This window comes from Lycorma delicatula, chromosome 5 (assembly GCF_047948215.1).
Source record: "Lycorma delicatula isolate Av1 chromosome 5, ASM4794821v1, whole genome shotgun sequence".
In the NCBI taxonomy this organism is placed as follows: domain Eukaryota; kingdom Metazoa; phylum Arthropoda; class Insecta; order Hemiptera; family Fulgoridae; genus Lycorma; species Lycorma delicatula.
The window spans coordinates 166,499,057-166,571,145 of record NC_134459.1 but is presented as its reverse complement, the minus strand read 5'-3'; the positions used below and the strand labels follow the sequence as shown (position 1 = coordinate 166,571,145).

The 72,089-nt window shown below is 28.2% G+C and overlaps 1 protein-coding gene across 1 annotated transcript; it reads left to right on the top strand.

Annotated features, from left to right (window-relative positions):
* The first annotated feature begins 34,903 nt into the window (after window positions 1–34,903).
* Window positions 34,904–64,133, top strand: LOC142325786 (very long chain fatty acid elongase 7-like). Its single transcript, XM_075367816.1, has 7 exons — window positions 34,904–34,922; window positions 35,327–35,517; window positions 38,742–38,828; window positions 47,980–48,036; window positions 56,317–56,422; window positions 61,066–61,202; window positions 63,948–64,133. The coding sequence occupies exons 1-7, from the start codon at window positions 34,904–34,906 to the stop codon at window positions 64,131–64,133; spliced, it is 783 nt and encodes a 260-aa protein (XP_075223931.1).
* The last annotated feature ends 7,956 nt before the right edge of the window (window positions 64,134–72,089 follow it).

Genomic DNA, 72,089 nt, shown 5'->3' with positions numbered 1-72,089 from the left:
ATCTTCTATTTAAATTTATTTCAAACAGTCTATTGTAATCTATTTTAATTAAAACGATCAATCGTTTATTTTTAGTTTCATAATTGTTTTTAATAAATTCCATATATTTAATATTTACTTTTATCTTTTTAAATACGATTTGAAGTTGATGAGAATCAAACTACCTATTTTGTTTGTTTTCTATTAGGAAATAGTATCCAATAGTTTTGTATTCTGCCTTATTTAAAATTTGATACAGACTGTTTTCTTTTGCGATCTAAGTGAATCGTTAAATACATATTTCTTTAAAGATATGTGTTCTGATTTCAATTTTATAGAGACATAGACATTATACTTAAAAATTTATCCTCACTATTGTATTGTTCGGATAAGATTATTTAAAAACTGTTTTTTTGACATTTCGGTCAGGCATGGCATTTTCACACGTTAAAAAGCATTCACCCGGAGGTTAAAAAAGTTTAAAAAAATGTTTTTTTAAATCTCAAAAGATTGCAATTAATTTCTAAGTCATGAAACTAAACAAAGCAACAAATGATTATATTTAGCAAATCATTTTTAAATATAAAAAAAAGTAAAATATGATAAATAACATGGATTAAATAATATAAAGTATTAGACTTACATCCCTAATAAAAGGTACTCGTTCTATTATTAAATATTTTAAAAATACATCTTATAAATGTCGTTGGTCTCGTTATTTCACAACAAATGTTCCAAAACAATGAAAGTTGTCACACATTACATTACAGTACACCGATACTGATTTCAATGAAAATTTTATAACAGTAATCGATATTATACTTAACAAATTCTCCTGTAATCAAATCTGATAATGTAAATTATCATATTAGGCCAATTAGAAGACAATAGTACTGTAAGGTCTGTGACCCAAACAGTTTCCGGAACGTGGGTAACCTATATAATACTGTATGTTAACGCAGCACCGCTCAGTAGTCATGCAACAAGTCTGGCTTGCAGTCGACGATCTCACCATATCAAAAGTGATCAGCTTCCACAACTGTATCCTTCGCTATTTATCATCAGATCAACAAAATCGGAAGCATCCAAACTCCGGTCAGCGGTGGAACACAAATTCTTAAAAGAAACCATCCTGCAGTAACTGTATTGTCTTCATAATTCAATAAAGTAAGAAATCTTATTTTTGAATAAAAATTTTTTTTAAATTACTTTTTAGTATTTAATTATAAATAATAAATTACGATAAAGTTAGGATTTCTAGAATACAATAAAAGTAATTCTGTTAATAGTTTATTTATTATAAATTTTTAAAATTATTAACATTTATTTATCGTCTTAACGGATAAACTAGATTTATATGCTGAAGATCGCAGTAACTACTACGGTATTAGGGCTTTGATTTTTTCAATATATTACTGTTAAATACGAAAATCAATATTACTTAAAATCCAGTTATACAAGAAAAAAATTTAAAGATAAAATAATAAAAATAACAAAAATTGGTTACTATTATTTAAGTATATAAAACACCTTAGTAACCGGTGGTTGTGATCGCTGTGGGTTTGCACGGAAGGTTTCCAGAATTTGATTCTTATCTTCCTACCTTAGCTCGCTTATGTAAAATGTATTACGAACAATCCCATCGCAATCGATTACGATCACCTTAAATAATTCGAGTTATTAAATTTACATGAAAACATACATATAATTTTAGAATAAAATACATTAATTTGGTTCCTATGTTTAAGATATTGGGAACGTTATTCGAATTCGTAACAATGCGAAAAAATAAGAATGTATTTTACTTATATCAAAATTATTGGACTATTTTCTTCTTCTGTTTCAAAATTTCAGAAAAAATTTATCTATTATTTCTTCATCACTACCTGCTTTTTCAAATGTATATAACTTTGAAATGTTTATTTTAGACTGAAATTTTCACGTAATCATAAAATAAAACATTTTTGTACCTGCTTTTTGGTAATTAAATTTATTCAGAATGTTTTTTATCTTAGCAGTTGTTACATTAGGTAACAAATAATAAAATTAGTTTACAGGTAGGCCTGTAATTAGCAGAAAACAGCTTAAACTTTATTTGTAACAATTTAACTTTTACTTGTAATTTTATTTATTTACTTATTTCAAAAAGGTGTTTATGAAAATCGAGTGTAGATTTCTTTGTGCAAGACTTAAAAACAAAATTATACATTTTTTTTATTTTATTATATTCATAAGTATAAAAATCAAAGATAACAATTCAATTAGATAACATACAATTAGAGTTACTATAAGAACCTTTAAGAAGATACCACAGTATTCCAATGAGGGTTAAAGTTTAATCAATTCGCATAAATGAATATATATTTTAAATAGAAGTTGCTAATTTTACTGTAATATCGTTAGAGACCTACCTGATAGAACTGATCAGTCTAGGTAAATAATTAATCGATTGTGATTACGACTTAGGTTTTTCTTAAAACATAAATATGGTACACCTCGTTGTTCTATTCAGACCGAAAATCTGTATATAATGCTATTATTTAATATTTAAATATTCATAATAAAAATGCTTAAATATTTAATGTGATTTTTAAACGCACATTAAAAATTTAAAACATTTTAAGAAATAATTTATATAATTTTGAATGTAGTTCCAAAACCTTCCAGCAAAATATTTTTTCACGATTTACTTAATAAAATGTAGCAAAAAAAATTACCAAGATATTTTAATTACAAAGGTTAAATATCAAACAAAATTTATGTAAACACCTTTTAAAAACCTTATTGAACTCTTTATTCCTTCTTTCAATATATTTATTTATTTTACTGATAATTGTTATTATTATTATTTCTTACTTATTTTTTTATTAAATTGAGTTTATTAGAGTCGTTAAAGAAATAAAAATAAAACAAACTACAGTTCGAAAGAACGCTTATAAGATTTTTTTTATGTTTTTGGGGGTTTCTTTATCCAAAATGACTGTTTTTTTGTTTTTTTTATTTACTGGCTTAAAATGAATTTTAGTGCAAAATATTAAGCGTTTAATCTTTTGAACTAGCCAAAACGTTTATATATTATAAGAGACAGAATTATGACTTTCATTCAAAGTTTTCTTTTAATTTATAATAAAAAAGGGATTTTACTAAGATAATCATTTTAAAAAAATTAAATTTTTCGAGATTTTCTTAATCTGTCCTCTTCTGTGTAATGAATTATGACTTAATCGTAATTCGAATTGCAGCACTGTAAGAACTATTTATTATTTAAAGGTATAAGAAATATTCGTCTAGTGATTTCATAGAAAATAAGTACAGTAGTTTTCAGAACATTCCACATTAGACTAAATAATTTACAACGAATATAAATAGGACGTCACCAAGATCGTCTCGAAAGTGAGGCGCTATTATTAGCTGACTGTTAGCAAAACAAATGTCGTCAATGTGTTTAAAAAATTAAAATTTAATTACTTTTTTCCGGTATGAATTAAAATAGTAGTTCAAATTTTTTCTAAAATTTCTTCCAAAAATAAATTATACATTTTCAAATCTATTCTTATTTTTGGTTTTACGAAACGGGTTAAACTGATTTATATAAAATTATATTTTGTAATTTTTCCAAACTACTGTTTACTTAAAAAAAAAAAAAAAAAACAGTTGAATAAATACGTTATATATATTTCAAAAAAAATAAATACCATACACCATTTAAAATAAATATAAACAAGAATAAAATATAATTCAGAAAATGTAATGAACATCTCGAATGTGTGAGAACATGTTTTTTTCAGGATAATCTACAATAAATATCTTTGAAGATAAAAATTTCTACACATGTGTAAAATATTAATAAAAACATTTAATTATATTAGGTTCGTTGATAATTACAATAGCTTCTTAAAACTAATTTTCTTAGAAGATTTTAAATTATAAATTCCTGGTAAATACAAAGAAATAGTTATGAAAAGTAAATTTGAAAATAAAAAGTCCATTAATAAACTGTTAAATATAACTGTAAAATCACAATTTATTTATTTATTTTATTATAAAAATGAAATAAAAACGCTTATTTTTGAATGTCTGTTAAAATAAAATGTTAATAATTTTAACTGTTAAACAATTTTCACCAGCAGACACTAAAAATAAGATCTAAAATCAATCGTCAAATAAAACCCATTTTTTTTTTTTTTGAAATGCATTAATGAGGGCATCAGCAGTTATCATCATTATAATATATAATATGTGTATATTACCGACAATAATATTTCTTCCCGGTGGAAATTAGTAGCGTATGAAAAAATGCCAAACCTGACTAGGATTCGAAACATAGTATTAAAACCCGAATTTACAGTATTAAATAATAATAAATACAACATATAAACTCGTTGAAGTCTGTCTAATACGATTTATTTTGTTAATTGCTGTTATTATTCATCCTTGTTTCGAACAAACTTCTACTGATAACAATCTATTAATCGATAAGATCATAATATTTCAAATTTAATTAATTTGTTTTTCTTTCGTGAATCGTTAAAGAGTATTCTTTAATTACAAATTTCGTAAAGAAATATGTTAATCTGCAAATTTGTATTTTAATTGATTACAAACTTCTAAATTTCCAGCGCTAATTATGTTATCATTAATATTTTTACTTTTAACCGTTTTGAAATGATAACCTGAATCTCAAAATTTACATCTATTTTTTTTGATATTAAACTATTAGGAAATTAAAAAAAATTCTTACGAAGTATTATACTCGTATGCAAAATAGCTTAAGTTTTAACAGTATTAAATTTTATTTAGGTTGTTTGTGTTAGAAAAATTTTAAAGTGGGAATTTTGGAAACATTTCATAACTCATAGCCGGAAATGTTTGAACAGAAAAGTGTTGAGCAGTAGCTCGTTTTGAAAAGTTCGTCAAGCTGAACAATATTAGTATTCAATTTCATCTTTCAGTCGCCAACGGTTCTCCAATGGAACACAAAATTTATTTCTCATCTCTAATTTTAAAATAGCTAAAATTAAACTATTTTAATTATTACAGAAGATCATTTTTTATTATCTTATAATAAATTAAAATTATTTTGTTTCCTAATAAATTCAGTATTAAAAGAACAGCTGAAAATTTTCATTTTCGTGGTGTCATTATTTTAAAAATATTAATTTTTTTGATTCTTATAACCATTTGAAAATTCTGCGATAAAAGCAGCAACCATCGAAAGATTTACTCTTCTACGATTTCATTAGGATGAAAATTCAGTAAATTCATCATGTACTATACATCCTATACTATACATTTAATGTAAAGATTTTTTTATATTAAAAATCTACGACTTTAACTCCACTAAAAACTCCTTTAAAATCTACTTCTCATTTTTAAACAAAGTGTATCACAAAGTTCTCCTTGGACCTACATTATCTATTCTGCTTGTGAAAATAATGAAAAAATTCATATATCCCAAAATGCTTTGTTTGCGAGTTACGGTTACTTAAGGTTTACTGGGTCGGATTTAAGCTACTCCGCAGATATGAGTTTGTACTAAAATTTTTAGGAAGTTAAGGAGCAGAATTGGCAGTTTGTTATGGTTTTTAACTTGAAATATCAAACAAAATAGGTGCCAGACCACGTTACTTCAATGGCAAGCCGAACACATTCAAACTGAAATTCACAGAAAACCTTAGCTAACAGCAGAATTCACAGTACCCGATATATTTAATGATGCTTACAGTATGAAATAAACCCTAATACAGTATTGCGTGTTATTGATCGGCTGTTGTTATTTTATTGCCGACTGTGAAATAATAATTATTAAAATAATTTATTTTATGTCTGTCATTAATAAAAAATGTATTATCTCAGTAATTTTTATTTTACGATTGTGTAATTTTTTAGTTTTTTTTTGACGTTAATTTTTAATAGTGATTTTTTTTTTATCAATCATTCACATTATCAAATACGAATATGGTCTTTATTTAAATTAAATAAGTACTTGTCTGACAAATGTAGTAATCTACTCTTTCTAAATAAAATTCGAATCTTTCTAACCTTTTTTCTTTTAATCAACTTAGCTCACAGCGTTTTGTTCAAAATTAAACTTTCTACACTTTTTATTTAAACGTTTTACGTGTTTATTATCCATTTAACAATGTTATTTTACTTCAAATATACAAAAACAGGGTTTTAATCCCTATTTATTGGTTTTTACGTGTGATTTTTCAACAACTATTGCAGAAACGGTTCTGGCGTGTGTTTTATTCAATTTTTCATTTCAAAACCATAGAATATCTCTAATGTTGCTCCTTAATTAACTTTCTAAAAAATTCAGTACAACATTTCACTCGGGTATCTAAAATCCGAGCGAAACCCTCGACAAGCCGTAACTCGCAAACGGAGCATTTTGAAATATATGTTTACATGACATCCCATTTTTTTTACGAGTAGAATGAGTTATGAAAGTCGTGGAAAGACTTCGTGAAACATTCTGTATTAGAGGGGATGTAGACAAATAAAAGGTAGTTAAATTATCCAAATTCAGTTAAAGTGGAATTTAATTTGCAAAACCATTTTTTTAAATATGTATCACTAAAAGTGTATAAATTATAATTTTTGAAAATTATGGTAAAACTTTTTTCAGGATAAATAGTTGATTATGAAACAAAGTTGTCATTTTATTTGTAATTATAAAATTTGTTAATAGTAAAATACATTTGCATACATTCATTTTTTATAAATATTTTATTCATTAGGCGAGCAAGCTGGTTGTCTACCTATTTCGTAACTAATAACGTGTTGATAAAAAAATACAATACTTATTTCAGTTAAAAAAATATTACCATTATAACGAAATCAATCAATACATAATTAACAAATTAGAATGGAAATTAAAACATAAATTCTGTACATAAACCAATCAATTTATCCTTTGTGTTTTATTTTTTTTTTTTAATTTTGCTACATACAGACTTTCATTCATTGTTTTTTAACTGATGACCTTGGTTAGAATAATTGCGCTTTCAGTTATGTCTAATTTTTTTAAGAAATGGAAAGATATATTTTTTTTTACTCTCCCTACATTTATAATTTCACCTCTTTTCTGTCTAGCCTTCGAAATCACCGTAAGGTATTACTTCACAGGATGAGTGAGGATGGTATATACGGATGAAAATGAATTGTAGTCTGTACAGACTCAGGTCGTGCGTCCCTGAGATGTCTGAAAACTGTAACCAAAAAAATTACTCCGGTATCCACGATCTAGTATTCAAGTCCGTATAAAATTTACTGCCTTTACTAGGGTTTGAACCTTAGAATTTTTCTCTTAGAAATCAGCTGATTTGTGATGACGAGTATTCACCTCAGGAAATTATTACTATATATGAAATAAAACACGGGTTTTTTTTTATTTACGATTTTTCGTGTCTTTAATTCAAAATATGATAAATCTTCATTATAATCACTCTGTATAATATATATATATATATTCATCACTATATTATATTCCGGAAGAATCTATTCTATTTTATGTAACCCATAATCACAAAATTGTATGCGGTAACTCGCGTCATTAAAATCTCGCTAATCCGTCCTTAAAATATAAAATATATAATAACACAAAACTTAAAATTTAGACCCGTCATTAAAAATAAACCCTAAACAGGCCCGATTCTAGAATCATCCAGCAGCAAGGGACACTGTCCAGGTTCTGCGATTTGTAGGGAGAAATTTGTGAAACTCCCGCCAACTTTGCATTCCATTCCCTAACTCGCGTCACAACAGAACGGTTTCTGAACAATATTAAAAACTATCCTGATATCGGTACTACATGACTTCCTCGTAGGCATATTAAATTACAAACACATTTTTTTTTTTTTAAATGAAAATACATACAATTTTATTTTATTAATAACTTCTAATATTTTTTATTTTTTTTATTGTTATAATTGAATTATTATTTACCGTTAATTTTTTTTTTTTTACAATCAGATATTAATATTATTAATAAATCAATATATTTAAATTTAAACAAAGAAAGGAGATGAAGTCTGATTCGAACCGGTGTGAAAAATCTTCCACTTCTAAGATCCAAATATTTATTTGGAGTGAGGGCTTATTACTGCAGTTAAGAAAAAGTGCTTTTCGGACACTTTTGGTCCAGTCGATTGGAATCAAAACAGGAGGTGCACAACTAGATGTTACAACAGTCCTAAATCCAAAATTTCAACTCCTGCGGTTAATCGTTTATCAGCTATGCGAGATACATACGTACGTCACGCCTAAACTAGTCAAAATGAATTCAGTCATGGTCAATATGGATATTTCCGTTGAAATCAAAAAACCGGAATTTTTCGCGATCGCAATAATTCCTTTATTTCTTACAAGGAAGTAAAAATATGTATTCAAAATAGAAAATCAATCGGGGAAATACTATATCTGAAAAACAGATGAATTTGATTACCGTTATATTTTTTCATGGATTTTTAACGTACAGAATAAAATAAAAATTACTGGTATATATGCAAACTTTAAAACAATCTAATCGATTTTTTCGTTACGCTCTAAAAGCACGTTACATTTAAAACAATTTTAGTTTTAATTTTGGTTATTTCATTTAATCGATCCTTATTACAATTTTCTTTTCGAATCAACTGCTAACCACTAGGTAAAAATATTTTTCAAACCTTTATCTTAATAGTACACCCTACTTCAGACAAATGAAGCAACTACAAATAAACGTAATAAAAATTGAAAAATAACTAGAAATTTTTTTGTTAATTTTATATAAATAAGGTGATATCTAGAGTTTATTAAGAGTTAACCTCTGTTCACTTAATATCTCACGTCTTATTTAGAAGTAAGTATACTTTGTGATCTTTTTAAATAAGTTTTATTTTTTTAAAGTACGTCAAACATTATAATGTTCGTGTTTTTAAATTACAAGCGAGTAAATTTTAAATTGCAAGTGATATTATGATGGAATATTGTAAAACAAGATTGGAAAATTTTAATTTTTTAAATATTTAAACTATTTTTCAATTACTTTTTAATATTTTTTTTCTTTAAGTAGTCAAAAAAATAATATCTTAAGGTATAAAACCATTTTCTGCAAAATCACTAGACAAAGTAAAATTTAAAATACTCGTGTGTATATATATATATAAAACAGAAAAGTAAACGAAATTTCTAATTTTTATTCTACGATAATGCTGGCTAAACCAGATTGTTAATTTAATTATTGTTCGTTTACTAATAGACATTTTCAGTTTTAAACCAGTTTTTCCTGACAAAGTAACAATAATTGATTTTTAATTAAAATAAAAAGTAAGGAAGTCGAATCATTTTATTTGACATAAAACTGTAATTGATGTAACTTGTAATTTAATAATTCTGGACAGAGCATTTAATTATATGAAACAATTTGTCTGCTCTTTGAGTAAAATATTCAGATACGACACCAATATCATTCGCATCTCCGTACCCCCTTGAACAATTGTTACAAAAACTAAACCGGCAACCCCCCCGTGCATAGAAATCACTGTGAAAGTAAATTTCATCCAAAATTGTCCAACCAATCTGAAGATATCAAATAAAAACAGCCAACATATACACGTATGTATTTACATACATCTTTCCGGAATTTTTCAATGCAAAACTTCTGTTTTTTTTTTTTAGTTAGACGATGATCATGAAAAGATAAGATCAGCAGAAAACCACGAATTACTAAATTTAACCCCAATAGCGTACTTTCCTTATAACAGGAGTGGCAATCTTAGTTCCCGCAACTAGTTTTCTAAGCGCCCTGACACGATAATGTAGATCTGGTATCCTAACAACTATCTCAAACCACTTTAAATTAAAAAAAAAATATATTCGTTTATATTTAATAAATTGTAATATAATTTTATTAGCTCTGCACAGAAAAATTAGTTATTTGAAGTAGGCAAAGGTGTATTTAACATCATAACAACTATATGCATGGTAAGGGGGGGAGGTATTTTAGCGAGTGAAAGCCCCGCACTGCTGTCAGTGCGGGCCTGACGGCGGCTAGCAGAGTTTTCCCTCCCATCACGGAAAAAAAAAAAAAAAAACAGCTACAACAAGTAAAAAACATAACATGATATGTTTATTATTTGTATTACTATATTATTATGTAGTTACTGTTCGAGAACTTATAACTTTAAAAAATAATACAGTTTTTTTAAAATTACATATTTTAGTAACTACTATTTTATTTTATTAATTTTTGTAAAAATTACACGTAATTTTTTTGTTTATAAAAATTACCTTTATAAAACAAAAATAATATTATTGTTTAAATAAAAAAAACGTTTCTTTTGGGGGAAAAACTGTATTTCTTCTACGCTATCGCGATGTAACAATTAAACAATACAATATTGAAAAGCATTTTAAATTACAGATGAGGACTTCGGTAAAAAATATGCACGGGAAGTAATAATATTAGAAAATAATAATATTAGAAAGTTTGCAAAGATTATCGACTCAATAATTTTTGTTTAAAATGGTACAGGAAAGATCAAATGATACTATAACATCCTTCTTTGTAACTCACACAAAAAAAAAAGAAACTTTTGACACATTTTTCCACAAATTTCAAAAATATCTCCAGAAAAACTAATAGATTTTTGAGTGTATGTTAATAATCTAACAAAGTTAGCTAATAAATTTAATGACAATTTCATCAATTTAACGACTTTGAATGGATTTTATGTTTCTTTAAGAAATAAATCAATAAAAAGTTGATATTTTTACTTTACGTGAGTAAGGACAAAACCTTTTAGAAATTTTTGATGTCCAAAAATATCCATAATTAAAAAACAGCGCATTAAAAGTTTGAAATCCAGTATTAACCCGATCACGAAACCATCTTTCTATTTTTAATAATTTTATAGACAGGTGGATAAATTAATTTAATTTTATTTAATTATATTTTATTTCATAAATTGGCAAAATTAACAAAATTAAAAATAAAAAAAACTATTTTTTTTAAATAGAAAAATGGTTCTACGGGTTTCAAACTAGAGGCACGATACTGAATTTGAACCATCTTTCCAAAGACACATATATGCTTTTTTTAAGTCAAATCGAGAAAAAAAAGAAAAAAGTCATGTGAAGTGATCGTTTATTATAAGATCACAAGCCATGGTTCTTCTCCTTGCCCCCGCAACTCCTATCAGATTTTTCATTGCGCACATGCTTTCAAAAAGATTGTTACAACAATTATTTGTTTTTCAAATGTTATATTTAGGTACAAGTTGAATTTTTTATGGCTTTATATATATATATATATATATATATATATATACATATATACATAATTATTTTCTCTTGATAATTTAGTGAGCATTTAATTTATTTTATCAATTAAGTGCTTACTTATATTTGATGGACTACTAATGCAACTAATATACATAAATGTAATAAGTTATAAAAACCTGATCAATCATAATAATAGTAAGAGTAAATGAGGTTTATATACCTCATTTCTGTACAGAAAGTAATAATGTTACTGAAAAATTAAATATCTATATATATATATATATATATATATACATAATTAAAAGTTCCGTTATATGAATTATTAGCTCAGCATTTTTATGTTTTCTACGTCTCAACACAAATTATAGAATTGTTCTGCAAAGTCATCATTCATCGGTACATTTATAGTCCTCCTTTTTAATCCACCACTACTCCTATTATTTACTTTTAATCTTCTTTCAATAATTAGTTTACTGATAACATGTTTTTAATATTTAATTATTGGAAAAGGAGGAAGATTGATTTTTGTAAGTGAAAAATAAAATTCCATTGAAGGATTTTTTAAGAGCGTATCTTTAAGTACTTAACATTACATTAAAATCAGTGATGGAGCAAGAGAAAATATTAAGAGACACTAGTTGATACCAAATGAGTTAATACGAAAATTGTATCCTGATAGTCTACTGACACAATTTTATAGCTCCTAATTGCTTTTTTATTACAGTCTTTAACAGAAGAACAAACGAAAATCTATTGCTAATATTAAAAATGACTCAGCATTGTTGTTACTTAGCGAAAAAGTTACTATGTCAAATCTCATTTTAAAATGTGCACCGTTGTTATCCCCTTATAATCTAAATAATCATTTTGATTAATATTAGATGTCAAAGAGTTAAAGAAAAATATTAAATGGACCACTTAGTATTTAAATTTCGCACAAAATATACATATAAGAAAATAGCGCAAAAATTATCACTTTACCCGTTACTAATTATAATTATATCCGATGAAGAAAAAAAAAAGACAAATATGTTATTTTATTTTCTTAACATTAGTACGAGATGTAAATTAATTCCTTGTTTTATAGTGATTGATTTCAATTTTATATTGTTGTTACAATGTTTATAATATTTTCAGATGATATTAAGCCTTAAAGAGACATCGACAAATTGTTTACCTAAGAAAATACTTATAAAATTAATATGTTTACTCTCAGAGAAAATTATTGTTAATAATACCACTAACAGATGCTTTAGATATGCCACAGCCTTAACAAAAACTATGAAAATTTTTAATAACAAATTAATATACCCTTTTCAATAGGAAATAATACGTTATGTGTACATATACATAGTAATTGCCTCTTAATAGTTCACTGTTGAAAACCCCACTCTATAGAGAAAAATATATAAACCAACTCATATAACCAGTTATAGAAGAAATATATAAATTTCTGCTCTCAATAACCATTAGAATTTTATTTTGATATGTGTTAATGAAAATGTTTTGCATAAAAAATTGTGTATATATATATATATATATAGAAGAAACAATGAACGGCATAGATGAAGTCCTACGCAAGAACTATCGCATGAAAATAAACAAGAACAAAACAAAAGTAATGAAATGTAGTAGAAATAACAAAGATGGACCGCTGAATGTGAAAATAGCAGGAGAAAAGATTATGGAGGTAGAAGAATTTTGTTATTTGGGAAGTAAAATTACTAAAGATGGACGAAGCAGGAGCGATATAAAATGCCGAATAGCACAAGCTAAACGAGCCTTCAGTAAGAAATATAATTTGTTTACATCAAAAATTAATTTAAATGTCAGGAAAAGATTTTTGAAAGTATATGTTTGGAGTGTCGCTTTATATGGAAGTGAAACTTGGACGATCGGAGTATCTGAGAAGAAAAGATTAGAAGCTTTTGAAATGTGGTGCTATAGGAGAATGTTAAAAATCGGATGGGTGGATAAAGTGACAAATGAAGAGGTATTGCGGCAAATAGATGAAGAAAGAAGCGTTTGGAAAAATATAGTTAAAAGAAGAGACAGACTTATAGGCTACATACTAAGGCATCCTGGAATAGTCGCTTTAATATTGGAAGGACAGGTAGAAGGGAAAAATTGTGTAGGCAGGCCACGTTTGGAGTATGTAAAACAAATTGTTGGGGATGTAGGATGTAGAGGGTATACTGAAATGAAACGACTAGCACTAGATAGGGAATCTTGGAGAGCTGCATCAAACCAGTCAAATGACTGAAGACAAAAAAAAAAAAAATATATATATATATATACCTTAAATAAGTTTTCAAGAACTGAACATAATAAAACTAACTTTAGCAAATGGTTCTGTCTTAAAATTATCAATTTTTGGACGTAAGATCACAAGTTGGGCTGTACTGCAGAATAATTTTGAAACTAGCAGTGAAAAAATATTAAATGACCGCAATTTTTGTTAGGGTCATAAAAGCATTAAGATTTTTACCTCAAAAGTTTTGCTTTTAAACGCCCTTTTTAATGATTATCACAACTTAACTTTTTCTATTAAAAAAATTTTGAGTTCCCTTTCTATAAAGACCCGCGGATCCGTAGGGTATAATGCTCTTATTCTGAAAATAAATCGTTTTGAAGTAGATGCATTTCATACTTTTATATCATGTTGTAGAATAGCAAATTTTTTTTAAATTACACTGTACGTAAGTCAAAAGTTCTGTTCATTATGATTTAATTCAGCAAATGTAAAATGAGTTGGAGAAATAGGCGTCTACTAGTGCATACTTCATTCATAATTATCTAGTCTAACTTCTACAATAATTTTACTTTCCTGGCATCATAGTTTTAGAGGTACGCTTCAAAACGGAAAGTATAATAATCAGTCAAAAAATGGGGAATCGGATTTTAACAAATTTAACTAATTTTATGTAAATATAATAGAAAATGTTAATAAAAAAATAGTAGCCAAATAAAAAGGGTATTATAATAGTCTGCTCTAATGAATATGGATGATTAATAGTCATTTTTAAAATAAGTGATGTAAAAGAAAAGCTGACCGAGTTTCTATACTTTCCTGGCACTAGTTATTTATTACTATAAAATGATAAAATAAGGATACATGAAAAAAGTTTTAAAAATTCAAAGAAACCAATATTTTTAAACTTTGATCTACTCCTCCCCCCAAAGTTTCCCCTAAAGCATTTTTTGGGCACTTGCTTTGGACGAAAAAAAATCAATTAAAAAATATTGAATAAACAAAGATAGCTTTTACGAGTTTTGAAAAAATTTGGGAGAAAATGTTTTTTACATGATAAGATAAGGATGCACGTATGTAGTAGCTTAATATAAAGTGGGGTTATATTTGCAAATTTTTGAAAAAATTTATTCCAAAAAATTACTTACACCCCCTGCAGATATTAATCCCAAAATTTTACCAACAGAATTTCTCATAACACAGGTCTCTATGCTTCATTTCATCAAAATCGGTATCCAGTCAAGAGTTATTAAGTTTCAACAAACCTACACACGTACACTCGTACGTACGGATGAATATTACCCTCCACTTTTTTTGTGTTTTGGGTTCCTGGGTCATGAAACATCGAGAAATCCAAAAGACTCATACTTAATTTTTTTGACTGATTACCGTACTTTCCTTGTAGTATAACCCTAGAGCTATGACGCCAGGAAAAAACTTCATTTTTACTTCAAAATTATTTATTATATTACTAAAACCAAAACATGAGACGATTAAAAAAATTTGCGGAATCACAGAAGAATAAGAACTTCCGACTATTTTTGTGTTATATATAATTTACAATTCCATGAAGGCACTTCTACGAAAAAATATAAACTTTTTAACAGGACACCCTTCACCAACACCTTCACTATACTTAAAAACGTTTTGTCCATTTTTGTTACGGTAGACTCAAACAAGAAATAGAATACTTTTTAAGGTAATAAACATTTCTAATACAATTATAAAACGTATAGAAATCCGGAATATTATAATAATAAAAGAAAAAAAAAATGATAATTTCAAAATATTTGTAGAGATTTAAGGTTTGTATACGTCTAAAATAGAGTTAAGTATATCAAAAACAAAAAAAGCGAAAAATTATTTTAAAATAGGTAGTACGTGAGTACGTGTTAAACAAACCAAACTTATTTTATCAATGGTTAGAGATTATTGTGAGAAGGACGCGCTAGGCAATTACGATATTTTAGGAAGTTGATCGAACTCTTGAAATGAATTTCTTGTTTTTTTCTTTAAACTTTCTTCATTTCTTTCAACAAAAAAAAAAATTAAAATTTGCAAGGCGTTATAGTTTTCAACTTAAATATTGGTAAATCTGATGAAAAATGATTTAATATATGCAGAGTAGAAAAAAAAAATCAAGAATAATAATTTGTTATAGAATTTTACGATGGGAAAATATTTTAATTTTTATAATAAAACCTACCAATCTAGGAAAAAATCTTTTTCAAGGTTGCTTTTAAACAAACTTAGTATAGGTCAGTTACGATACTGGATAGCACATATAATTTCATGCCGATTCAAGTTTAACAAAACACAACAATAGATGACAGAAACGAGCTGACTGTATTCATATAATATAATACATTCTTTCTAGCATAGTATAATCAATTCTATTTCTATGTATTGCATATCAGAGATATTATTATCAGTCTATTGTTACCCATGAGAATTGTTGGACATTTTTTGGGTTAATAGGTCCAACTTAAAAAAAAAAGAAACGCATGTAGGTGATTTCATATAATCTAAATATTTCTACGTTAAAATGGTTAAAAACAAAATAATAGTAAAAGACGCTTTGTGTCAACTATCAGAAAATATTTAAATTTAGTACCTCATTAATAATTTCTTATGTCGATTATTTACATATAATAAAATAATTATGTACAAAATAATTATGTTTATATAAACGTACCTACAGTATCGTATTCAAAGTATAATATTACATAGAATAACAAATGGTATTAAATACTTTCTTAATATTTAATTAATTTTGACGGTTTTGATAGCAAACATTAAAATTTTGGGTTGTTTTTACTATCAAAAATTAAATAAATATTTTTTTACTTTTCCAGTTATTGTAATATAAAACGTAACAGAAAAAAATTATTGTATTTTTTCAACATTTTTCATTTCTTATCGACTTGAAGTTCCCTGAATCCAAAAATAAAAATACTACTAAATGCCACCACGTTTTGATAATAAAAATATTGAAACATTAGCTTCCAATATTAATAAAATATGAAAATCTTTAATTAATTTTTCAACCGTTTAATATAAAAAAATTAAATTTAGCAAATAGTCCTACCAGGAAACTATCTAGCTTGAGATACGAGACAATTACATCCCAAGCCATCACGAGGGGAAATTGAAAGGTTTTAAAAAGAAAGGGTAGGATTGTGACAGATCATTTAATCGGGTATTTAAGAATAAATATTTTGAAGTAAACAGACCTTCAAGCTACGACAATCTAACTAATACGGCAGCCATTTACTATTTTTCAAAGCCATTAACTATTTTACTTATTTTTAAAACTGGATTACATTGTACAAGTACTGGTCTCGTATGGAAAAATAGATCGTTTAAAACGAGAAGCAATTAAATATAATTTTTTTTATATGTTTAACTCTTAAGCAGTTATTTTAGAGTTATTGTAGACCACTTTTTAAATAATGAGAAAAAATTTAAGCGGCCGCCATTTTGGTTAAAGTTGTCATACCCTGCAGCAATTCTATACAACAAAAAGTTTACTTTTCAATACCATTTAAATTATACGTATAAGTCATATTATTTCACTTTTTTCCTCGATTAAAGAGGGTATTCATTTCACCCAAGAATGGTTAACTGAACGTCGCATGGAGATTGTGAATCGAGGAAAGACGCTAGAATTCTTCAATGAGAAAAGTAAAAAAGGATTCACCGTCGAAGAAATGTGTGTAGCTGTAAATCAAGATTATATGGAAATTAAAAGAACGTTTTTGTAGAAAATAACATTTAATTTTAGGTCTATTTACTTTTTTTGATCACCACTCTTAATTTGGAAGTTATTTCACTGACTGTGCATTTCATTTTACCACTATATAATATTTAATTTATAATCATATATAATGCATGATACGTTATTTAACGTAAACTCTTGTAAAGTGGGCGTTAATATTATTAATTTTTTTATGAAAATCAAAACATTGCGCGGTCCTTCTTTTACCCGTTATTAGTAGATTAAACCGGGAAAGTTAAAAAACCACGATCAGAAAACGAAATTAAAGTAATTTAATGAAATTTTCTACTTTTTTTAGTTTAATTAATTTTTAAACCATCCCTCGAATTGATTTTTATATTCCAGGTTATAGCGATTTGTTATAACAGCTGTAGTTATAATGGGATACTTTACAGACTGGTAAAAAAAAATATATTTTTTTTAAGCTTTCTGCCTTAAGGAAACACTTAAAAACAATTGATTTAAATAAATTATAAGTAATTGAGAAAAAAAGTTTAATCCAGTGCTCCCAAGATCAAAAAATGTATTTTTGTCAGATGGACGTCTGTAAATATATCTATATTAACTTGTCTATATAATAAATATGTCTATATAACTTGGTCTGTATTTGTTCTTATAACTGTGGACCGCGTTGACCGATTTTGTTAAAACATGATTCCAGAGATATTCCATGATATACATGGACATTCCATGATATCCATGATATACATGATATTCCAGAGAGAAAAATAATGAATTTAATTTTTTTTTAATTGGAAAATGGGATAGTGGTGTTTTGAACGCAATAATTTCAAAAACATTTATTGGGGAATTTAGCAAAACGTGTTTCATACAAATGTTGTAAGTTTTTTTAATGAAAAACATAAATTAACAAAAATTTGTCTTTAATATTAACCAAATCCCCTCTCCAAAAAATGACTTCATATGTTTTATTTTTTAGAATATATTGCTTCAGAAAAGAGTTAATGGAAGTCTTTTGCATCTACATTTTCTGTATCAATAGGCCTTCAAACCGCTATAAAATATTTTTCCCGTCCCACCATTATAGTCTGTTAACAAAACATATTTTTTTAATATAAAAAAAAAATTATTTTTTATTTAAACCCATATTTCAAGTTACCCATTGCATTTAAAATGAAAAATCCTTTTTTTTATAATCTAGCTCTTTAGTATTTCATGAAAAAATTAAGCAAACATTTCACCTTCTTCCTATAAAATTACATACAACTTTGTTTATTTATAATTAATGCTGTATAATTTTTCATATTTTCAACAATTTTAAGACTATTTTTTTTTTTAAAAACATGATATTACCACTTAGGAATTGTTTACTTAAAAATTAATTTTACTCGATTGCTTTCCGTTACGTATGGAAGTCCACAAAATTAAAAAAAAATTATCGCAAATTCAAAACTTTAATGCTTAAAATGGATTTATTAAACAATAAAGTCAATAAAGCATCTTAAAACCCCTCCCTTTTTGAATAAGTTCCTACGTTGATTAAGAAATCGAAATAGTTATTTTTTTTTTTTTTTAATTTATTTATAATAAATTTTAATGAGTGTGCTATTCAAAAAAAAAAAAAATGCCTCCTGATACACGAATCGCCAAACCTTAATAAAATCGAAAAATATTTTTTCGAAACTCTGATGTTAATGTATTAATATTAAATATTTTGGTTATCGATTTATTTTGTTGAGGTGCATGCCTTCAAATTTAAAAAAAATATATATATTTAAAACACGCAAAATTATATTTAATAAAAGAAAGAAACTAGAAACATTATAAAGTTATACGTGTTGTTTTTAGTATGTGATAAAGAAATTAGTAAAGGTGGCTAATTGAAAATGTTGGGTTGGTATTTTGTAACATACTAAGTTGTAAAATGAATTCATAATTTTGGTTATTGTTTATTGTATTTCAATGAAAAAAATTGTTTATATCATAATGATACAAAAAGACCTTAAAATATTTTTATTTGCAGCATTGTTTGTTTAATTTACAATCGATTTCAATTTACCGCAACCCCGCAAACGATGAAACCGTGATGTTCTCTGAAGTCAGCAGGTGAACAGTGAACCCACCGGATTGGTCTAGTGGTGAACGCGTCTTCCCGAATCAACTGATTTGGAAGTCGAGAGTTCCAGCGTTCAAGTCCTAGTAAAGCCAGCTGTTTTTACTCGGACTTGAATACTAGATCGTGGATACCGGTGTTCTTTGGCGGTTGGGTTTCAATTAACCACACATCTTAGGAATAGTCGAACTGAGAATGTACAAGACTACAGTAATACATTTACAGTAATGTACATTTACAGTAATACATATCATCCTCATTCATCCTCTGAAGTATTATCTAAATGGTAGTTACCGGAGGCTAAACAGGCTAAAAAGAAAGAAAAAGGAGGTGAACAGTGAAGACCGAGTATAGAATCGGCCCCAGAACCGATTCCTGAGGAACACCCGACCCAGTATGAAAGAATTCAGACAAATCTTGATTGTATTTTACCTGAGAAAAAGTCCATCGAGGTACTAGTGTAGGATCAAGTAATACGGTTGAAGAAGACTCTCTTTCAATGTATAGAGCAAGCTAGGAAGCAGAATAGAGCAGGAATACCTTATCAAAGCCCTGCTGGAAATCAAAAAAAAAAAATAGCCGAGCAGTACATTTTTGCTTTTGAGCACTTGCTAATAAAGCTGACAATCGTGTGTGTTTGTTCGATTGTTGAGTGACCACATCTGAAGCCGAACTGATGGTCAGAATAACAAACCATTGCTCAAAGATTAGCCATAGCCTCAGAAGAAATATTCTATCACCTTTGATGGATAGGCCACACGTTCATGGGCCTTTCTGAAGATACATCATTAGGATTAGGTGACAATTAGGATTTACGACACCTTAAATTGCATCGGGAAGCTTGTAGTTCAAATGATGCCATTAGGTAAATGATTTATGTACTGAATGATCTTGGATGGAAGTATAGAAAACATTTTATTTGTGAAAAAATAATTTAAATGAAAATATGAATTATATAACTTAACTGCCGTAGCCGGGAAGGTTATGCAATTCATTTCCAGCTTTAACCTTAACAATCCACCGGGTTGGTCTAGTAGTGAACGCGTCTTCGCAAATCAGCTGATTTGGAAGTCGAGAGTTTCAGCGAAGTCCTAAAAAAAGTAGTTATTTTTATATGGATTTGAATACTAGATCGTGGATATTGCTGTTCTTTTATGGTTGGGTTCCAATTAATCACACATCTAAGAAATGGTCGACCTAATACTGTACGACTGCAGTTCACTTACACTCATACCTATCATCCTCATTCATCCTCTGAAGCAATACCTGACGGTAATTTCCGAAAGCTAAACAGGGAAAAAGGCTTTAATCATAATGAAATAAAAATCATTTCGATCATATCAGCTTATTACATCGTAATAAATAATCCTTATCATATGAGTATAAACAAAAGTAATTAATTATTTCAAGTTTTAACGAACACGATTGGTAATCTCGTTAATAATAACGATTAGGGGAATTGTAAAGTTTAATGTAATAGATAGGTGAATTATTTGTAACCTGAAATCATTTAATTTATTCTTCAACAGTTTATTAACCATTAACGGCTTATCTCAGACATAATCCGTTCAATTAGAACAGATAAAAGTCAGATGGTAATAGATATTTAGTAATTTTGATATTTTGCAGTTTTATAAAGTTATTTAACTAAAACAATGGTCTTTCATAAATTTATATTTTTAATCATAATGTAATTAAAATAAAAATTTGTTTGGCTAAAACTGACACGTACAATATGTTATTAAAATAAACAATTAACTATTTTTATTAATATTATTACTATTACTCGTATTATACGTAAATTCAGACATCAGCTGCTAAGAACATTAATCATCGTCAATACTACATCATACAAATTGCTTTGAATGCAATCTCCCTAGAATCGCATTGAATACATAATAATTTTGCTTTCATCCTGTAATGAAGTAAATACAATGCTTTTAAAATTCAATAACAAATAAATAATAGTAATAGTAATAATTCCAACAAGAAAAATTCCTGTTGGAATTATTATCAATCTTCAGTGGTTACAAAGAATACATTAAAATTTATATTGACGGTTCTAAAACCGAACGCGATGTGGATGCTCCATATAAGTAAATGGAGAAGCTCATTCTTGGAAACTGCCAGATACGGCAAGTATTTATATAGCAGACTTATTGCCATACTGCAAGCACTTCGCTATTCAAAACGTTTCTGCGAAGAGAGAGTGCTCATATGTTTAGGGTTGCCAGGTGTCCCGATTAATAGAGATTGTCACCGGTTTTAAGCCTAGTGTTCCGAACGAACCTTTCGTGATGCCCAGAAGTCCCAGTTTCATAATTTTGCAGATTTGAACAAATTCAAATAAGATTGAGTAACAGTAGCCGAAAGAGGTAGAGCAGTACTGGCAACACTGATTTTGACCTCCGCTTTCAGTCTTCACCCACTTGACGTGGTTGTCGGGATATTTTTTGTGCACATGATATCTTTTTATTGGAAGAAAACTATAACAGTAATTGAAAACCAAAGAGTCATCTGGGAGCTTTCTTCGACCAACGTATACGACTGCTACGATTTACTACCGTGACAATGTAAGCAGTTTTATTTAATAGTACGTTAGTGAGTTCTGGTAATACCGTATTGGAATGTTTAATATTCTAACGGTTGTTAATGTTTAAAATATATAAAATATTTTTTTTTTCTAATTTTGTCGGAAAAAATGCCAAAGAGAAAGTGAAAATTTATTGAAAACTATAATGAGACATATCCGTTCATTAAAAAAGTATAACTGAATACGAAGCCTTTTGCAAAAACTGCAATACGTGTTTAAGTATTAACCACGTAGAAATTTCCCATACAAACGATTAAGATCTCGGGGAAGGGAAAAAATTAAGCGGTCTAATATTGTTGATTATTTCTGGGACGGGGTTCCCGGTTTAACTTGGAAGAAATCTTCTGGCTACCCTACATACGTTCCGATTTGTTAAGCCCGCTAAGTTCTATTCGGAAAAAAAAACAATAAGGACGTCCTTATTGAAACATCCTGTCCATTGTACGTTTTAAATCGACGAAAACAGCGATGTGTATTTTTATGGACTCCAGAGCATGCTGGTATCGCCGGAAACGAAAACGCAGACAAAACTGCCAGAACGGCAACAGTTTGTGATAATCTGGATATAATTCCTGTACTAGTGGCAAATGTTAAAAATTGTCTGACTAATACAATAAAAAATAGGTGAAGTAATGTATGGAGAAAGTTAAATACGAAACTAAATACAATTAAAACTTCTCCATATAAACTGAAGAGCGACGTAAAACCGACTCGCCGAGAACAAGTAGTGGTAACCGTATTCAGAATTGGCCACACGCGAATAACGAATTCATATTTATTATTATCCGGCAAAGAAATACCAATATGCGGTATTTGTTATAAACCGCTTGTAGTCAAACATCTAATGGAATATTTTTCCATTACCATATATGAGAACTTCAGAAAAAGAGGTTGGTTCTAATAAAAAATATTGCTTCTGATTTGGAAAATGGAAAAGAAGAAAAATAATTGCTTATTTGCACGCCAGTGAACTATAAACAAGTCTAAAGTCAGTTCATGTTGTTGCGTTTAAGGATTCTTTAAATGAAGTAGTTTTTGCTACGAATATGGATAAGTTTTAATAATATTGTCAAAACAATCGTTTTCATTTTGTTTTTTTTTTTTTGTGTCTACTTATAGTTTTAATTTAATATGAGGGTTCTTTACACTGTAAGTGTTATCAGTCTACTAATAATATATATGAGTCCTGAAATATTTTATGTTGTTATTTTGGTGTTTTTTTAATAAATGGTACTCTTTACACCCTTATATATGACGAACCTGTTTTTTTTTGCATTGTTCGACGTTTTATGACTCATCAGCCAAGAAAAGAAATAATTGGGAGTAGATAATTTTTGTATACGTATATACATGTGTTGGTGTGTTTAAAGCTTAACAAATTTTGATTGAATGAACCGATTTTGCTAAAACTTTGTACAAAGAGTTGTTTATTAAGACAAATCTGTTAGCAAAAGTTACTGGTCAATATTTCCAGGAGCAGACATTGACAACAGACACAGACAACTTACCCTGGAGCAGACATTGATAGCGACCATAATTTGGTGATAATGAAATGTAGATTGGGGTTTAAAAACCTGAAGAAAAGGTGTCAGATGAATCGGTGGAATTTAGAGAAGCTTGTGGAAGAGGAGGTAAAGAAGATTTTTGAGGAGGACATCGCAAGAGATCTGAGTAAAAAAGATAAGGTAGAAAATGTAGAAGAAGAATGGGAGAATGTTAAAAAGGAAATTCTTAAATCAGCAGAAGCAAACTTAGGCGGAATAAAGAGAACCGGTAGAAAACCTTGGGTTTCAGACGATATATTGCAGCTGATGGATGAATGTAGAAAATATAAGAATGCTAGTGATGAAGAAAGTAAAAGGAACTATCGGAAATTAAGAAATGCTATAAACAGGAAGTGCAAACTGGTGAAAGAAGAGTGGATTAAAGAAAAGTGTTCAGAAGTGGAAAGAGAAATGAACATTGGTAAAATAGATGGAGCATACAGGAAAGTTAAGGAAAATTTTGGGGTACATAAATTAAAATCTAATAATGTGTTAAACAAAGATGGTACATCAATATATAATACGAAAGGTAAAGTCGATAGATGGGTGGAATATATTGAAGAGTTATACGGAGGAAATGAATTAGAAAATGGTGTTATAGAGGAAGAAGAAGAAGTTGAAGAGGATGAAATGGGAGAAACAATAGTGAGATCTGAATTTAAGAGAGCATTAAAAGATTTAAATGGCAGAAAGGCTCCTGGAATAGACGGAATACCTGTAGAATTACTAAGCAGTGCAGGTGAGGAAGCGATTGATAGATTATACAAACTGGTGTGTAATATTTATGAAAATGGGGAATTTCCATCAGACTTCAAAAAAAGTGTTATAGTTATGATACTAAAGAAAGCAGGGGCAGATAAATGTGAAGAATACAGAACAATTAGTTTAACTAGTCATGCATCAAAAATCTTAACTAGAATTTTATACAGAAGAATTGAGAGGAGAGTGGAAGAAGTGTTAGGAGAAGACCAATTTGGTTTCAGGAAAAGTATAGGGGCAAGGGAAGCAATTTTAGGCCTCAGATTAATAGTAGAAGGAAGATTAAAGAAAAACAAACCAACATACTTGGCGTTTATAGACCTAGAAAAGGCTTTCGATAACGTAGATTGGAATAAAATTTTCAGCATTTAAAAAAAATTAGGGTTCAAATACAGAGATGGAACAACAATTGCTAAGATGTACAGGAACCAAACAGTAACAATAACAATTGAAGAACATAAGAAAGAAGCCCTAATAAGAAAGGGAGTCCGACAAGGATGTTCCCTATCTCCGTTACTTTTTAATCTTTACATGGAAATAGCAGTTAATGGTGTTAAAGAACAATTTAGATTCGGAGTAACAGTACAAGGTGAAAAGATAAAGATGCTACGATTTGCTGATGATATAGTAATTCTAGCCGAGAGTAAAAAGGATTTAGAAGAAACAATAAACGGCATAGATGAAGTCCTACGCAAGAACTATCGCATGAAAATAAACAAGAACAAAACAAAAGTAATGAAATGTAGTAGAAATAACAAAGATGGACCGCTGAATGTGAAAATAGGAGGAGAAAAGATTATGGAGGTAGAAGAATTTTGTTATTTGGGAAGTAAAATTACTAAAGATGGACGAAGCAGGAGCGATATAAAATGCCGAATAGCACAAGCTAAACGAGCCTTCAGTAAGAAATATAATTTGTTTACATCAAAAATTAATTTAAATGTCAGGAAAAGATTTTTGAAAGTGTATGTTTGGAGTGTTGCTTTATATGGAAGTGAAACTTGGACAATCGGAGTATCTGAGAAGAAAAGAGTAGAAGCTTTTGAAATGCGGTGCTATAGGAGAATGTTAAAAATCAGATGGGTGGATAAAATGACAAATGAAGAGGTATTGCGGCAAATAGATGAAGAAAGTAGCATTTGGAAAAATATAGTTAAAAGAAGAGACAGACTTATAGGCCACATACTAAGGCATCCTGGAATAGTCGCTTTAATATTGGAAGGACAGGTAGAAGGGAAAAATTGTGTAGGCAGGCCACTTTTGGAGTATGTAAAACAAATTGTTGGGGATGTAGGTTGTAGAGGGTATACTGAAATGATACGACTAGCACTGGATAGGGAATCTTGGAGAGCTGCATCAAACCAGTCAAATGACTGAAGACAAAAAAAAAAATTTCCAGAAGACGGGGTAGATAGTTAGTTTCTTTGGGGTCAGTTTCCTGAAAATTTGCAAACATAAACCCCACTTTAATTACGTTCAGTACAAGAGTGCATGTTTATCATACCATTTAAAAAAAATTATCCAAAATTCATCCCTTTCCAAAAAAAAAAAAAAAAAAAAAAAAAAATTTTTATTTATTGCATATCTTATAACCGAATTTTTGTTATAATATGCTAGACAATAATAGCAATGCAAGTGACCCAAAAAAATTTTTGGGGGCAATATTGATGTCGGGGAAGGCGATAAAAATGTATTAAGTATTAAGTATTAATTTTTGCAATTTTTTAAAACTTTTTTCGTGTATCATTATTTTTCCACTAAATAAATAATAAATTTCTACTAAATAAATAATCAATGCCAGGAATTTATAAAAATTTGTTATTAGGTTTTTTTATTATATCCGACAATTTGAAGTAAAAATTTTTTAAATTCCAAAACGATTAGTCAGATTTTTACATTTTCGTCCGTTTTGGTAAAAAGTCACTACCTTTTTAAAAACTATTGGAATCTGAAATTAGAATTTTGAAATTCCAAGAAAAATGCACGGACGGGCATATTCTAATACGAGCTACTGTACAGTATTAATTGGAATTAAATTCTATAAAAACATAATTTTTCACTTTTTAAAATTAATTTAACCAACATATTTAAACCGATAACAAAATTTAAAAAAAGAAGTTTTTCCATTGCAAGTTTTATTTACACATCTGCTGAATGATAAATATGTAATTGAGATACATCTGTTTGTAGGAAAATATCTTTTAAGTTTCATGAGAAATTATATTTTGAATTATTTAATTATTTATGCTCACGGAGATATATCATTGCATTATCATCAATTTGAAGAATAAATCTCAGAAAAATCTTCCTTTTAAACGTAAGACTAAAAAATAAAGTTTTTTCATATATTTTAATAATTCTGAGTTTTATAAAACAATCCATTCACCAATATATTTATTTAGTAAACAAATCAAGCTGCGACTGCATATATACTACATATACGGCTATTGTCTTGTTAATAAACAAATTTATGTTTATATTACCATTTATTTACATAAGGTAAGCGTAATTAAAAAAATTAAACCTTGAATTTCAACTCATTATATCTGTATGAACCTTAAAATTATTAAAATACAATAATATAATTAATTTTTGTTGTAATTATGAATATGCAAACAATAAAAATAAAAGATATGAAGGTTTCGTAAAGTAGAACAAAGTTGTGATATGTTTGAATATTATTATATTTCACCTGCCTGTGAATAATAAAATTAAGGTTATCCAAGACAACTGAAAAATATTTTTTGAAGCAGGCATTGTAATTATGATATAAAAAAATATATACAGCACGCAATGAAATGTATACTTCTCGTAATCATGCCAAAAATTATTAAAATGATGAAGCTAATAGCAGATTGGCAGAATACAAATTTTTGTTAAGCAAGTATTATTGACAGCTATAACATACTGAGAGCGTTAGAACAAAATATCGAAAAGTATTTCTAAAACAGTTTACGCAAATAGTTTCTTATTTATTCTAAATAAAATTTAAGACAATATAAATTTAAAATTGTTTTATTTAATTCTTTCGGCTATTCCGGCTGTTGATGACAACTCAATTGCCACGTGAAGTAATCTACACTCTTAATTAAATCTAAACAGCAGGTCTCTGGGTTCATGAAATATAAGGGTTAATCTTGCTAAGTCAAACCATGTAACATTCGCAATGAGGAAAGAGAAGACCCAGGGATCCACCTAGATGGCATTTTGCATATGGCATACTGAAAATGTAAGGCACCTGGAACGTCGTTTGACGTTCCAGGTTCAAACGAACGAGAAGAGAAAGCAACTTAACATGAATATCAATTAAATATACTTGTTGCTAAGCAGGAGGTCTGTGTTTTCTTTATCTATAAGCTATTTTTATATTCAGCTATTTTTAAATCGATGTGGGCAAATAGCGCTTAACAATGGGACACGGTAAGGAAGTCAAATGTTGAATTCATAAAGCGGTTTCATAACAAACTAGCAAGGTGTATAGCTGAGGCGCCGTGATTTATTAAAACCAGTGAAATCCACGAATATTTGTATCTACCGTACGTCAAAGAAAAGATATAACGTTTCAGTTTGAAATATGAACTTCAGCTAAGTGAACGTGATAACCGATTGGCGGTAAACGTCTTAGATAACGGTGAGGTTGTTAGAAGACATAAGAGGCTACTTGTTCTGGACCTTAGTAATTCCATAGAACAAATACAACCTCTGAGTGTTGCGCATTCATCGCTCCTTTCCCTTCCACTCAGTTTCTGTATTCACTTTCATTTTTAACTCTACCTTTTTTGGTTTTATTTCAATGGGGATTTCTGTTTACGTGTATATATGTGATATAATTTAATTAAAATTCCTACAAAAATGTAACCCATTGTAAATAAGAATTTACAAAAATAAATTCTGTTGTAACTTATGTTGGTTTGATTAATCAATCAGTTACCAAATTTTTCATGACCTATTACCTCTTCCCAGTTACCTCCAAATTCCCTGTGATAATTACGAACAATATATTCTAGCTTAGAAAATTTTTGAAATTACTTGCTTCTGGCTTATAAAACACTTTATCACACAGTTGATACCTGGTTAAACATTTTACAATTTTAAGTAACCTAATTTAAAGTACAAAATAATTGTTACTACTTTAATTTTATGAAATTAATCATTGTAATTTAAATCTATTTATTCATTTTTTTTTTAGATATGGAGACTTATATTCAACAAAATTTTACATCACTTCCATATAAAACGCAACAAGCAGCTGAAGGTAATATAAATGTTTTACTATATAATATTTTTTTCAATTCTCTTACTACTTGATTCAGATAACTATTATAATTCTACATTTTAATATAATATTAACTTATACTATTTGCAATACACAAACTTTCTCTTTAGATTAGTTTTATGTAATTAAAAATCAACTACGTTTGAATACTTTTTTTGTAAAGCAAAAACAAAACTGTGTGTCGTGTATTAAAAGAAGAGTTTTTTACTTTTCCACAATTAGAACATTTACAATAGACTCCTTAAGAGGAAATATAAGTAAAACATTTGATTATCCTCACATGATACGTTTTTAATGAATTCCCACAATAAGTCAATCCATAGCAAATGTTACCAGTAAGCAATGAATGTTCTTTAAGTTCATTAGTAAAAAAATATATCTGCCATCTCTTCATAGTCCTTAGAAACAAACAATAACAAAAAAAGCAAATAAATATTCAATAAAAACCAACAAATAATCAAGCTTTAGTGAATCGATTTGGGTAAGAGCAGTGTTGGTAGAACGTAATATGAGTCGGTTGGAAAATATTCAGTGTCGGATGGCCCTAAGGATAGCAACAACATCGGAGACGGTGTTGGTTTGCCTGATTACAGGCAATGCGGCAATTAATAAAGGCTAGTACGATGAGTTATCAGGGGAAGCTTAAGGAGGAGATAAGAGCAGCTGTTGCCAGAGACTAGCAGACCAGGTGGGATGCGTTCACTTCGGGGAGGTGTACGCATCGCTTGATTCCATATGTAGACCCGCGGGCTGGGAGGGATTTTGGTGAGTTCTGGCTCACCTAATTCCTGACCGAACACGGGGCCTTCCGCTCCTATTTACACGGAAGGAGAAGAGCAGAAGATCCTCTGTGCCCATTCTGCCAAGAACGTGACGCTCCTGAACAACTCATTTTTCAGTGCTTGAGGTAGGAGGAGGAACGTTGCCGCTGCGTTGTACTCACGGAGCAGATTATGGTAAATGATATAATAGACACAATGTTGAAAGCCATTAGCACTTTGAAACAGTCGCAGGATTCGAGGGGTCCTGTAAGCCAAAGTCCGGGAAGAGAGGAACTGATGGGTGCTTCTAGGTGGATCTTCTAGAGAGTACCATAATACAAAGTCCTCAGATTGAGGCGGAAGAACATGTCCGGAGGGTCGGAGGGTAAATGACAGTTCTCTGCGAGCCGTCGTTCATCCGCGCTTACGTGGATGGGCATCGGTGATTAAGCACGGAGACTCTGGATCCCTCTGGCCCAAAGGCATCTCTCGGGGACGTGGAATGCTTAATTGTGAATCCGACAATTTAGAACTGACAAGAACAGTACAACTTGTAACAAATGTAAACAAAAATAGCATCGCTAATATCGGTGATGATAACTGAAAACTATCATTCGATAGCCCCTAAGCCAACCACATGGAAAGGTTTCAACGTTTGGACGTCTTCGCTGTTATCAAGCAGATTGATCGTTAGATGATTGACGAGTTTTCTAGAAGTTGTTGGTATGTAACAATGTTCTGTCTCGCAACCTCACGAATAGTCGGAAGCTCTAGATATTCGTGAAACTCATCATTTCGTGTAAAATATAGTGCCTCCACAATTGCCTTCTTCGTTACCTTGTTTTGAAAGCGTTGTATGACATCTACGTTACTATTACTTGTCCCCCACAACTCCGTAAGTCCAGATTGGTCATAGGAAAGCTTTGTAAATCAGAACTTTATTGGACGATGTGAATTGTGAATTTCTGCAGCATCTGATGCAGTTCCCTATACTTTGCGTTCATTTGTTTTCTTTTCACTCTCACATGATACTTCCTGGTTAAACGCCTATCTAGGTGCAATATTAGATACCTGAATCTCTGTTTATGGGATTAAGACATAATTCATGTTCAAGAAAAACTAAATCCAGCTGCTTGTTGTCATATTTCATTATTGGCTTTATTGTAACTAGTCTTCATTACAATTAAGGAAAGAACACACAGTATCAAGTATTTATTTGATAAAAACATAGTAAAACATAAAATTTGATATTTAAACGTTAGCTTTAATTTTTTTTTTTTTAGAATAATTTTTTTCGTTTAACTAAAGTTTTACCGAGAAAATATTTAATACTGTATATTTTTTCCTTAACTGTAATGAAAATTGTAAAGCTGATAATAAAGTAAGACAACAGGCAAACGGATTTTTTTCTTGTAATACACCAGACAAGTGGTTATTAAGTGAAAGTGCTTATTTTAGGTAACGCTATTAGATTTATAGTAGTTAATTTAGCCAAATTGATAATTAAATACTATTAGAAACTTAAAATCGCTAATTATTTATCTATGATATATAGCTGGTTTAGAAGCGTATTGATATTCAATAAAAAAAGTGAACGAAGAATTTCTTTTATAAATAAAATTAAAATTATACTATTATAAATAGTTATGTTGTGAATAGGTAATAATTTATTAATAGATATTATTTTGTTAGATAATAATTTTAGAGTGCTAAACAAAATATATATATATATATATATATATATATATATAAAAATTTACATTTTACAGAATGGATGTACCAATTTAAATACCCCTTGCCATTCTTTTAATGAACAGGAAAATTATGAAATTTAAACACAAAAACTGAAAAGCTTAATGGAGCATAAATGTGCTTAATTGTTTTGTGGACCAGAAAAACGTGTGACTGAATTCGAATTTTTTTTTTTAATTGTACTTGAATATAAAAGTACCATTAATTCACCGAAAAACCAGTACATAGTGTGCAAAAATATCGTCTCGTTTTGTAGTTGATTTGTATGAGGTTTTTATGTTGCATATGTGAGCATTATCGAGTGGGTGTTTGTACTGAAATATATTTTTAAATAAAATCAAACACACGCGCGCGTGACGCCCACACACACACAACAATCAAACAAAAAAGGACAATAATAATAATAATAAAATAATGTGTATGAGTGAGTGTTTGTGTGTGTGTGTGTGTGTGTGTGTGTGTGTGTGTGTGTGTTTTATTACTTTCTCTATTAATTGTAGATAGATGCTACTTTATTAATTGTATCACAATTTTATTGTAACAATTTATTACCAGATTGTTATGAAATAATAATAAATATAATAAACGTATATTTTTACAATTATAAAAACTGAACCGATTAAAAATAATATTGATACAAGATAAATAAGAAACGAATAAAAAGCTTCAGTTTTAGTCATAACGCATTGTTTTTTATGAAATAACAGATTTATTAAATTGCAAATATTTTATTATTTTTTTACTTCAAATACAAAAAATGCAATAAAAAATAAGATTTATTTTGATTTTATAGTTTCATAACAAGTTACCTATATATTTGTAATTAATTATCGATTGAGATCGGATTTAAAGGGGAAAAACTTGTAACAGAATATATCACAAGTTAATACTTACGTAAACCGATACTTTAGTCGATTTAACTGGAAAGTACAATAAAGTGGAAAAAAATCCACTTAATATAAAAAGATAATTTGCGGTTCTGGAATACAATCTAAATAAATTAACATTTCACAAGCTTTTTTTTATAAATCAGTCAAATTAATTCATCATGTAATTTATTTAACCACATATTTATAAACTCAGAAGACTCAGGTTGTTCAAAGTTACAAAAAATAAAGTTATTTACATTATTAACAGCCTGGAAATTTAACAGATGAAGACATTAACATTAAGAGGCGAAATTATTCCTGTATGATATGAATCTTATTACTAATATAAAGGAACGTTATAAAACAAATCAATATTCTTAACAGCGTTTCAATTATCAATCGATAATATTATTTCAGATATTCATAGCTATATTATTTAAGTTAATATATATATATATATATATAGCTGTATTGATATAGTATTTATTGATAGGCCTAATACAGTGCAATATAATGGAGATGATACCTGATAACATCTTACATAATGTACATATCATATGTATCATTGTTATTACCAGTTATGATTTATGCAGAGACTATTCTGTCGATTTCACTCAATGTATGTTAAATTCCATTAATAGCTTTAATGACGTAGTAAGCGAAATTATTAACTTTTCACGTAAACAGACGCGTACATTTAATATTAAAATAATGGTATTCCTTGGGTAAACAGGAAACAAAAGTTACAAACAAACGGTATTTAAACATATTTTATCTCGTTATAACGATATTATATCTCGTTATACTGGAAGTTCGACAAGTCTTTGCATAAATGTATCCAAATATATATATATATATATATATATATTTGTGAAAACACAATTACTAGTTAAATTTAGATTTTACAAAAATGTACCATTTTGGAAAAAAATAATTTTTGCTAAATTCCTTTATTTATATAAAATCAGCTTCTACCATGAAGTTTTACAAGTAAATCGTATGACTGACCATCACTTGAAAGAGGATAACCAACTATAATCCTCAAGTAATACAACAATAGTATAACATAACAAACAATAAATAGTATAACATAAATAATATAACATTTTATAGTGCCTTTCAATGTCCGTTTGAATGTCGAGCCAACATTAACAAATTCTTTTATTTCTTTCGCTTTTACAAAATGAATAATTAATGGAGTAATCCTAATACTAATTATAATTGTCCTCTAAGATTACCTATTCGTAGTCTAGAACCAACATTAACATTTTTTTATAATACAATTTAATATTCGTTACTTAACTTGATTATACTTAATTTATATGATTTATAATTGGACGTGAGTTTTGTAAAAGATGAAAGATTAGGTGTCCACAAGGGTCTTGCCCGGTTTGTGGCACCATTCCTTTTATATTAATCTGTTTAGTTATAGTAAGGGGGACAAAAAGGAAACAGTTTTATCTTATATAGGAGAATTAACATTAAAACAGCAAAATGAAATACAACTTTAAAAAGAACAGTAAACGAAACAGTAACTTTGAAAAGGCCAGCAGAACGGCCAACTACGAAGAAGATTTTCGTACTAAAAAAGAACAACTTGAAGGTCTACTAAACTTCAGAACTGAGTATAATTACTCATATAATGTACCTTTTAAAATGGAAGAATTCGCGAAAGCGTTGGAAAAATCAGGTAACACAGCTGCTGGTCCGGATGAAATCCACTATAATATGATCAGGCAGCGGAATACCACTGCAAAGCGTAGATTATTAGAACTTCATAATAAAATATGGCGGTATGGAACGTACCCGCAGCAGTGGAAAAAAGCTCATGTTGTTCTAGTACCAAAGAAAAATAAAAATTTAACAGACCTCAATAGCTATCGTCCTATTTCTTTGACGTGTGCTATGGGAAAAATACTGGAAAAAATGATTAATAATCGACTCGTCTGGGTTTTGGAAAAAGAAAACCTGATATCACCGTATCAAGCAGGTTTTCGGCAATACCATTCTACCACTGATCAAATGATCAGCTTAGAGGACGTTATATATAACAGCTTCATTAAAAGGAAACATTGTGTCGGAGTCTTCTTTGATCTTCAGAAGGCTTTCGATATGACCTGGCGTCATGGTATAATTCTCCAGATACATGAATGGGGCATTCGTGGCAACCTGCCAGTCTTACTGAGCATTTATATGAATGACCGTACTTTCCAAGTACGAGTCAGTAGCGAATATTCATCTGTAAAAATTTGGAAAATGGCATACCACAAAGTTTGACGTTGAGCGGTACCTTGTTTACCATTGCCATTAATAAATTGATATTAGCCATTCCAGCAGAAATCAGCAAAAGCGTCTATGTTGATGATCTGGCAATTGTGCAATTGGCGCTGGATGACAAATTTAGGAAAGGGACGCTGAACAGGGTTGATGAACAAGAAACACGTTAATGATAATAAAAACAACGAATAAGAGCTGGATAAAGTCTAATGAAGAAATTCAATCTAACTGGTATTCTAAACATGTGAACTTCATCTCCGGGTGTTTTCTTTTTGAAATTCTAGTAGTAATTATCTTAAATACACACACAACTCTGAAATTAATATTAAAAATTATTTCAATAATTTGACTGCACTAAAGTTACTGAATGAGAAACAAAAAAAAAACTGTTCTGAATGAGCAGTTAAGAGATGATCATAATTCCTAGCAGTTTTAATAGAAATTCTTTGTTGAAAACTCATTTTTCCGTCATACTTTTAATTTAAATTATGAAACTATATGCATACTGTTGTTGTGAGGTTAAAGTATTGTTTTTGTGCTAGGTAAAACATTATTATCTTTACAGAAAAAAATAACTTTTTATACCCACCGTTTTAAAACCAACCACATGAAACTTAAAAGGAAATAACTGATAAAATTTTGTTTTAAAATATTGTCAAATACTGTTTTCTATATATATTCTCTTAAGAATATTATGGACAACTTAAAATGCACTTGGGAAAATGGATAAAATTTTTATGGGTAATTTTTATTTTTCTAGGAATTTTGAAAATGGAAATATTATTTAAAGATCTTTTTAAAATATTTTCATAATTTTTTGGTATTATTTGTAAATTAATAGAATATATATATAATGTGTATACATATATTCGCCCACAAATTTTTATTAGTGTTAGCCGTTATTTTTTTTGCAGTTCATAAATAAACTTTGGTGCTCCAATATCATAAAACATTCACTTTACTTTTAATAACATGTAATTAAACAAAAAAAAAAAAAAATTAAATAAAGTTGATATATCTTAAAATGCTTTCAAAAAAAACGATAAAATTTTAATTTAATATATGTTGTAATATCCTTGAAACTATGTACTGTATATTTTATTATAACATGATATAACTAACTGACTTGTTTCTATATATTTCAGATGACTTAGTAAACAATATGTTTATGATGAACAGCCCATGGCCAGTTTCAATTCTGATAGCTTGTTATCTATATTTTGTTACAAGATTAGGACCTAAATATATGGCAAATAAAAAACCTTATAAATTAAAAGAACTTATGATACTTTACAACTTAGGACAAGTCGTGGCAAATGCGTGGTTTTTATATTGGGTAAGTTAAACTTAATATTATTATTACGTAATATTAAATGAATAATATATATATATTTCATTTGTAATTATAACAACTGAATCTCACCTATTAAAAAAGAATGATTCGTGAGAAAGTGATCTAACTGAATCGGTTACAAGCGATTATAAATTTAGAGTTAAGAAATAAATTTTGATTTTTTTTTTTACGAAATAGGATACATTTACAAAGACTTATTGATTAATAACTGTTGAATTTAGGTTAAAAACGATTTAAAATTTAGATGTAGATCACAAATTAAAAGAAGTGTTTGTTGTAATTTAAAATAGAGAATTAAAGTTTGAGCTTTAATGGTCGATTAAAAGAGTTTGTGAAAAATACTGTGGACGATGAAGATCTCTGCTTCAACTACTTTAGAGCCGCTTTCTCTAGTTGGTTGACAGTAAGAGCTTGTAAGAGGTTGATTTTAAGTTCGATGGTTTTGTTTTACATTTTATGGTAGTATTGTTTAATATCGTCTATTACGGTAGATAATTTTAGGTCTTTGTACAGTGTTCGGTTAGTTATCGAACTTAAAGCGTTAAGGAAGTGGCTCAATAAACAAAATGACTGTTAAAATGGTCAGTAAACTAATGAAAATGTGTTAGGTATATTTTCTACATTAAATTTTTGTCTACATCCAAACACCGAATGGATTCGGCGGGTTAAAAAAAACTATTGATCTGTACTGTTGGATAAATTGCAGATCGTAATGTCATTCTGTGTTAATTTGCGAAAAATGTTTTTAATTTTCTAGTTATTGAGTTAGGTATTTATTACATTAAAGCGAGCTTGTATTTTTTATGTCGAGTCATTATGAAAGTATTTATTCCCTCTGAGATTATTTTGCATAATTTGCCTAAGTATAAGTTACAGTATCAGGAAAACTCAGAATATCACTTTTATATAATGTTCTATTATTAAGTTTTACCAAACACTAATTATATATATTTCATATCAAATACCAATGTTATGTTAATTACAAATCGTGACTCGTATTAATGTATTTTATACTACATGTAGGTTTATATTTTCGTCTTTATAGTTGCATTATTGCATTGTCGTTTATGCTACTTTGAAATTACTCTGCTTTTAGTTTATTTAAGGATAAATATATGTTTAAAACATTCAAACGTTTTGTTAATTACCTTATAAACAGATTTTATACTTTTTGAAATACGAAAACTATTTCGTACTCGCAGTTATCAGCTAATCATCATCCACTGAAAAAAAACCCAACAATTTAAGTGTTATTTTATATCATATAATAAATATTTCGTGTAAATTATTTATATAAGGGTATAATATACTTTCATACAACATTTTCAGTCTACAGAAGGTCAGTCAAGGATGTTATAAACCAAGTTCAGTCTAAGCTATAGATTATTGTAATTATGTAATAACTGTCATCACATAAATAAGAATTAATCATCATCAGAAATTTATTACAAATTAATCAGAATATAAATCCCATGGTTGGTTTATCATTCTTAATTATTTCATAGATTTTCTTTTCAAATTAAGTTTACTATAAAAAAATAGATACTCATAACTCAGAAAAACATTTGAGAAAATTGCAGTATATGTTTATTAAACGGTTTAAAAATAACAAAAAAACTTTTCAAATTAAAAATGAATATTGAATCCCAGATTTAAAATGGATATCCCAATATCTCCAGAAAAACACCACACCAGACTGAATAGAATGTAGTGCGTTTGAGTAACATCACTGAACGCAATTCAGGATTAGTGAATTTGGAAGCTCATCATGTTTTTAGATGTCTCTTTAATTTACGAAGGGAAAAAGCAGTTTTTGTTGAAACGCAATTAAAATGACAAATGTGAAATAATCAATCAGTAGTATGATGTTGGGTAAAATTATCCCGATATTGTTTCGGGGTAAGGAGAAAATGAACAGAATGGGCATCCGTTGCTCAAAGGAGACGTATTTATCATCCTAATGGATCTGATTGTCTCTTATTGTGGTATCTGCTTTTTATGAAATGATTATATTGGTCATCATTCAGTTCCCTTTGTTCTCCTTGGTTCCTTATTCCCAAGCTTATGGTTTCAATCGTAGCTCAAACCCCATTATAAGGATCGATACTGAACATCCTGGCCAGTACGTCTTCTACATCCTGTCTGTACACATCAAGAAGTAAATTTTCTTTTCAGATGACGGCTTAATAAGCCATAAATCTGAACTATCTGCTCAATAAATTTTGACCTCCAAATAGTTCAAAAAAATATATAAAACTAAACTTCATTTATTAGCTCTTACAACTGAGATACAGCGATTGGTAATAAAAATTATATTAATTTCATAACAAATTGTTGAAAATTATAGATCATCAATATATTTTTCAGTAATTAAATGCTTTTAAATGGGTGAACAAAAGGATGACATCAGAAGCAAGTTAGATTTAATATTTTATGCGCGTAAATATTTAAAGGGAATTTCATAATTACGAGGTTGTAAAAAACACTTAAAATGCGAATAAGTTTTTACGAATACAAAGTATATTGATGTAAAAGGCAATAAAAAAATAAAAGCAAAATCAAATAAATAATAAAAGGTGGTATAACATAGAGCACTGAAATGTAACTAACTGGTTTTATAGTGTATAAAATGAGGAAGAGGGAATTTAATGGCAGAATATCTAGAAAAGAGGAAAAAACTAGCGAATGATGTAATTAAATGTACAAGGATTAGTTAATTTAGTCGAAAAGAAGCCTTTAGAGAAAATCTATTACGTATAGAGTTAAAAGCAAAGACAAAGAAGAAGAATGATTTGTAATTCTCTGTAGACTGTTTTAATATTACTATTATTTATTTACATTACAAATACATATTCTTGATACAAATGACATTATTATTTAGATTTTATGCAGTTATATACAGGTGATCCTTACAATATTTAGGAATTTAAATTCTAATCCGTTTGAAACTAATTAAAGAAAATTAAACTTTTGTTGAATTGAAAGTATCACTTGTTACTGTGTTTTAATTAACGGAATTCTCTTAGGAGTTGTTATCCTCATTTAGTAAGTAGTATTAATACTGACTTAATATGCTAAGTTATTTGAACTGAATACATGACAAACGATCAAACAAGAATATTTATTTCAAGAATCCATACTTATAATTTTTTTAAATTTTTATTTCAATAATATGTACTTATGATTCTTTTTTAATTTTTCTTTAGATAATGCAAAAAGATAATATAATTCCGTTTTTACTGAAACAGAGCTGTTTTCCAGATCCTACAGCTGACATAACAATGAGAGCTTTTGTAAGTATTGATAAATCTCATAATTTACAGTTTTTAAAAATTTTTTTATCTATCTGTTGAATTTACAATCGGTACCTAATAGGGGATCATAAATAAATTTGATTCACGATAATCACGTGAAGAGACTTCTCCGACGAAGAGAGGTCAAAGTATACAAAGGTTCAACATCTCAAATATAGGGAAATAACTTGGGTAGGTGGTCTAATTAAAATTCAATACTTAACGTAGCAGTACAAATAAATCACAGAAGAAAAGAAGAAGAAAAATTAAATAACCGCACCAATACCAATATAAGAAAACAATACTATAGATAAAACAAATGTTTGTAGGTAAATAGAAATAGCTGTAATTCTACAGCTATATAGCTATATGATCTTAAAGAACTATCAAATTGACGTTCACTACACAGTGACAGGTTCCTACGTTCCTTCTTCAGGTCTCTCCTCTGGTTACATCTCCCAGGTACACACGATGTTTTAATCTCCTGATGTCCAATAGATTTACTGCCAATAATTTACATGTTTGTATGTCCTCTGTTTGTAACTTTTTGGATTTCTTTGTAAACAAAAAATAATCCTAGATAGACAGGAATTTCTCTACCAGTAACTATCCACGTCGCCTCTGTTATGGTCCTCACCAATTTATTTTGGAATCTTCGAATTATCTCAATATTGCTGTCACTTGTCGTACCCTATGTCAAGTGAAGATTCAATTATAGGCCGAGGTACCGTACACAATCCGTGTGAGGGATGTAGATGCCATTTCAGTTGGACTCGTGGACAATCACCCCTTCTCTTCGTAAATGTTAGACGGCTCGATTTGTTCTCATTCACCCTCATTTATCATTTCGCGCACCAAGATTGGTGCGTTGCTGACGAAATTGAACATTTTTTGTAACTAAAAATTTAAAAAAAAATTCTTGTAAAATATTCCGAAGAATAAAAGAAAAGCATTAATTGGCATAATAAACATACTATAAAACAAGATTATATAAATTTAAAGAATAATTTTTTTTAATAAATTTACTGGATAATTTTGTAATAAAAACAAATTAATTTCATATGCATTGCAAACGTGCCCCTTCAATATTTATCGTTTATTAGTTACCAAGAATAATTTTCACAAAACTCAACAAATAAATTGTTTTTTAACAAACCATCGTAATTGTTAGAAATAAAGAAAATTCTAAGGAATAAAATTAGTTAAGAAATTCATTATCTTTCTTTATTTATTTTTTCTTTAAAAATATAGACAAAATTATTTTTTTTAATTCAAGACAAAATTATTAAATTAACAGCCAAGTAAATCCATTTATTTTACCATGACAAAAAACATGCAAAAAACCTGACGGTATAATAAAAATAAATAAATATCCCAAAACTAATATTGTTTATTACAGAATAATATAAGTTTACCACTATTTTTTTGTATTCTTTTTTTAAAAAAATTAAGTTTAAAAGAAACTTAAGTAATTCAACATACTTAAACACTAATAAACTACACAATCAGTATTTATTTTGACAATTTAACTTTTATAAAAATTGTGTTTATAATAATTCCCTAAATCACTTTTCTTTACAAAGTAATTCAAAACATTATCAAATAAAATAAAACTTTATAACATAATTACAACAAATTACATTTCAACACAAACAAAAATATTTAATTTCATAAATGTATCAACTTTTTAAGTAAAATAAAAGAGCTTCAATAGTAATTTTATTAAATATTTTGAAATATGGAAAATTAAGTAATTAAGCAGATTTATGTTAATTCAGAACATCTGGAATTCTAACTACATTTTTTTTAAACTTTATATATTTTCAAATACTATAAAAATAAAATTTAGTTTTATATTAAGAAAAAGTAACATTAAATTGAAAGAAAGAAATTTTCGATTTAAAAGAAAGGTTATATAAATTCCTAAACCAAATCTGGTAAGCATTAATATTATATTTATGCAATAAATTTAATAAACGTGATAATCTCGGCAGAAAATATTTTAATTATTAGAAATGATAAAAAATTAAGAACGGTAGATAACGTTACCCTCTTTTTTTTAAAGGATGGAATTTTATATTACGTTCGTTCGTAAAAACGAACTAAAAGAATTTTCTTCTAAAATATGTCCATTCATTCCTTTATAATGAAAGAAATTTTTCACCTTCAAAGGACGAGGTATGCAATATGTCATACAGCTAAACAGCTCCGGTAAATATCACGTGAAGCTATCAGCATAGCTTTAGCTGCTCCCATGGCATCTTAAGGTACTTCAAACATCTCAACACACGTATATTACGTCATAAATGACAGACAAATAACTCGTATATTAATATAATCACATATCATATAAATGAAAATTATAGAGAAATATATTTTTATTAAATAATTAATAATTATGAACAAGGACTTAATTTTATTAGGTTCAGTTAGTCATTCGAATCATTTTGTTGTAAATATTTTAGACAACGTGACAAGGTGTTAAAGATACATAGTACGGGATATACCCGAGACGTTTAAAAAAAATCTATTTTTTACATTTTTTTATTTTATAATTTCATTATATTCCTGAGTACTCGATTTGGGAAGTTTTTATTTTGTATTGTATTTTTTAAACGAACTACTTGTTACTGCAAATATATTAAGAACTGATTGTAATTTTGTAAATTATTAAATTAAAACAGAGATAATAGCTAACTGAAATAGGATTGTAATTTTAAAGAAGAACAAATTAAAATAATTTGTGCTAACGGTAAAAATAAATCTAATGCATTTTAATATACTTTAAAAATAATTTTTGACTTTAGGTTAAGAGAATAAAATACAAAAGTTTTTAGGAAAAATGAAAAATCCAACTAATTAGATTGCTAATTAAGGTAAGGTATTGCCTCAATTCCTAAGGTAAGGTAAGGTATTGCCTTCTATTGACCTTACCTCAAAAGAAATATTTTCATGGTAATACATTCCGTTCAGTAGGAGAGGTACATTAAAATAGGTCCAAATAGGTGATTAATAATAACAAATAGACAAAAAGTAAGGTTTGGTTATTGAAAAAAAACTGAATAAGATTTAAAACATTTGTGATTCATGAATTCCAAAAAAATAAATAAAAGATAAAACGAACAGTTTGGATTTATTAATATTTGAGAAACATTGACTTTAGATTTCCATTTACCACAATAAAGTCTGATTTTTTAATAAAATTAATACAAGTTGAAATAACAAAATGTAAAATAAACCAAATCTGAGATGCGATTGAATTATACAAAGAATATTTTCCACGTGGGATTTTAAATCTAAGTAACAAAAATTTTATTACGTTAAAAATTTTTAATTCTAACTGTCGTGATTAAATTTTAAGATTGTGATATTTTCTATAATATAAAACTGTTTACTGTAAAAACGTTTTAACAAATTTATCAAATTATTTATTTGTACTATTACGCAATCAAAACTCATAAAAACATATTTATATCAATAAGTCTCTCATAGTCCTATGAACCTGTTGTTGTCCAATAAACTTCTGATATATACAAGGTGATTTTTAAGAGCTGCATGTTATATGTCCAAACGGACATATGACATGCAGTTGTGGGAGACGACATGCAAAAATAACGTTGAGATTATTTTTTAGCACAAGTTGGCAATATCCATTGCAGAGGCATCGTGGTTTGTTCGGAATGAGGAAATTCACGACTATCTTATGTTCGTGAAGATATCAAATTTTTATTACAGACAGGTTTATGTTACAGACAGAGATTAGACATTCATGTGAACTTTCTAGTAGGTTATCTTCTAGACGACAGTAAAGATATCTGGCGACTGAAATGCCAACAACTGTTGGACTTGGGATATCAGAGGAAAACTTGAACCGGTTCGGTATTAGACATGTCATAAACATATTTAAACAACCTTAGTGAAGCCTCTTATTTAATAATGTTGTGGATTATTTTTTAATTTGTTTTTTCACTAGACTGTTTTGATCACTTGGTCTTTGTGATTCCAATAACACATGCATATTTGTTTATATAAACTTTTTATAAATAAGTAGTTTATTTATATAAAATTTATTTTATATAAATATAAATATATAAATATACATATTTATTTATATAAATATGTACACTTTATTGAGTTTTCGTTGGAAAACCCTCTTCAAGTGCTTTTTTTAATGCGATTCACTTGTGTTTCCTTAATCGGAACAAATTGTAAATACACGTCCCTGAGACAAAAAAGAAAATGAGTTTCTTATAAATCAGAATATCAAACAAACCTCATTAAAATTGGATAAACTTCATTCATTTTTCTAATTTAAACTTTTAGAAATAAGCATCAATTTCAAAGCGAATTATTAATTAATGTGTCTCTATAATAGTCAAAGTTAGAAGAATAATTAATAAAGTATTATTTTTACTTTTCTATTTTTTTATTATTTTTTTAACAAAAAATATTTTACATTTGTTAGTTTTTATTTTTATTTAAACTATCTGTAGCTAAAAAAAAAATAAGAGGCACGTTATGAAAGAACAACTTTTACCAGAAATACTAATGTAAAGTGTCTGCAATTGAGATTGAATAAAGGCTCTCTAGAAAACAGGAATATATAATACGTTTTACCATACGTTTTAAACTAATTTTCATGAATTTTCCTGCAAAACTACTGTAAATATCAAAAGGGTTTCAAGGTTTATATTATTACATTCTAATAATCCAACAGTAAGCATTACTAATGATAAAAAAAGAATAAATATATTGAAAAAAATACGTAGAGTATGTCATCATTATTTTAAAAATATACCAATTCATTTCGGTGTCTTTGTGTTGTCTTATTTCCTGAACGTAAGGTACAGAAGGTTACATTTATCTCCTTGAAAGAGTATGACGCAACCCGTACAATAGTAATGTTTTGTAGATTGTATGTCTTCACCTTGCAGATTACTTTCTTAAATGAAACATTTCCGGCATTAGAAAAAATTTGTACGATTTACCTCGTAAATAGCAATTTATATTCTTCATCTGAATACATTCATTTGTAAACTGCAACTACCTCATACATAAAAATACGATATAATTCTATCAGTAATTTTTTTCTAAATAAATTAAATAATAAAAATAAAACTTCATTTCCCAGAGAGCAAGTCGTAACTGTCATCAGGAAAACCACACATCACGTTCGTCTACAATCATTTTGATCGATATGAATTGAATAGAATATTTTAAATAAATTAAAATATATATAATATTTATTTTTTTAATGTGTACGTTGCAATCTGCTCAACTACTAAACAACCCCTAATACTATAATTACTACAACTAGTAGCAACACCCTACAGCCCGGTGATATGAGGATAATATGTATGACATGAAAATGAAGTGACGTTTTCTATAGACGCAGACCGACCATTCCTGATACGTGTGGTTAATTGAACCCCAAGTATTCAAATTCGTATAAAACCAACTAACATTTTATTATAATTTGAACCTCAGAATCTTCGACTTCAAAAATCAACTGGTAAACAACTGATTTGCGACAACAAATTAACCACTAGACCAGCCCGGTGGGCTAAAATATATTTATATAGTATAGTATATATATATATATATATACAAATGAATTCCTTTAATGAACTGGTAGGTATGTTTTATTGATAAAAAATTAGCAAAACGTACATGAATTTTCCTGCAATCTTACGAAATTAAAGAGAGCGAGTTTAAATTTCCGATTTTTGTATTTAAATAACTCGTACATGTTTCAAACATTTGAACAGAAATTATATAAAGCTTATAATAAAGACCACTCTTTCTGTTAATTTGTTAATTTAACCTATTGTTAATCAATAACTAATGTGATTCTAAAGCAACGCAATTGTAGTCGCGTTAGCATGAGATACTTCCAAATTATAGTTAAAATAGTGATCAACCTACCAACAGTGGAAAAGAGATATTATCTATTTCCGATAAATTACAACTTTTCTTTAGTAATAGGAATCTTAGCCATCAATCAAAGCTTCTATGTGAACGCTGTCGAGCCAATTACCTCTTGACTTTTCTTCAGTTATGTACCATTATACGCGTACTCCAACGATAAAAAAAAATCTGCCTTATCTTAGTGTGACCACAATAAACAGCTTAAATATTGGCATGAGAGATTCAGACACAGAGATTATTGGTGTGACTATACAGTAACGATAGGAGAGTAACTGCTAGTAGTAAAATATACACTCGATAGCACTTAAAATTAATACGAGCGAGTAGTAAACCTTTATGAATTATCTCATACCCAACGTTCATTAATAGAAAAAAATCTTTTTTTCTAATTTCCACTGTAAATTAATCGATCAGAAAATTTATCATCGATTTACTTTGTAATTCGACTCAGGTTACTATTTATACTTAAAGTGAGTTCAGACTCACTTTGTTCCTTAATAGTTACAACAAAAGAATTACTAATAGACAGTATATTGCCGAATGATACCCTTCAAGAGAATATCAATACTAGTAGGATTGTAGTATTATAAATTAGCATAGATAGTTTATCAACTCTACTAATATGAAATATCTATATTAATGACATATAAAATATCGTATTTTTATAAATTTACCACTTTTTTTGTAATAAAAAGTGGTAAGATTATCTGCTATCTAATATTTTTTTGATATAATTAATTATACATCCGAAATAGGCATCCGAAATAGAGGAAGACGATGCCATGTCTGAGGCCTCAGATACACTGTCATCAGAGGTTGAGGCCGTCAGAAGAATGGAGAAACGTAAAAAAGGATGGCCGAAAGGAAAGCCTAGAAAGTAATTTTATTGGATCAGAAGTTATAAGAAAAGTAAAATTTTGATCATTTTTTTGACACATGAAAATGTGAAATTTTGAACCCTTTTTTTTATTTTTTTTTTTTGAAGTGGGATGGGGCTAATGACCAAAGTAGTCGATGCCCCTAAAAAACCTCAAAAAAAAAAAAAAAAATTAATTATACAAAGTGTTCATCCTCCATTAAATAATTTTTCAACGATTAATAATATAAAAAAATTGAAAAAGCTCCTACAACAGAACGATCTATATTTCAATGTATTTGTTTTTTTGGTGTGTGTATGGAAACACAGCACTTCAAGCCCATAGTAATAAGTGGGGAGGCAAACTAAAAATTTTAAATGGAAAGGATGATAGAATGTGATTATCATTTTAAAAGGAATGAAAAAAAAATTTGATTTACACATTTGTATATTTGGTCAACTCTACCCAAAATGGTTGCCTTTAAATGGTTTTTGTTGCAAATTTTGGAAATTATGTACCTTTTAAAAAACGTTCAACAGTAGAACACTAAAAACAAATTATTTAACAAACGGTCTTGTCTAAAAATGATCTATTCTTAAAAATTAAATCAGTATTTTAGTATGTACTGTGCTGTACTTTTAAAAACTATCTGTGAAAAATATTGAGTGGCCGTCATTTTAAATGGGGTTGTATTGGGAAGGTGTTTTTATACCTTAAAACTTCTTTTTCTTGATTCTCTTTAAAATTGTGATCACAATACTACTCTTTCTATAAAAGTTTTGCATTTACGCTCCTTCAAGATCACTTAGGAATACGGTAGTCTATAATAAAAAATAATCTCTTTTGAAGTAGAAGAATTTACTAAATTAAATTTTTCTACGCTCACCGTTTGAAAAAAATTTATTGGTTTATACACATTATGAACATCTGTATATTCACGTGGAAATTAAAATTAGTAATTTAATTGACACAGACATAATTTTAGTTTAATTACAACCAAGTTAATATTAATTAAAGTTTTTAATTCATTAACTAGTTCTCTGAAAAAAATAAAACAGTCCTAATAATTTATAAATCATCTCGTACTTTAATTCCAATATATAGCTACTTATATGTAGAAAGAATTTAAAAGTATAATAATTTATTAAAACATTAAAGATTAATAAAGAACAATTAAAAATTTTTTTAACCACCGTACTAGCAAAAAGATGTATTTTCTCATGATCTTTCGGATTTTTCAAACCATCATCAGGAGATTAAAAATATTATAATAAGTCACAACTTAAAATGAGAATACAGTAATGACTGTTTGAAAATCAACAGTGTACTTAAGCAACTTAAGTATACTGTTCGAACTGGCCTCCGTGGTGCGAATGGTAGCGTATCTGCCTTTCATCCGGAGGTCCGGGTTTGAATCCCAGTCAGGCATGGCATTTTCAGACGCAACAAAAATTGTCATTCACCTCATCCTCTGAAGCAATACCTAACGGTGGTCCCGAAGGTATACTGTTAAAAAAAACTGATGTGGGCACCACATCACTTCCTTGTACGCCTCTTAAATTACATATACATATTTTTTTTTTAAATTAAAAGTACATAAAATTTTATTTCATTAATAATTTTTTATGTTTTTTTTTTGTATTATTATTATTACTATTGAATTATTATTTATCGTATTTTTTTTTTAATCAGAGGTTAATAATTTTTAATAAATCAATTTAATTAAATTTTAAAAAAATATACGATAAGAAAAAGGAGATGATGTCTGATCCGGACCGATGTGTCTTCCCCCTTCTCAGATCCAAATATTTCATTAATTAAAATTTCATTTACCTATAACTCTGGAACCAATGAAAATAAGTACTCAATGCTCTCAACGAAGGCTTATTACTGTAGTTGAGAAAAAGTCCAAAATCAAGATTTTTTTAAGAATTTGGACACTTTCAGTTCAGTCGATTGCGATAAAAAAGGAAGGTTCCCAACTAGATGTTACAACAGTCATAAATCCAAATGTTCTACATCTTACGGCTAATCTTTTTTGAGTTATGCGAAATACATATGTACGGTACGTAAATATGTACTGTACGTACGTACGTCACGCCGAAACTGGTCAAAATGGATTCAGGGATTATGAAAATGGATATTTCCGTTGAAATCTAAAAACCGAAATTTTTCGCAAGGTAAAGGTGGTTAAAAAGAATTTTTTAATTATTAAAATATATCAGCGGAAACCATGTTTAAGACATTTATTAAAGATTAAGTAATATTTAATATGGTAAGCTCAAAATGTACTTTTTTTATATACGGAATCCTATAATAGAGCAATACAAATAATTTATCTATGTACCTTAATTAATATGTTTCAGGCATTTAGAGCATCATGGATATGGTTGATGACAAAAATATCGGATCTCTTAGATACGGTATGTAAATTAATAACTAGGTGGTAAGTATAAGATAAAAAATATTTTTAATTTTAAAATCAACTTATAAAAGAAAAGGAAATACTTTACTTACAGCAAAATTCAGATACTAATTGTAGATTATTTAAGTATAATATTATTTCAATAAAAACTGAAAAATAAAACCTATTAAAAATATAAACTGAAATCGAGAACAAATGGTATAAAAAATAAACTTTCTAGTATTTGTTTCAGTAATCCCATTTATAATTTTATTGCAATTAATTATACAAGTTGATAAACAAATACCGTATCATCCAAATGTAGCATTAAGTCTAAAGAAATAGAAATATCTAAGTTGATTATCTGTATCATAAATCATAATTAAAAATAAAAATAAAAATCAATAAAAAATACAGATAAAGCATAAATTTTCAATAATAGTAATAATTTGTTTACTGCTTAAAAATAAATTACTATAAACTTTTTAAGCGATTGAACAAAGAAAGTACGTTATCTTTGTTAAATTTCATTAATTCTATTATAAGCATCATTTTGTAAGGTGATACAAAACATGTAAGGAAAATATTTTAAATTATCAAAGAAATAAACGTAAAATATATATATATATATTTTTTTTAAATAAATGCAATGCTTTGCAAAATGTTTTTTCTCCGAAATCTCTCGTTTATATAAAAGTTAATAAATAAAAGTTGTTAAAATCGTTAAGTAAGATAGATTTAATCAGTTATTTTAGAAAGAAAAATAAAGACCGGAAAAAATATCGTATGGATGTATGTATTTGAAAGAAACAGAAAGAGTATAATGAGGGGATGATGGAGAGAGAGAAAGAAGAGAGAGTTCGTAATGACAACACCGTTTTTAATTAAAGAACTGTTCTCTTCGTAAATGAGTTTTACCAAGTAATTTGTTTTACTTGTATCGCAGAACTTTTAATAGATTTCATCTACCTTTGCTAAATTTAAATTTACATAATTATCATCAAGGAAATAAAATAAAGTCTACTAGGATTACGAATAATAATAATTTTTTATTATTATTTTCTTATTTTAAATTTATATATTAAATAATTATTACTATTAATTTTAGAAAAGTGATAAAAATCTGTCTAATTTTTTTTTGTTTATTCGTATATCGGTATAGTTTTGTACCCGGTTCATTAAACGAGAAATAAGATGGAGATCAGATTTTGGAAGTATTTGATTTACTTTTGTATTTTCACAATATTTTATTTTAAATAACTAGGAAAATTGAAAAAATTAGTAAATCTTCTATAAATAATTATTTTCAAAGCTTTAGAATTAACAGTCAATTATTTTGATAAGAATCATTTGGGTTTATTTTCTTTTAACTTATTTTTCTTTTTTTTTTTTTGAAATAAATAAAAATATACCGTTCAACAAAAATTAAACTACTTTCCATAGAAAAAGAATTTCATAAAAATTTTTGTGATATTTAAATTATATGGAAAGGAATTTAGAAATTTTTTTTTTTAAATTCGAAATGGAAAATTAATTAAATTAACTAACTGATATAAAAAATAAAATTTAAAAAAAACTAAAAAAATATTAAAGTAAAGAATTTAAGCCTTTTGGAATTTATTATAAATATTAAACTTAATTTTTTTTGCAGTGTTATTTACAATCGGTTTTCCAAATTACGAAAAATAGTATAAAGCAATAATGACTGAAAGAGTATCCAGCGGTACCTTCCAAGACCAATACATTAAAATTTTAACAATTAAAAGTACAACGAATAAAATATAATTAAAAATGCGTAAAAGTACACTTAAAATCAACAAGTAATGAAACAGAGAAAAAAATGGATAAATGCTCGACTCAACAGTAAATCGTTGTCAATAAAACAAAGAAAGGGCAAAATTTACCGCACAACAGTCTCAAGATCCAATACACGTACATACACTTGGATTAAATAGAAAAGCAACTGGAATAATTTTATAAGGTTTAAACAGTTATTAAATATTTTTACAAAAAAAAAAAAAAATTAGGGTTTTTCTTGATTGAAATTTTTATTCATCTTCTGAACGCATATCTTTAAGTATTCGTACATAAAGAATACAACTGGTAATATAAACTCAACTGAAACTAAATTTATCCTAGATAATTGCTAATTTATCGGTGAATGGTTTACAATAATAGTTAAGTTGCCCGTTTATAAACAGCGATCATCCTTCGTGTAGTTTTACTGCTGAATACGGTATGTCATTGTGAGAGAAGAACATTGTTATGAAATATGATTAGAAAAACAACAAAGCTGTGAAAACCTTTACAAAGGTGTTCCAGTATATACCCTCTCTAAACGTTTAAATCTGGATCGTAGTTAGTACCATATTCTACAAAGTTTAGAAAACTATCCCAACAATTTTCTTTTATAGAATTAATTTTAGTTATAATAGTTTTGTATATTAACACGGCAAATCTAATGTTACATTGTTGTTCTGATGTCATAGTTACGTTGTGAAGTACAAATAGGTACGTAATAATAATCTTAGGCAATCTGGATGATAAACGGCATTTCATGAAAGGAGAACTCCAGTTGTTGGAGCATCACATTTCAGTCGTATTCGGATAGCTTTTGGATTTCTCCAGTATGAACACAGAAATTTAACTCTGGTGCTGTGAAATTACAACAATTTGCGATGCATTGCTGTCACCAATTTGTTCTTGCGTGTTCGCTATCTAAGTGTCCCGATCAGTCCCGTCATCTAGGTAATTAAAAGATATAGAAGTTATGTTATTTCTACCTAAGGACATAGGAAATATCTATTAGCAGTGAAAATAGATTTCTGAAGGAATATATGCACTATTATAAAATCAAGTAATTACTTTATAGTACGAAAAAAAAATACAACACAACTTTATTTTCAAAACAACGTTTAGATTTTATCAGAGGTTGCCATAATAATCCATAGAAATCTAGAAATTAACATTTTATATACATGTTAATAATAATAATAATGATAATTATAATAATAATTTCGGAAAGCTGTCAATTGAGGCTAAATTCTCCTTATGTAAAGTTCAAGGGCTTCACTTGGGGGCAGTGGCTGTAAAACTAGCAGCAATAAATGAGAACCGTCCCCCGCCTTTGCTTTTGGGGGCGACCTAGAGTTGGTACAGCCTCGTCCAGGAGGGATGGGACGCTCAGGTGTCTCGCCTTCCATGATTAGACGGCGACTCCCTTTGGAACTTCACGACGGGGGAGGTAAAGTAAGACCATAGTCCCGGTGGGAATCCCTCTGGGGTTCCCCATTAGAGGCGTAGCGTCAAGACCGAGTCAGGGTTGGGGGAACCTTAGTTACTACCGAGATAGCCTTTGGGGCGATGGCACCTATGGATCCCCTGGATCTGTGTACAAGCTTAGTTGCGGATCCGGCCCCAGCGGGGGATAAACAAAGTGAATAAAAAAAAATAATAAATAACAGTAACAAATAATAAAAATACACGTTGTCTCGCCGAAACAACGTAACATGATGAAAATCTTCCATCTAAAGATCTCCCAAAGCCTATGACTCCGTGATAAGTCCCGTATTATCGATATGCTGCCCTTCACATCTGAAATGCAGAGGTGGTGGAGGATGACCGCCGCTGTAAGAACTATTAGCATCCCACGGTGTTTAGAGATAGGTTTTGAATACAGTCACCCTGAAATCGTGGTCATGAAATAGGAGAGGAAAAATAGGAAATCTGGATTATTGTGACGACCATACACTAGTCTGTGAACACAAAGGAAAAAAATGTTGAAAAAATCTCTAAGAACCAGGATTTGAAAAAAGAAATTTTTGAAATCTAAATCGAAAATTACGTGAAAGTAGTGCTCTTCACTAACATAATAGAGATATCGAATTTTTTTAGGCAGAAACTAATTCAGCAGACAACAAAAAGAATTTAAGGGAAAAAAATTCTCAAACATATTTAGAGAATTTAAGAACATCCTAAACTTTACTTACAATTATATAATCTACATCTGTATTTATATGAAATATTGACAAGATTCAAATCAGGAAATGAAGGAATTAAGATAAATTAGAACATTTTACCTACAAAAGATTTTTTCGTCACAAAATTTGTTTATTTACAATCGGTTCTGAGTAAGGAACTTCAAGTAAATAGAATTAAAATAAACACTTGATGAGGGCCATAGACGAAACTCCTCAATAAAACATATATAGATAAGGCAAAAGTTCATATATGTAAATGCACTAGCACTGATTCAGCCCATATAAATTAGAAAAATTCATAAAAGCCTAACGAAAAACAAAGCAAAAAGTCAATATTGCAAAACAAGAGAAATAAAAATAAACCAGAAATACAATTAGCTTATGAAAACAGAAGTAAAAATCTGACTCTAAATCAAGGCAATGAAGAAGATGCTCATCACTTAAGGGATGTCATCCAGCCAGGAGTCACTCAGGATTTTGTCAGGTCCAGCATGTGAAGGTGTTTCACTCACCGGACATCTTCACTACTGTCTAAGAGATTCACTGCTAGCTAAAACGTTCACACGATTACCCATCCGCTGTCAGTAATTTGAACAGAACCGTTTGAGTTCCTGGTGAACACAAAACAATTCCAGATAGTCATGAATTCCTTCGTTCCGACTAAAGCACGGCGCTTTTGTCATCGTTCTCGCCAGTTTTTTCTGGAAACGTTGTGTAACCTCGATGTTCCTCTTGCTCATTGTACCCCATACTTAAAATTTGGTTCCAGAATGATCTTTTATATTAAAAATTTCTTGGATAGTAACAAATGTGAACTCCAACCAAGCAACCAATAAAGCTCCTTATACCTGTGTTTGGCTGATTCTTATGTTTTAAACTTAAAAAAGATGGTGTTCAAAATTACTTTCCTTCTGTTTTTTTTTTTTAGGAACTTACAAATTATCATTATTATCTATCATTTCCTCACTTTCTATTTTAAAATAATTACCGAAAGACTAATTCTGTATTTGTTGCTATTGCTATTTCGCTTAGCACAAAGCACTTTAGTGGCTCGATCAGTAAATTAATATCAATTAAACTTACTGTTACAGATTTGATCTCAGTACAGTTCATTTATTCTTTTACAGTTAAGTACCAAGTAAAAATCTTAAATTTTATGTGAATTATAAATTTTATAATTTATATTTTTAAATATACTAACCGAGTAATAATTTATGTAATTCTTTAAAAAAATCTTCTTGGTCATTTGCATGAGAAAATCTTCATTATAAAGAAGTAATTTCCTCTCGTTACCAGAAAAGTAATTCTCTCTTTTTTTTTGTGGAAAAAATTCTTCGTATATCTTCATCAAGCAGTTGGTAATATTTTAGAAATGACTTTCTTTGATAATTTTATATGTAATTACCGAGTAAACCGTATTTTCTACTCAAAAAAGAGAGGAAAAATTAATCTTTTCTTAAAACAAAACAAACTGAATGTAAAAAAATTCGACTCCTGATTGTATTGTATTTATCATTAATTCACTTACATAAATAAAGATTTAATTAAAAATTCCTTTAGATATTTCGTCGTAAGCCTATAACAGACTTAAAAATGTATTTAATTAAAAAGGGAAAACAACAAAAGACAATTAAGAGCATAAAAAATATTAAATATTTTTAATTGGATGCTTTTAAAATGTTTTAAGAAGCGGTAGAAACTTTTTATCACAAAGATACATTAACCGACATATATATATATATATGTAGCTGAACTTAATCAAGGAAACCCTCAGTAAAACATTTCTTGTCAAGGTTGGAGTCATTATTACGTAGTTTACGCATTTCTACTAGCAAGAAACGAGATTATAAAGCGAGTATTTTATGTTAATATTCCTTCACACAAGGCTTACTCAATCGTAAAAAAATGGACAGTTTTAGATTACTGTCTCCTTAACAAAAATGAAATTCTTATTGTCAACATTAAACAAAATACATAACGCTATTATTAAAATATTTAAAATTTTGTTCATCAGAAATACTTAATTTAAAAATAAATAAATTAAGTACCTAGTAATTACACTTTTAATAAAGTAATTGTTACATTGGTGATACAAAATCATTGTTTTTGATAATACTTATTGCCCTTAAAATAGTCATTTTTCACATTTGTAAAATTTACACGGGGAAATATGTGTATTTAAATTGATATGTACATAGTTGTTTATAGCATATTATAATCAGTTTTTGTTTATTACTCACAATACAAGAAATTAACAAGGTACAAGACAGCGTAATTCAGCTCTGCACGAACAAATAAATATGGCACAAGAGTTGTGAAGCATAACGTATAATAAAAATAAATGTATACCCGTTACGTTCTGTTTTCAAGTAGATATCTGCTCACTTCTAAAACCTAATAAAATTCAGTCCCTATAATCATAGTTACAAAAATACCTTTCTTACATCATGACTCACACGGAAAACTCACATTTTTACAAAAAGGAAACAATTGAATATTAAATTTGATCAAATGTATTGGATTTTAAATAGACTCAAAATTATCTCTAAACAAGGTTATAATTTAAAAAGCGTCCTACAACAGATTTGAACTTGTGGCATTTCAACCTATCCCAGTTGTAGAAAACATCAGAAAAATTCTATTTAAATTACAAAGTTTTCAATCAAACGTTTTACCGATTTTACGTACCTTACGTAATACGTATCTTACATATTACGTACCTTTCCCGTACCTTACCGTATTTACGTACCTTGGTACGTAAATAAGAAATAACATTACATCGAGACGATAACATAACTAAAATCACAGAAGAAATCTTGCTTGTTTTATCATACCATTTAACAGCCTGCAAACCTTCAGGTAAAACACCTTTTTGGTAACAGTGACGATGCTCAACGTTACATCTTACTGCACTTTTTTTAATAAGTTTGTGAATTATAAAAAAAACAAAAAAAAAATCTTGGGCTTACCTCCGTCAAGATATTTCTAAATTAATCGCATTTATCCATTTTTCTGAAGTAACAGATTGTAGATATTTATTTGTATTAAAAAAAATTATCAGCATTTTGCACCCACTAAGGAGACCAAAAAAATTGTTAATAGACATACGTAAATAGAATATACTGTGTTTTCATTCACACAGTAACTGCATTGTAGAAACTGTTATTTTTTATAAATTAACACCGTTTACCAATTAAAATTAAAAAATATAATAATAATTTAAAAAAACTAATATATATATATATATATATATATATATATATATATATATATAATGTATATATATATACATATAAATTTACCGGTCGGTGAGGGCACTCATCTGCTCCGCCTGGCTAAGGGTCTCTGTCCCCTGGATCTTTTTATGTTCATTAAATTCATGCGTGTGAGAATAATAATGATAAATAAATATTAAAGCTCGTTCAATTTATAAAAAGTATATGTATATTGTAATTTCTTCACGGCAACAGTTTGGTCAACACAGGACCCAAAACTCTGAGTGACCTGAAGAAGGCGGGTTTATAAATAGTCATCCTCCATTTTAAAAATAGTAGTTATAGCTAGTTACCCCTCCTTCTTCGGGTAAAAATCTGTTTTTCCCGGTTTTTAGCGTTACCGACAAACACCAGCAGGAGGTGACCGTACATCGTTTCTCATTATTACTATTGTTTTTTTTTCATTTTATTTTTTTATTCAAGTAACCGGAGGCAGGTGCAGCCAGACGGGCACACATACTGTAATAGTGGCTGTATTGGCTAAGCAACTCCTTAAAATATTGAAATTCAAGAAATCCAAAAAAATTATTTTTAGATATTTATCTAGAGTATTTACAAGCTCAAATCAAGTGAATGTCTTGTTTAGTATAGTCGAAAATGGGGAAAAATTTTCAATATTTGTTCAAAATATTCTTCACAATTCTCAAGGTCGAATTTCGAAACATCTAGAAATTTCTTTTTAGATATTCACATGAAGATTACCTACACCAAAAATAAATTTGATTTCTTCATTTGTTACAGATAGATAAACGAGAAAAAAAATAATAAAGTAAAATTCACTGTTTCTACATTATAACTCTTTAAACGCAGATTTTCAAAAATTCCTTTCTCAATATGTATTTACACCGTAACAGAAACTTATATACAAATTTTCATAAATTTCTCAGCAGTCGGGTTTGCTGGGTTGATTGTGAATCAATGAGGACATGTTTTATAGGTACAGATGTACATTGAGTGAACAATAACTTTTGTGTAACAAAGAAAATTTAGAATAAAATTGTACTTTAAATTTTTATTTATTGTATTAATGTTCTTTCTTTCCAGGTTATATTTGTTCTGCGTAAAAAGCATTCTCAAATAACATTTTTACATTTATACCATCACACATCCATGGTTTTATCTGTATGGCTTTATATAAAATATGTACGAGGTAAATTAAATTATTTTTTTTATTTCTACTTAATTATTCTTTTATAATCAATCATCTAAAAAAATGTAAAGCATGAAATGAGTGGAGTACTAGCTTAAAGTAAGCCAAAGACAAAATATAAATATATAAATAAATTTAAAAAAAATTAAAGTTGTGACGAATGAATTGAATTATAATCGGATTATCATTAATTAAATTTAAAATTTTAAGATTTGGTAAAGTAACCAGATATATGCCATAAATTGGTATAAACATATATAAATCAGAACATATTGGTATGTAAAGTTTTTTTTTTTTTATTATAACGACATAGCATCTTTACAATCTGTTCGGTAAGACAATTGAACATAAGTAAATAAGATCTATTTGAAATAACATTAACTGGTCACATACCCAGCGGCTTGTGACTTAACAATAACAACGAAACGAAATAGAAAAGCACTCCGTACAGTCAGACCATATTGAAACGATAAGGCAAACCAAGAATATTATACCTCAGCAATCTTGAAAAATCACTGACCGTGTTATCCAATAAATTGACCGCCAAATAATTCGGATACCGATTCAAACGATTTTGATAACGTACGCTGACCAGAGAAATTTCCTTCCGAAAGGTTTGCAATTTAAGATCATTATATAAAATTATATTACTCATGTACCAGGATATGTGTAGCATTTTTCGCAGTGTTTTTGTCTGGTAGCGTTCAAGTATATCAATACTGGAATTGAACGCCATACCTCAAAATTCAAGTCCAGACGGATTTATAAATCAATAATTTACTTTCCACTGAAAGTCGAGATCTATATCCTACCATTCAGTACATGTTTTTAAACTTGAAATCCAACTGTTTTCGCTCATATTTGATATATTTCGCCCAATTTAGTCATCGATCAAGATGAAAACCCAAATATTTACAGTCCTGAGATCTCGGAATCAGAACATTGAAGATAGAAACAGGAGGACAGTGTTCTCTAGGAAGGGTGAACATGATGTGCATTGATTTTCTTTTTATTTTTATCTTCTACGTATAAGCCACGATTAAAGGAGAGTGGTATAATGTTGAATAAAAACGGGACACAGTAGCCGAAACTTCTTGGACAGCAAGAATTGTATTTTCGTTAGCAGCAAACGTTGCGACTGTGATATCTCCCGTAATTAGAAAGTCAGCCGTAAACAGAACATACAAGATGGGCCTGAAACGTTTCTTTGAGGTACCCCTCCTGACTGAATAAGGAACAAATCCATCAAAACCTCTCCATGTTTAACCTGAAAACACTGCGGTAAAATATTTTTCAGTTTATAGAGCAACCCTACGTGCCAAACCTTGTCAAAAGCCTGACTGACATCGAGGAAAACTGCAGAAAAGCATTGTTTCTCGTCTTAAGCATGATTGTATAACATTAACAATATTGTTTGTTAAAAATGAAAAAAAATTCTACGAATCTAAAACCCCATGCTGTAAGACTACAGGTAAAAACTGAGAAACATTATTTCACGTAAGGTTAAGTATTAAAAGGTATACTCACTGATAGAATAATGTTAAGGAGTCAGATATATTCAATCTGACTCCACCAAAAACTTAAGTTTTCAGTATAAAATTTTAACAATATCTAAGAAAAGCTGGTGGGTTAATTACAAACAAATATTTTTGCTTAAAATATTTTCTCAATGAACGGCAAAAATTTAAACAAAAAATTAATTTTCATATCTTCTTCTTGGATCAAGAAAAACTTAATCGTAAAACATTTCCAGAACAAAACTAAAATTTTCTGTCACATATAAATCGAAGGTGATTCTTTCAATTCATTTATATATAATAACGTAAATTTTTGTTTAACTGGCCCAACATTTGATATTTTTATTTCGGTTTGAAAGAAAAGGTGGGTCCTGCATTATTATTTAAAATCATAATGACATATATTTTTATTTGACTAAAAGTATCTTGGAAAAGTTGTCATTTGTGTGATGGTAATGATCCATGTAAGTCATTTGGCTTGTAAATAAATTCGTATTTTATTAATTTCAGAATTTATTTCCACGAATGATAATATTTCTGTGTATATATATTCAAACACAAAATAAATAAAAAATTCATATTTTGTATAAATTCGTTTTTATAACAAACAATATTGCTACCAAAATATTATTTCTCATTAAGAGTGTAAAAACCCATCAAATTTATCAGATTTACTCTGATAAAGATAAAAAAATTAGTGAACATTTTTTAAATATATTACTGAATAAAAAGGAAATAAATGATGTTTAATTTTTATCTAATTATAATGAGTGAAATTCTAATCAGCTGTAACGTGAATATCTATAAATATGTACTCGTATACATACAATACTTAAGGCGAAAAAATAACTCATAGTAACTCCAGTTGACAGTGGTTGGGGGTCATAAATTTGAATTATTGATATGGTAAATTATTTTCTAATTATCATTTAAAAATAAAAATATTCATTGGACCAATTTCATTAATTTAATACACTAGGCAGAGTTTTTTTCAACCAGTACATTTAAAATCGGATCCCTAAGTGGAGCCATAAGTAAGTTGTTTGACAAGAAGCAAATGATAAGGGGTTCTTCATGAACTCCCAAAATAAGCAATTCATAATAATAGTTACAAGTAATCCTAAAATCCGTATGAAATCTTAAATTTTAATCTTAAATCTTAAAAAATATTTCTGCCAGCACTTAATACTTCACAAAAATCAAGCATTAAACAAAAAAAAAGTAAAAAATAAAGACAAATAAAAAAAAAACAAACAATCAATCTTGATGTTTGGCGTTGTCAAACATCAAACTGTCACGCAGTAGCCCCTAAGTGAAGAACATGAAGAAGTTTCAACATTACGACATCCCTGCTGTTATCGAGCAGATTGATAGCAAAGCAGTAGACGTGATTTTTAAATCTTTGCTAGTATTTAACACTGCGCTGCCGCGCAACCTCACGAACCGTCGGAAGTTCTAGATATTCGTGAATTCGTCATTCCACGTGAACCATGGTGCCTCTGCAATTACCCTCGTTACCTTGTTCTGGAAGCGTTGTATGATTTCTATGTTACTATTCCCCACAATTCCACGCCATAAGTTTAGCTTCGTCGAAGGATAACCTTGTAAATTAATAATTTACTGGATGATGTGAGGCCTGAGCTTCTCCGTGGCAGCCGATGTAATTCCTTCTACTTCGCGTTTAGTTGTTTTCTCTTCATCCTCACGTGACACTTCCAGGTCAAATTCCAATCTAGGTGAACTCCTAGACACCGCACGCTCTCTGCTTGTGGAATGAAGACACCATCCAAGTACACACCGAGACAGTCACCCTTTCGCATGGCGAATGTGACGTGCTTTTATTTGTCCCGATTAACTTTAATCCTAATTTTTTTCTGCCATGCACACGGAAGGTGCAACGCCATTTGTAGCTCCTGCGATGTTAGGCCAGGATATTTGTCAAGTGCAAGGATGGCAGTGTCATCGGCAAATGTGGCAACGATGCAATCTTCTAGACAGTTAGTTGAATAATAAACATACTAGCCTCTAAATCAACCAGCCTCTTTTTTATTTACTTTAAAGCAACTGTTCGGTAATTTTTTCATCTTCGACGTAAAATTTGTTAAAGTAATTTCGGTAAAGTATTTCGGTAAAATTAAGTCTATAAAAATATTTTAAGAACGTATTTATTATTTATTTAATTTTTTCTAAAAGAAATGCTTTATTTTTATTGTTCTGCATCATAGCTCTAGAGCTATGCTGCAAGAAGGAAAGTATGGTACTCAGTCAAAAAATGCGTATGGAGTTTCGTGCATTTCTCGACGTTTCATGAACCAGGCACCGCAAAAAAACCTTACGGAGTAATTTTTGTACGTACGTATGTATATACGTATCTTGGCGTGTTTGAAGCTCAGAAACTTCTCACTGGATGAACCGATTTTGATAAAATTTGGCATAGACTCACTCGTGTATTTCGGGTAATCTATTGGTAAAATTTTGGAGTCAATATCTTCACGAGGTAGTGGTAGATAGTTTTTGTGGTAAAAATTTTGATAACTAACCTTAAATCTCAGTATATACCTGCATGCTTATCTTACTATTTTTGAAAACATATTCTCCCAAAATTCTCCCTTTCCAAAAATCGAAAATAACTACCTTTTTATAGATTGTAAATATTTTAACAGTAGACTGTAATTTATTTTTTTTTATTTCTTCCTAGACATAGTAGTTCTCAAATGATCCCAAAAAGACATTTCATTAGCAATATTGGGAGGTAGGAGAGCCATCACACTTTTATTTTAAATATCATTATTTTCCACTATAATTTATAAAAAAATATATAAAACCAATGTCAGGAGAGTATTCCAACTTTTATATATAACAGATTTTTTGTACATAACCATCAGTGATGTCTATACAAATTATTAATACTAAAGAGCCCAAAAATATATTATAGATTAATATATTATTAGATTAGATTAAGTTAGATTTAGTAAAAATAGTTTTAAAGAATTATTAATTTATGTTAAAATTAATTAAATACTTTCAAAACATAGATAAATACATTTAATAAAAATTATACATTTAAAAAATATTCCAAACGCGTATATATTTCTAATTAATTATTTTATTATATTTTTAATTTAGGTGAACAAGGTATATTTGTCGGTTTGGTGAATTCAGTTGTCCATGTAGTAATGTACAGTTATTATTTATTGTCAGCGCTTGGTCCATCAATACAGCCGTATTTATGGTGGAAACGTTATATAACAAAATTGCAATTGGTCAGTATACATAAATATATACTAAAAATTAATATTTTTTGAACTTAAAGAATACAAATTTATCTTATTTAAGCAAATTAATATTTTCTTCGATTCTATTTATCAATAAAGAATTAAATTTTTCCTAGCTTTTTGGGACGACTAATAGAATAAATATATTAAATAAAAATGTTTTTAAATTTATTTCTAGTGTGTATTTATAATTAGTTTTTGCAAGATCTTAGAAATGTGAAGAAAGAGTTTACAAGATGGGAGAGTAAATATAGGTAAAACATAGCACAAGATGACCAAATGGTATTTATTAAATATAGATGACCTTAATTCTGGTATATTTTGGAGACTGAAGAATACATGAAATGAAATACGGAAGTGATTTTTAGAACAGAAATATGATAATTACCATTATAGGAGGTACACTTGCGATAGGAAGTAGGATTTCTTAAAAATTATACAGGAAATGTAATTATTTGAGTGTCCATCTTATGAAATTTCCAATTAAGACGTAGGAAAATTAAATTAACACGTTGAAAAACTGAGAGAAAAACTTGAAAGAGGAGGAAGAACAACAAGCCCACTTGTAGAACGTATAGGATTATATGGGCATTAATAGCCTGTACGTAGTAATAATAATAAAAATAATAATAATTGTTTTACTAAAGGACTCATCTCCTCCACCTTTTCGGCGAATCCTTACCAAACTGAACGGGACTGAAGATACCAGGGAATAAGAGAAACAAGAGTTTAAATAAACCTTTGTATACTGCATGTTTGCAACACATTTTATAATGACATACAAAGAAGAAATTAAATAAAATAAAACTTAATGAAAGAAAATTAATGTATAAGAAGTACTTAGGTAATCTATTCCATTTTTTCCTTTTTTTGTGTTTTTGTTTCGATCAGAGAATTCCACAGTGAGGCTCATTTCCCTATAACCTTTTGAAGATCTTCAAACTCATTTTCATTTAAAGAAAAGAAATTAATCCTATTTTTGAGTTCATTAGCAACCATCGTACATCTTTGATTACGTGAAAAATCAGATTTTAGATGGGCTTAAAACAATGTATTATTTTTTAGGGAGGATTAAACGAAACGCCTATTTCTTGTTCTATTTTACCGTGGAACAAATGATAAAATGTAGGGCGTTCCAGAGAAATTTTCTATCAGCAAGACGAGGAAGGTCAAATTGTTAACAAATGAATTCTCTGGTGGTAAATGGTGAGAAATGAAAATTTCTGTTACGCGAATAAACGATATAAACATTTTCGATTGTAATAGATATGTACTCTCGGTCACAATTTCAGACGACTGCAGAATATTCAGGATGAGACCTCACAATTGAATTTTTATATAGAATACAAATGCTCACGCTTCTAAAATTACGCGCCATCCGTTGTAAGAGACCAAGATTTTTTCCAACTTTATTATCTTATTATATCTTTACATCTTTATTACCTAACTTTATTTATCTTCACACGTTTTACTGAAAATAACCTTTGCAGAAATTCCTAGATTCTTCACATAATAATAACGAAATTTATTAAAAAAAAAATAATAATAAAAAATAAAAGAAGTAAGAGTAAGTAAAGAAAAAATAAGTAAAAGAAAGAACTTTTTATTAATTTCTAATAAAAACAATTTCATAAATATAAAACAAAAATACAGTTCTCATTTCGAAAACTCAAGCTCATCTGAGGGCTATAGAATTAATAGGCTGGGAGAGCCAGCCTCTCCCCGCCTATTACAAATATTTTATTCTCCTCCTGCGAGATGCACAGCCCAAAAGGTCTTAATAACATCCTTCCATCATCCTTTTTTTCCTGGTTGAAAATGTGAAAATTCGGTGCTCCTTTTTGCTCATCTTTTCGGATCCGTTCTCGCCAGATGACACTTCAGATTGATTTTACGATATTCTGAACGTTTATTCTTTCTCTGATATCTTCATCCCTGATCTCAAGCATCCTGCGCTTCATAACATGTTGAAGTAAGTGAACTACATACTTTGAAGTAAGTGAATTATTACTTTATACTATATTCGTAAATTAAACATGGTATCAACATAGGAGCCTTAGTGTCATAGCAGTAAAATTGAGTTTTTGCCTATGAACGTATAAGTAGGGTCCATTTTGATTAATGAAAAACGATTGTGTAGGTCGAATTAAGTGCTTAGGTGAGTTAAAAAAGTTATAGATACGTTTGAACTGTAGATATTAGGCGAGAAGGATGCTTAAATAGAACTGGCCGTCAATAGTGTAAAGGTCTACTAAACAATGATAGAAAAGACAAGGAATGAGAGACAACTAGTATTATTAAACTATAAGGTTTAACCATAAGGTGTAAAGTTTAATACAATAAGAGACACGCAATAAACGAATTTATTGTATAAAGGGAACATATAGAAATAAAGTAATGATAGACGCTATTTGGTATAATATAAATTACAAAAAAAATAAAGCAGTTACTGTGGGACGATTATGTACTACAAGAGCTTTAATGTATAAAATCGTATAATAAAATTTAAAAAAAAGAAAAAAACAAATAGTAGAAGCAAAATCAAAATTTCATAATTCATTCAAAAGTTATTCTAATTATTGTTTTGATCTGTTTAAAAGTTTTACCTCTGTATGTTTGAATACATAATCAAAAGATGCGCTTCTACAAAAATATTAAACTTTTACAATGCTTTAATATATAACCAAATGCTTTTCAAATTTAAATTATAATTTTTTCAATTTTTTTTTACAGGCTCAATTCGTGATTTTAATGACCTTTTTTGGAACGTTATTATGCCGCTGTGATGTACCATTATTACAAAAAATTTATAACACGTATGCTGTAAGCCAAGGAATAACTTTTATTTTTATGTTTTCAAATTTTTACATCAAATCATATTTATCATCAAAAAAACAAAACAAAATATCGACTGATTAAACTTATTCCAAGTTCATCGTTTTATTTTATTATTAAATTTAAGTTTAACATACATATAAATACAGATTCCTGACTTAAAAAGAAAAATATTTACAAAAATAATACATAAAGACTTGCATCAAGTCTATTTCCAAAATAAAAATGTATAAAATTAACATTACACATGATTTACTTTAAGAAAAATACATATTTATTATTTTTTTAATTAGTATATTTATTTTTTAAATTAAGATAATCATTTTTTAATATTTATTTTTTTTTATAATAAAAAATACGTAGAAAATAATTAATTCAGATCAGTTCTCAGAAATATATTTGTTTTACTACATAATAGAATTACATATTATTGGAAATTAAATAATATTGAACTATTTTTCATGTTCAAATAATTTACTCGTAACGAACCAGATTGGTATAGTTGTAAAATCGTCGTAGAAAAATTAGCTGATTTCGAAGTCAAAGTTCTCAGGTTCAAATCCTAATAAAACTTGTTGCTTTTATTCGGTTTTTAACCACACGACTCAGGAATGGTCAAGAGTTTGTTCAAGACTACATATTTACCCGTACATTACGTTACAGTAAGTCTTTAATGGCTTTAATTGTTGATGTAATTCTTAATAAAAAAATTAAAAAATCTATTCTTATAAACCATTGATTGTTTCGTTATAAACTAGACTAATGCAATTCTACTTTATGTTATTTATTACACTGAACAAACTATACATTCACTTTCAATGATTTATAACTTGTTTTATTTTATTTTTATATTATATCTTCAACAACAAAAAAAACACAAATTCTGTGTTTTTTTTTCTTTTTTAATAAAATAGAATATGGTAATTAATATTTGTAAAATTTTTCTACAAAATTTGTTTTAATTTTAACATTCACAAATCTTTAATAACAGAACGATTTTTAGGTCTATTTTAAAATCTGTGTATTTAAAATATATAAATTTTAAAACTAATTCGAAAAATACCGATACACATAAGAAAATAATCTTTATCTTTCTTTATTTCTCATGAGAAACTATTATATTTATAATTCTACGAAAATAAAAAATAAATAAATAATGAACTTAATCTACATTTGACTTTTTACATCTGTTATAAAGTTCTGAACAAATATTTAATTTTTATAAACCGCTAGCTATGTCCTATAACCTAATCTGCAAATTACTCTAAATTACTTATCACAAAATTTCTGTATATAAGTACATAAAACTAAGTCTTCCACAAATGTTACAATTATGAATTTATTGTAAATTTTTGTAGGGTATTAGTGAATTTAAATGTAACATAACAGAAAGGAATTTTGTAGAAAAATAAGAAGGAAAAGTGCATTAAATATTAGAAATGAATAATAATAATAATTCATAATAAACTGTTGAATCTTTATATTAATATTGTATTATGACAAATGAAGTAAGAAAATTATCAGACACATTAATGTAATCAAGGATAGATATGGATTTGAATAAAAAAATTTTTTTAAATATTTATTTGAAAGATAGTATTTATAGTAGTGATAAATTGGCTTTTGGTGGCTAAAAAAAAATAAATAAAAAAGTGAGGAGTTAAACTAGCCGGCCTCCGTGGCGCGAGTGGTAGCGTCTCCGCTTTCATCCAGAGGTCCTGGGTTCGAATCCCGGTTAGGCATGGCATTTTTCATACGTTACATTTCCATATCCCACGCACAAGCTTGAAGCTTATGTGGCGATATTATATAAAAAATAAAACAAAACGATTAAGAATAAAAAGGACAGATGAGAAGGTAAAATTTTCAAATAAATAATTAATTTATAATGAAGTAAATACAATGGAATAAGGTTTAATGATTAACTTAAATCATATAAAAGTGCATTAAGAATTAATCAAATAACTATTATATATATAATTGCATTACTTATTGCACACTGCTGTGATATTTTATTATAAGGTCTTTCCAAAATATTAAAGCCAAACAATTTATATATATATTGTTAATTTGTAATATTATCAGTACTTATAAAATGGAAAAAAAAAATAATAAAAAGGTATATTTAACCAACTATTAGTTACACAATGTATTTATTTTATTAATAAAGTTATTTTAATTGAGCAGTATTTTATTGAAGTAATTAACAGAATTATAATTTCGGTTAATTTCCTTCTGTTAACTTCTTGCCAATTAATTAAATTAAAATAGCTTTAAACTTGATTAATAATAAAAAAAAAAGCAAAACAAATACGGCTAGTCTTATTAAAAATATTAATTTAATTTAATTAAAAATAATCTATAATTGAGTTATTTTATAAAGTTATTAATTAAATATTTACAAAGTAATTGTTCGGTTGGTTATAAATATGTGATAAAATAAAAATGCATGCTATTATTATTTATTTATTTCGGTTAGTGCATAAATTTATTAGAATATATTATAAAAAGCCATTATGTATATTTTTTTAAGCAGAACCCAGTTCTATAATAGGTAGTTATTTATATTTTGTATTCATTTTTATATCAGATTATATTACTTACAAAAAAAAAATCATAATTTATTATACAAAAATAAATATATTTATTTACCTTATAAATTTTGTTTTTTTTTCACATTAATGTCATGATTTAATTATTTCAACACTTGCGAGAAAAATACAAACGCAACTAATACTTCTGTAGAATTAGAAGTCGAGACGACACAGCTATGCTAGATTCAAGATATGCTAGATTTCCAGAATGACTATTTGGGAAAATTAGTATTGATTATTCTTAATAGCTCGTCTTATAATAACAGTAACATTAATTTATGAAAGTTTATTTTATTTCACAGTCACTTTTGTTAAACTACGCAATTATACTTCTTTACTAAATGATTCTACTCAAAGAGCTGACAAATAATTAAAACTAAACATTTATTGAATATCTTTCTTTTTTGAATTTGAAATTAACGAGATTTTCATTATAAAATTTCAAGAAGAAGAAACATAACTGCACTCAATAGACGCTTTACTAACACGTAGAAGCACCCTGGTATTAAATTTATTCTCATCAGACCAAATCTTAAAAAAAAAAAAAATTAAATGATAACTGAAATAAGAGTTCTCAATTTTTATTAAAATGTTTAAATTTTATTCTAGACCTTCAAATGTCACAACGAATGAAAATAAAAATGAAAGTGGTCACATAATTTTACGCTTTTTAGAGAAAAATAACCTCCCGTATTTCTTAGCAATATTCAACTATCACATCATATTCGGCAAAATATTTCGAAATACAAGTTTACATAACCGAACCTCTTCGAAAACTTCCATATTAAAAAAAACAAAACAGATTATACTCTAAGCTTTAATACTCACTTTTGATTTTGAATAAAATATAGAATTTTACGCTTAAGAAAAAAATTGTAGTATGAAAACATTACTGAAACCAACCTGCTTCTAAAAACTCATCTCTGAGAAAAACCTTTCACTCTAATTTCAATCGAAACAGCGCTACGCAATCACAATTTTTATTTTTTGTCTTGATGATATCGCCGGATAAGCTTGTGAGTAGAATAAGGAAAAGTAATTTATAGCTATGAAAAGATTTCATGTCTGACCGAAATTTGAACCCCTTTTATCCTTTTAGGATAAAAGGACGAAATCCTACAAATCTGCCATGTGACTATAATACTTTCTAATCAAATTATCCGTCGAAATATAAAACAACTGATTATTAAGTTATAAGATTGCAGATGATTTTACTACAACACATCGAATAAAATTATCAAACGCAAAACTTCTTAGTCAAATAAGAGATGTTTTGTATACTACAGCGCAAATATCTAACAACATTTATTTTAAAGAAAACAATAAGGAAATTCACGTTAACACGTTTCACACGTTTTAATTAAAAAAATATATACCGCAGCTACAGAAATCCTACAAGAGTAAAGTACCTTAGAATACAGTCCGTAGTTCAAGAATATCGGAAACTTAAGAATAACACGTTTATTTCTTTAAAAAAAGAGCAGATTAGATAGGTAATGTTGCAAAAAAATAAATACTAACTATATAATTAAGTACATTATATTTATAAGGACATTACTTGTTTTTGGTTTCATTTATAAAAAATTGTATAGATTTGTATTACTGAGGTCTTATAAAAAAATATTTCGATGTACGTCTGATTTGTGAATATTTGCGAAACGAGTAGGCTATGAAATAATACTTACGTTTTTAACTTTCAATGAAAACTTGCAATAAATCCACATGTAAATTTTTTTACTTACCGTAGTACAATATAACAAATTAACGAAACGTACGCGTATATAAAAATCGTATATTGATTAGAACAAGGATTCTACAATGAATAGTATTTTTAACTAACTCCTTCAAACAGCGATAATGCAATTTGTTAAACAATGCTGAATTGTTAATTACATATCTTTTTCTTTAAGGCAATTTTGTTTTAATAAATATGAAGTTTAAAGGTATAAGAACACCACAGCACTCATAGTACGTCTGTTACATAAATAGTATTAGTATAACAGTAGATCAATGGGATTCATTAAAGCTGAAATAATTAATAAATTATCTTTTTTCAATGTGGAAAAAGTAGTTTCAGCCTTGCCCGGCTAAATAAACTACTTTCTGTGTTATCATAATTGTTTACTGAGCGTTGTGTGTATCACACATGTGGAAAATTCTATACAAATTTAGCGAAACAAAATTAAATGCAATATTTAAATTATCACATTATCCATCGTCACGGCTCTTGTTATTAATATATTTTTATTAATTTAGAGATAATTATGTTGAAAGTTTTGTTTAATATAAACATAGTGAAAATTAAATAATGTGATAACATCTGCAGCTTATTTTGCAGTGAAAACTCATTTATTAATATTATTATAATTTTATTAATACTATACGTAATATACGAATCTAAACAAAAATACGGGTCTAAACGGCTTTAAACAACGTGCGTGATTCATGATTTAAACACTTAAGATACATTTCATTTTGTTTTAAAAACTTTGCTTCTTAAATTTATTAAACGTTTCGACGATAATCTTAATCGTTTAAATTAAATTTAAAAATAATAATAAAAGCTGACATACATTATTATTTTTTTATAATTAAATCGTCATTACTAAACGTTGTGCGAAGCAGCAAATTATTTAAAAAAGAGTTTATTTAACAGGAATTATTACTTTATTTAGTTTTTATGTAAGATTTGAATTGAATTAGAAATATTGAAATATTAATAAAATGACAGTGTATGGATTAAGTAAGGCACGAATAAAATATAGCATCTCTTAAAATACTGAATACAGCTAATTAATAACAGCACCTACGAAAGTAAGGATGAGCGCCATATAGCCTAGCGAGTGACTTTGTCCTACTATTGTCATAAAAAAAAATGATAGAACGAATTTAATTCCAGCATTAGATTCACCAATATTTTCTGTAAAAATGTCTATAAAATGCTACATACTTATGCGTTACTTTCAGTTTTATATTTATTTTTGTTAAAATTGAAAAAAACCGTTGTTTACAAGAGACTTCGAAAAAGGTTGGAGTATAGAAACTATAAAAAAATAAGCGACACCGATAAAATTACTATAATCTAATATGTTCATCTATATAAATTATCTCCTAACTCACGCTTATCATAACTCTACAGAGTACCTCTTCGATTGAACTTTTTTTACCGTCCCATCAAAAGAACCACTTTTGTAACTAAGAAAGCAGCCGGATAATTATAACATACTTAATGAATTCAACCATATTGAGAGGTGTTGTTGTTGATTAATACGTTATATACCTTTAAATTGTAACATTATTACTTCTAAATCAGATTGTTTCAGATGCAATTTCCGCAAAGATTATACCGTTTTTTCACATTACATTTAGTTCCAAAATTTATCTTCGTTGAAAAATATATACAGAGTGTATCATAAAGTTCTCACGGGACTTTAATAACTTATTCTACTCGTGAAGATAATGGAAATATTTCAGTAAACATATGTTCTAAAATTCTTCGTTTGTGAGTTACGGCGAGTGAAAAGTTTCACTCGGATTTCAGCTACCCCGGTGAAATCAGCTCATATTGAAATTTTTAGAACGTAAATTAAGGAGAAAAAATAGTGAAATTATTATGGTGTTTGACCTAAAAAATCGAATACAGTAGGTCCCAGAACCGTTTCTGTAGTAGGTTTTGAAAAAATTTGTATCAGAATCGAAAAATTGGGGTAAAATTCCCTGTTTTTTATATTTGATGTAATAACTTTGTTGAATGGGTAATGAACACGTAAAAACTTGTAGAGAATTTAATTCTGAACAATATAAAGAAAACAATGGATAGTTAGAAAAATTCCAATTTTATTTAGAAATATTACATTACTACCTTTGTCAGAAAAGTACTTTTCAGAATTAAATTCTCTACAAGTTTTGTTTAAACGTTTTACATGTTCATTACCAATTTAACAAAGTTATTATTACATCAAATATAAAAAATATGATGTGGACTACACATGACTTCCTTTTACGCCTATTAAATTACATTTACACATTTCTTTAAAATGAAAAGTACATAAAATTTTATTTCATTAAAAACTTCTGATTTTTTTTTGTTGTTAAATTATTACTCATCTAAAAAAAAAAGGAGATGAAATCTGATTCGAACCGATGTGCCTTCCCCTTTGAGATCCAAATATTTCATTAATTAATATTTTATTTGACTATAACTCTAGAATCAATGAAAATAAGTACCACTTATGATATATCGTTGAAAAATTCTCGATGAGGGATTATTACTGCAGATAAGAAAAAGGCGAAAATCCAAATTTCATTGGGCTTTTTTAGATATTTTTGGTTCAGTTAATTTTAATCAAAAGAGGGAGTGGACAACTAGATGTTATAACAGTCCTAAATCCAAAATTTTAACACCCTACGGCTAATCGTTTTTAAGTTATGCGAGATACATACGTACAAACGTCATGCCAAAACTAGTCAAAGTGGATTCAGAGATGTTCAAAATGGATAATTCCATTGAAATATGTAAACCGAAATTTTTTACAGTACTTCCTTTTCTTCGTACAAGAAAGTAAAAACATGTTCTTTTACTCCAGTTTAATGGTTTTTTCAAAACCATTAATGGTTCTTATCAAAGATTTCTCAAAACCTACTGCAAGTACGCTTCTGGGACCAATTTTATTTAATTTTCATGTCAAAAATCAGTGATATTTCTACTAATTTTCTCCTTAATTAACTTTTTAAAAACTTCAGTACGACCTGATTTCACCGGAGTAGCGAAGTCAGAGTGAAATCTTTCACTAGCCGAAAACAAAGAAAGTCTTCTGAGCCAATGAATGTCTAGTGTACCGAAAACGAAGAATTTTGGGACATGTTTATATGAACTTTTTCCATTATTTTTATGAGTAGTATAGTTTATAGAAGATCCGGGAAACTTCGTGATAAAAAGGAGAGGTGCATAAAAATAAATTTAATTAGCTGTATTATTATGTACAATCTTATTTTATAAATATTATTTTTCCAACTTATTATCTCTCTTAAATCCATTTGAACAATTTTTTGGACTTTTAACAAGCTGTAATCTTGGAACTGAGGCTCAATTCTGTATAAAAAACTAAAAATACGGAACCACCATAAAAAAAGATTTGTTATTTATTCATGAAAATATTTACCAATATATCAATTAAATCTTCTATTATCACGAACAACAAACCTATATATTTCAATTTTTTCCAAAGTGAACGTGAATACACGAAGTATTATTATTTAGAAATGCCAATTAATATCCCTTCTATAAAATTAATGCTTCCTAATTAAAATTTCTCCTGTGCTCTACAATAAATTTAAAAAATTAAGTTCTCAACAACCTTTACATTTCATTAATCGATGATTTTGTAAAACATATTTTACAAAATACTCAGGACATCTAGTAAACTGATTCATCCAACAAATTTTT

What these genes read in the sequence shown, in the direction of transcription:
- LOC142325786 (XM_075367816.1), top strand. An exon ending in ATGCGTGGTTTTTATATTGG is followed by an intron (nt 35,518 to 38,741) that starts GTAAGTTAAACT and finishes ATTTTTCTTTAG; the next exon opens with ATAATGCAAAAAGATAATAT. An exon ending in TTATATAAAATATGTACGAG is followed by an intron (nt 56,423 to 61,065) that starts GTAAATTAAATT and finishes TTTTTAATTTAG; the next exon opens with GTGAACAAGGTATATTTGTC.